At 41.9% G+C, this 63,073-nt stretch overlaps 2 protein-coding genes across 2 annotated transcripts; one reads left to right on the top strand and one right to left on the bottom strand.

Annotated features, from left to right (window-relative positions):
• Positions 1 to 2,893: 2,893 nt before the first annotated feature.
• Positions 2,894 to 9,079, bottom strand: LOC308158973 (uncharacterized protein). Its single transcript, XM_080532693.1, has 9 exons — positions 9,008 to 9,079; positions 6,757 to 6,801; positions 6,502 to 6,651; positions 6,278 to 6,398; positions 5,813 to 6,025; positions 5,653 to 5,736; positions 5,182 to 5,323; positions 4,743 to 4,905; positions 2,894 to 3,985 (listed from the first exon to the last, which is right to left on the bottom strand). Coding segments are annotated over exons 2-9 (1,110 nt in total). The 5' UTR covers positions 6,759 to 6,801; positions 9,008 to 9,079; the 3' UTR covers positions 2,894 to 3,750.
• Positions 9,080 to 11,029: 1,950 nt separating this feature from the next.
• On the top strand, positions 11,030 to 45,506 carry cspg4ba (chondroitin sulfate proteoglycan 4ba; the record flags this gene model as incomplete). The annotated part of the gene is made up of 10 exons (XM_080530554.1): positions 11,030 to 11,111; positions 15,965 to 16,128; positions 22,061 to 25,633; positions 25,876 to 26,349; positions 29,036 to 29,212; positions 31,856 to 32,054; positions 37,257 to 37,388; positions 40,546 to 40,718; positions 42,867 to 43,050; positions 43,244 to 45,506. 10 exons carry the CDS (start codon positions 11,030 to 11,032, stop codon positions 45,295 to 45,297), a joined length of 7,212 nt encoding a protein of 2,403 aa, XP_080386680.1. The 3' UTR covers positions 45,298 to 45,506.
• Positions 45,507 to 63,073: the final 17,567 nt, after the last annotated feature.

Genomic DNA, 63,073 nt, shown 5'->3' with positions numbered 1-63,073 from the left:
ATTGATTTTTTATTACTTTTAATTGTTTCTAAATCACTAAACGGGCAGGCACCTCCGTAGGCTACTTGGCTGATCTCCTGCGCCACCATACTACATCCAGAGCCCTAAGGTCAGCTGACCAGCTGCTGCTGGAGGTCCCTAGGACCAGACTAAAAACCTGAGGGGATAGAGCCTTCGCAAAGGCTCTGGAATAGCCTCCCCCTGCACGTCAGATCTGCCTAGAGCGTTGAGGCTTTTAAAACATTAGCTAAGACATATCTCTTCTCCCTGGCCTTTGACCTAAAGTGAGCCTGCCTCCCGACACTGCACTTTTATTTCTGCACCTGTTCTATTTTGTATTGCACCCTGTTTTGTTTTAGTATATTTAATTTGTTGTTTTCTTTTACTAGTGTTTTATCTGTTACGCACTTTGGGCGGCTGTTTTGTCGTTGTAAATGTGCTATATAAATAAACATTACTTGACTTGACATGAAGGAAATTGGTATTTGTGGTCGCAGCCCAATCTTCACAGGAATGAAGAACAGGCCTGAGTGGAAATCACACATTTGAAATAGCCTAGTTCTAGTGTACCACAACCTGTACCATTGCACGCACAACTTGTTTTTAGATTCTAGAGGCTTATATGTCAACCACCTACATGTTAATATTTGTCTCATCTGTCCACAAGACCTTTTTCCAGAACTCTACAGAACTCTACAGACTCTTTTGTCTACTTTTTATCAAACTATGGGCATCCCGTTTCTGTTGCTAACTATTGGTTACCACCTTGTAGTGTAGCCTCTGTAGTTATGCTGGTGATGTATCCTGTGGATGGTAGTCTCGTGGTACATTCATGCCTACCTCCTGGAGAGTGTTTCCTGATCTGTAGGACAGTTGTTTTGGTGTTTTTCTTAATTATGGTGAGCATTCTTTCACTGTAGATGTCTTCCTTGGCCTACTAGCCTGTTTGAGATTTCTAAGGTTTTGGAAATGTCAGCCTCATAATGGCTTCCTTGACTGTCATTGACATCTCTTTGGTCCTCATGTTGACAGACACCAATAGCAGACTCCAAATGCAAAGCCTAGAATCAATACTAAACATTGACAGCTCTCTTATGACTGCACAAATTATGTGACGGAACACACCTAATTTACCAGAAACACCTGTCAAGCCAATGTTAGGGGAACTATGTATTAAACTATGTTGTAATTTCTAAATTGTGAAACCTATCATAAAAAATAAATGTTGAATTAAAGCTGAGAATATAGAGCTAAAAGAAGACAAAATGCTTCCTCTTTCCAAAACGTATACGGGGTACTGTATGTTAATGATGATCTTTTCTTTAAATTACATATAGAAAACCTAATCAAAAAAGTTAGAATCAGACTCTTCTAAATCGGCTTTCTTTATAGGCCTTTATGCCCATTTCGACCAAAAGTCAAAAACGGATAGTCCAACTGACAATTTTACCTGTGATTGACTATGCCGATATTTCATGCACATTAAAATCCTTAGATCCTATATATCACAGCATGCGCTGGTTTACAACCAGTGACAGATATACTATTCAGCATTGTACTGTAAAGAATATGGGTTGGGTTTCCCTGGCTAATCAAAGAGGAAGTCATTGTCTTACCTTTTAACACTTCTCCAGTAAATACCATCATACCTTACACTACATTTGAATTGGAGGGTCTCAAATGATCTCAAAAGATCTCAAGACTGGCTGGTTTTGGAGGTTCCCTATGCTTCCAGGGTTCTTTTCAATAAACATTATGAATAAACATGAGTAATTAAATTGAGAAATGCTCAAATCCTTTGAAGATTTAGAAAAATAACTAAAAACAGCTTGCCATAACTTTGACTGTATTTTTGCTTTTAGTGAATAAATACATAACAGTTCAGAGATAAATAAGAAGAAAACATTTCATTAGATGTAAATAACCTAACAAGTCAAAAAACAAATAATGTAATTTGGCCTCCATTGATGCATGCAACATATATTAATATAAAAGAATACAGAAGGTTTGCTACCAGTGCTTGGCCACGTATGTAAAGATTGTTAATGTTTTGGCCACATACAGTATATCTCAAAAGTGAGTACACCCTTTAGATTTTTGCAAATATTCTGTCATATCCTTTCAGGGGATAACACTATCTTAATGAAACTTTGATATAACTTAAAGTAGTCAGTGTGCTGCTTGAATAACAGTATAGATTTATTGTCCATTGAAAATTACTCAGTACACAGCTGTTAATGTCTAAACAGCTGACAACAAAAGTGAGTACACCCCATAGTGAACATGTCTAAATTGTGCCCAAAGTGTCAATATTTTGTGTGACCACCATTGTTATCTAGCACTGCTTTAACCCTCCTGGGCATGGAATTCACCAGAGCTGCACAGGTTGCTTCTGGAATCTTCTTCCACTCCTCCATGACGACATCACGGAGCGCACGGATGTTGGACACCTTGCACTCCTCCACCTTCCTCTTGAGGATGCCCCACATGTGCTCAATTGGGTTTAGGTCTGGAGACATACTTGGCCAGTCCATCACCTTAACCTTCAGCTTCTTCAGCAAGGCCATCATGTTGGAAAACTGCCCTACAGCCCAGTTTCCGAAGAGAGGGGATCATGCTCTGCTGCGGGATGTCACAGTATATATTGGAATTCATGTGTCCCTCAATGAAATGCAGCTCCCCAGTGCCGGCAGCACTCATGCAGCCCCAGACCATGATGCTTGACTGTAGGCAAAACACATTTGTCTTGGTACTCCTCACCAGGGTGCCGCCACACACGCCGGACACCATCTGACCCAAACAGGTTTATTTTGGTCTCATCAGACCACAGGACATGGTTCCAGTAACTCATGTTCTTGGATTCATTGTCTTCAGCAAACTGTTTGCGGGCTTTCTTATGCATCGGTTTCAGAAGAGGCTTCTGTCTGGGGCGACGGCCATACAAACCGATTTGATGCAGTGTGCGGCGTATGGTCTGGGCACTGACAGGCTGACATCCCACTTCTGCAACCTCTGCAGCAATGCTGGAAGCACTCGCACGTCTATTTTTGGAAACCAACCTCTGGATATGAGGCTGAGTACGTGGACTCAACTTATTTGGTCGACCCTGGCGAGGCCTGTTCCGAGTGGAACCTGTCCTGGAAAACCGCTGTATGATCTTAGCCACTGTGCTGCAACTCATTTTCAGGGTGTTGGCAATCTTCTTATAGCCAAGGCCATCTTTGTGAAGCGCAATAATCTTTTTTTTCAGCCGCTCAGAGAGTTCCTTGCCATGAGGTGCCATGTTGTCCAGCATTCAGAGAGAATTGTGCCCAAAACACCAAATTTAACAGCCCTGCTTATCATTTACACCTGAATCCTTGTAACACTAACGAGTCACATGACACCAGGGCGGGAAAACAACATCATTGGGCACAATTAGGACATGTTCACTATGGGGTGTACTCACTTTTGTTGCCAGCTGTTTAGACATTGTACTGAGTAATTTTCAAAGGACAATGAATCTATACTGTTATTCAAGCAGCACACTGACTACTTTAAGTTATATCAAAGTTTCAGTAGGATAATGTTATCCCCTGAAAGGATATAACAGAATATTTGCAAAAATCTAAAGGGTGTACTCACTTTTGAGATATACTGCATGTAAAGATGTTTTGCAATACTGTCTAGAGCATGTGTTACCAGTATTTTAATAAAGGCTTCTGCTGGATATCTTGCCCTAGAAGATTGCTCATGGGCTTAGAGAAACTTTCAACAGCTTCCAATTAATTTGCTGTACTCCTGTTTGATACAGCTGTAGACGGTATGGTAGAAGTGCCTGTCGGGTGCCATAAGATCTGTGACAATCTCTGTGTGGTCCATTTTAGGCAGGAGGTAGAAGGACACCTTCACAGAAAGGGAAGTGAGGAGCTCGGAGAACCTGATAGAAGACTCCACAGGGACAATGATGTCATTGGTTCCATGGAGCAAGCAGAACGGGGGAACTCTAAAAACAAATGTAGCACAGGGGAAGAAGGTTCATGTTATTTAACACAAATAAATGCATGGTAAGGATTTCTCATCAGGAATGATCTCTTCATTGATTTCATAGATGTTCTCCCATAGAACAGGTCCTGAAAGAGGGAGATCTTTCCATACCTTGCTGCGGAAAGGTAAACATGATCAGCTCTTTTGCAGAGTGACGCTACAGTGCTGTGACATCAAGCACCAGGTTCATTAAGCAGCGTGGTTCACTACAGTGTGATGGGTCTTTTTTTAGACTTCCTGCAGTAGGGGAACTCCTTTTACCATAACCATATAAGCCATACAATATAAGGCTCGATAACCCTTCACGTTAAGACTATAATTCATCGAAAAAGTTCGCATTTTGATCTTCACCACATGTGAATGCGATATTTTATACATTAATGAATCTGTTTTTACCAATGAACTCTGTCTGCAGGGTATGCTCTGGGACATAACCTGAGGCCCGAAAGCTGCATCTTAATCAGTTGTGTAGAAATTGTTGTATGGTTAGGGTTATTGCTGAACTAAATGTTTCAGGGTGATGTGTAGACATTGGCACGGTCAGCAGACATACAAAATGGCATAAAAATCGGTGGTCAGAATGGCTGAGAAATGAGCCAAGGCGATTTGGCATTTTCAGTGGTAGCCATAACAAAGTCATAACACAATACACAGTAGATCAGGGGAAAGTAATGTACTACAACACTAGCAACTTCAACACTGCAGCATTGTTATACCTTCTTAGTTGGTCCTGGTTGAATTTCTTCAATAAGTGTGTTGGAGAGTAATAAGGAAAGTTCTCCACTCCGTTCATGGCTTTGTGCATAGTGGACACATACTCAACAGCTCTCATCTGCTCGTGCTGGTAGTGGTCCATGATGTTGTACACTCCGCTCAAACCTGAATTGCAAACATAATGTAAAAGTGACAAATTGTCTACAGCCTCTGGAGAACCTTGAAGCGCATGCACGTGCACACACACACACACACACACACACACACACACACACACACACACACACACACACACACACACACACACACACCTCAATCCAAAGTGAGTGAGGCATTTCTTCCTCACCTTCCTATACAAGCTCAACACATCCTTATTCATGTGTATACCCCCCTCTCCAGTGTGTCTTGCCACACTGATTGTGGTTAACATAAAAAGATCACCTGTTACTCCTCTGATGGCCATTATAATCTCCGTCTGCTTGGTGGCGTCCATGAACAGTTCCTCCCTCCCATCGATCAGAAAGAGTATGGTCAGTGCAGACAGATGTGCACCAGCGGAGTGGCCAATTAACACTATATTATCCTACACAGAGAAAATATAGAGTTACACAACTACAAAATCATATTTGTAGACAAATCATATACCTGAGCTGAGCCGGGTATAGTATGTACAGTATGCAGCGGTGGTGAGTGTAAAGGTGCTCTTAATACAGGGTACGAGAAGTGAGTAGTGAATCTACTTCCATTGTCTTTTAAATTATTTTTGCTTATATGTTGTTGTTTTTTATGTCGTATGCAGCAACCTCACCAAGTCAATTTCCTGTATGAGCAAATATACTTAGAATTCAGATTTACCAACATAGAAAATATCACACTTTCATTTTGAACTTTTTCCTTCCTTTCATCACTTACTTTGTCAAAGTTGAACTTCCGCCCGCTCTCTCTCGTCCAGAGGAGGCAGTCAGCAATGTCTTGAATCATACATAAAACATTCCCCTGAAAATGAAAAGAACACTGTCTAAGACACCATTTCAACACTGTCACTATGTATTGTGTTTTGATGGAGTCATACCTTTGGATAGGTGCAATAGTCTGGGCAAATGACAGTTGCACTCAGCTCTTTAGCCATCTGCATAGCCAGTAGACAGTATATAGCCCGGTCTCCTGAGCCCCAGGCACCTCCGTAAATAAAGACCACCACAGGGACGGGCACATCTCCAGACTTGCCCACTGTGGGAGAGTAGTACAAGTCCAGCTTGTTGCCTCTACGACCAAAGGTGATGCCCTTTGAAGAGACAGAAACATCAACGCAGAGAAAAAGCACATCGCTTTGCATAATACTAGAAGTAAAAATATCTGCATGGTCAGTTACTCCATATAAATGTATCTACATTTAAGTTCTTTCATTATTATTTTTTCCTACAGTGTAAATATAATTTAGAAAATAGATTTACTTTTCTCTAATTCTGCTTATCTTTATATTTTTAAAAACACAACTCAAATTCTAATTTCTAAGACATTTGTCGAATCAACTTACTTTTTCATAATGCTTGTGGTTTTCAACATTCTTGTACCATGATTTCCACTGAAAGTACAGTTTGCCATACTGTAGATACTTAAGTGTTTCCAGCACAGCTCTGGTCAAACAGTATATCCGTCTGGGGGGAACAACAGAGAGACATGTCACATGTCCCAACATGAGATTGTTGAAAACCCTACAACACACTGCATGGAAGTCAATACTGGATGTAGGAATGCTACCTTGGCTTCAGTGCTTCTATGTACTTTTTGTAACCGGGCTTATTGGGCCAGCCGTACATCCACTGGGCCACAAGTGAGATGGAATATGGAATGCCGACCAATAGCGCACCTGCTGCCATGGGCAGAGAAACATTATACCTCAGTCCAATCCTAGGTAGAAAACATACAGAGGAGAGGAGTTAGTCAATCAATGCTGAACATGTTTAGTTAGTTAATAATATTAATATTTAATTAATATTTGAGCTTGCTTCTTACATTGTTTTGGTCCAAGTTGAGATGTATTATCTGTGGATATAGGTTCTAGATGAGAGGAGGGGAGAAAATTACTAGTTAGATTAATTAATGTACTAATTACATCCATAATATGCAGATGAGAGATTGAGAGGATATGATTGAGTGTGTGTATCTCTTAAAACAGTGTGTGTATGTTTTGTATTTGTATTGTATTTGTATGTTTTACAATATCTATTGTCAACGAAGATGGTGCGTAACACATAAACACTCCAGAGTATGGAATTGTAGCAGACAGTGCTGATGTCAGACGACAAGCCTGGGAGCAGTCCTATGACAGATAGAGTCAGAGACCCCACCAAGACACAGCTTGTGTATGGTCAACATGTTTCCCCATACATTATGTAGCACGTAAGGCATCAAGTAAACATTTACAAACAGTTTAAAACAGACTGAAAAGTTACTGGAGATTGTAGTGATTTGATTCATTTCCAAACGACTCCACAGTATTATTATATATTATATAACAGCCAGGTCAGTGACCTCACCCTCATTTGAACCTCATGTCAAACACATAGCTAAAACTGCCATCTCCCTCCTAAGGAAGGTTGCCCCTCTCTGACCCTCCCTGTCCTTCAGTGATGCAGAGATCCTTATCCATGTGTTTGTTACCTCCAGGGTGGACTACCACAACAGTGTTGTATTTGGTGCCACCAACAGAGTCCTCAACAGAGTCCTCAACAGACTCCTCAACAGACTCCTCAACAGACTCCAACAGACTCCTCAACAGAGTCCTCAACAGACTCCTCAACAGACTCCTCAACAGACTCCTCAACAGACTCCAAACGTTCAGAACTCAACTGCCCGCCTGCTCAATAGAAGCTCAAACTAAACTTTGATTGCTGCTTTAGTGCTTTTTTATGTCTATATATGTTTTATGTTTGTTTTGCTTTTGTTTTTTTGTTGCTTTTGCAATTGTTTGTTGCATTTGTTAGATTTGATATTTTATTGTAGTCACTTTGAGATTATTATTGTATAATGAAAACTATACAGATTTTTTTATGTAGTAAATCATCATTGAGTTTCATCATTCATGACCAGTGGGGTCCGGCCCCACCAGCAGATGGCCCCTGTTACGTAAATTAAGCATCACTTCAACCGTGTCATAATGGTATGGTCATATCCTACCATTAGCAAATGTAATACAAAAGAAAGGTGTTTCTCTTTGGTTAATGCACGGCTATGCTTTAGTTCATTTTCCTTGAGTATGGAAGCTCTAAAATGTGTGAAAATAGCTTTTTTCCTCAGCTGGCTGGTTCAGTGCTACTGTTTTCTATGGACCCTCTGTCAATGAAACGCTGAGTGGGGAAAACGGTTGTGCGCATGCTCAAAGCCTTTCCGTTGGGTGAAAGGCAACCTCAAGGGACTGAGCGAGCTCCACCGGTGATGTTGCCAGAGAAAGACAACATGCCTGGAGGTTACGTTTAGGTTGTGTCATGTTGTGATCGTACGAGCCACTTTGTTGAGAGGCTACACTCCATATAGCTCCAAACCGTATATCCAGTTTGTTGATTGTTTAGAATTAGATCAAGTTACTATTTCTTTCCTGCTGCGTGCAAACTGGACTGGCAAAAGTAGTCATAGAGAATGGTCATGGCTAAACAGAAAACTAAATAGAAGCTGCATGATTGCGCCCTAGTTCAAAAATATTTCTTAAAATAGATTCTGCTAATAGGCTATGCCTTGATATAGCTGTAGGCTATATGCAACTGCGTTCATGACGGGTGATGTGTTTTGTTTGACTGTGGTTCTACTGACATACATGGCCCCACCAAAATGTTGGGGTTAAAAACCCCACTAAAGGGGACAACCACCAGACGAACCATTGGAGTCAGTGAAGGACGTTTAATATTATACATCTTATATTACAAACTGTCTTGGCGGGGACATTTTTATTTCGATACATGACAGTCTAAAAATGCATAGGGCAGGATCCTCGTCTAATTCCTTCGCAACAGCGACCTCTACTGAACCACTACGTAACTACTGTATTCATCAGTGATGGATACATTGTACTGTACATTCTCAAATGTTGGTAGCTATACATCACATCAGATTATTGTGTTGGTGTTACAGTAGCAGCAGGTACGGACTGGGACATCAAAACAATATTGACTTGGTTGTGATTTGACATAAATAAACCTAGGCTTGTTACTATAAAAACATATTATACCAATGCACCTGTTAAATCCGCATTTTTGGATCTCATACTTACGGTTTTGGTAAAGCCTGCTAGTATTCCTGTTAGGGTCAGTTGTGTATATATATACAACTAATATCCTGATGAAAGACTGCTGCACTGCATGGGGGAAATACAATGGAATGTACACATATATAAAAGGTAAGACAATGTTTGTCTGAATTTCCAATGATCGCCTTTATCATATGTCAAGGTTAGAAAGCATCCACTCAGGCGCGACAATACAACGACTATTGCCTACTCTTATAAGTAAAGGCAATGTGGGTATATGAGGGTCATGCTGTTCGTGTTATTAAATAAACTGTATAGAGAGAACAACAGAATGCCGGGCGTCAGTAATCAGGATGTATCCGAGATCAGGCCAAATTCAGACCAGGGAACCGCGTACTGTACCTTTCCTCGCTTTCCATTGGTGCTCATTCTTAGGAGGCGGAAATGACAATGTGTAAATTGTCTGAGGGTCCACTGTATTTATTTATTTAAAAGGCATTTATCGGGATCGACATATCCGTATGCCGGGTTTATAGGCAATTACATTTTCATTTGTGAAATTAATGTTATATTATCTAATAAATTACTGTAAGGTTTATACTTAGACGAGTCAACCAATGAAAACGTCGGAATGTGGTGGTTTGTGGGATGTATTGGGCCTAGACAATCCACTGTAAATTAGTCTTCGGGGTAGTAGTATGCCCGCGCGCATGACATCTGCAAGCGGATTGTACCTTGTTGTTCTTGTCCCCCAACGATGAAAAGGGGAAGGGGGCTGTACTTCAGTCTCTGTCCGTTCGTATGTCCCACGCTTTATCTCCGACACAACTGGGACAATTGTGACGAAGAATTATAACGAAACTATGGTGAAAGATACGTCTTTTGAGAAATGAATCAAAACAGTTGGCCTACAGACATATTTTGTATCAGTTTAGGAACACTTGCCAAATACCTTTCTTTTTATTTGCCGATCTAGAAAAAGTCATCCATGCGTTAATCTTTATATTATTGCAACTCACTCCATTTCGTGTATGTAAAGTAGGATTTCTTCAAATAAAAGCGTCCACGTCAAACTTGTTTAAGCATTTAGAAATACTAAATATGGATAAGGAAACCACAAACTAATATCCTGATGAAAGACTGCTGCACTGCATGGGGGAAATACAATGGAATGTACACACATCAGTCTAAATTTCGTTGTACCTGTTACAATGACAATAAAGATCATTCATTCATTTTCCAAGACTTTAATGAATTTACTCCCACTCTAGTCCTGTAATGGTATGTGAATGTTTAATGTATTGGAAACATAAAACATTTTTAGTTTGCGATTGGACGTTTTCTCCTCAATTCTGCCATCAAGATAGTTTAGCCTAGTTTGTATCCAACCATTACTTTTCATCTATCAGACCATCCCACCGTTTTTCATCAATCGTATAATTATGAATCTGGATTGTTTTGATGAACTTATTGAGCCAACCTACAGTAGTTATGGGCAGGAGTATTACGCTTGTTGTTGATTAACCATTATGCTACTTTACACAATCAAAGCCAAATACGACTAGATAGCAAAACATAACAAGGGGTAACAGTAAGAGCCATCCATACGGAGCCATCCGTACCAGGTATGCCTGCCGATGCTACCTAGTAGAGTTTCAATCACACCGGCATATCTGGTACAGAAGCTCGAAACGAGGATATTGGCCTGCCAATCTGGGGAATTGTTTGGCGATCCAGCCAAAGGTCAAGGCCTACTGTCCCTTCACCCCCCCCCCCCCCCCCCTTTTTTTTTTTTTTTTTTTGAGGGTACTACTGAACACAAGTATAGGCATCTTGGGTAGGCTTTAGGGTAGGCCTACTACTCAACACAAAACAGGCGGAGTTGAGAAGTGACTTGGGTCGGGGGCAGCGTTGCACCGCTCAGAGGAACTAAATGACGAATGCGTGAGCAACGTCGCTGCAGTGACCGAAATCTCTGTAGTTACAATCAATATGTAAATATGTAGTTGTCAGACTACAATCTTGGCATATTTCAAAATGGTAAATATGGCATTTAATGTAAGAATCACCAAGAAGCTGTGTTTTTTCGGTTTGCTGTGGTCGCTGATAGTCGAACTCGCAGCAGGAGGTAAGTTAGTTTCAACTTCTTACTGACGGCGACGCTTGTAGTTTGTGTTGTGTTGTGTGTTTTATATACTGTGTGCTCGGCTTTTTGATACCACCTAAGCTACTGTGTGATTTATTAATGTTGCCATTATTTAGAATTTCACTCGTTTCTCAGATGCGTTGGGTCTACCCCGAGCGCCTTTGACGAATATTCTTTATGTTTAGCATTTTTCCACTGGATTAGTTTTTTGTTTTTGTTTTTTGCTACAGTAATAACCTGTCTAGCTACAGTTAATGTTGGTACCAGATCTGCGTATCTATGTCTGTCTGTCTGTCTGTCTGTCTGTCTGTCTATCTATCTACTGTATATCAATGAAGAAGTTAATCGGCCTAGTGTCATACATGTCATGGCTTTCCAGGTGAGGTGTTTCAGCATTTAGTAGTATGTACAATCAACCAGGACCTAAAGCATGATGTGGGTGGGGTTGACCTGAACAATGTAAAATATGCTTTCCTATGGTGGTATATTTAATTACACAATGGAAAAATGATATTTGTTCCATGTGTGTTTATCCCAACCATTTCATGATCAAGAAAGAGAAACACTACTGTCCTGGGTTGCCTGTACCACAGAAACACATGTTAGTGTAAAGTAAGCATGTTGTCCTCCATGAATGATGTAGCGCCTCTCTATAAAAGGAGAGTGATGGAATGACGCCTGTGAATAAAGCAAGACGTTTATTCATAAATTCGTTCCCATTGTGCACAGGGTGGACTTTTTCTTTTTTGTGATCACCTTCTGTGACCAAAGAGGACCAAATACGTGGGCGCCATTGGACTAAGTATCATAGGGGAGACCAGGGATGATTGTAACACTCTCAATATCTCCAATCAATAACAAGTTAGAATTCAATCAATCACATTTATTTGTATAGCACTTTTTACATAGACACATATCACTAAGTGCTTCACAACAAAAACAATACTAAACAATATAAGCGATAAATACAATACAAACAATATGATCTAGCACCAAACCATAGACCCCCAAAAGTAAGCCATGGAAGAAAAAAAAAAAACTCCCCAGAGGGCAGAAAATTATAGAGCTCAGTGGCAAGGAAAAACTCCCTGGGAGGAAGGCTCTGTGGTCCTCTGTGGCTCAGTTGGTAGAGCATGGTGCTAACAACGCTTGTGTTGTGGGTTTGATTTCCACTGGGACCATATATACTGAAAAATGTATGCACTCACTGCATTGTAAGTTGCCTTGGTTAAAAGCGTTAGCTAAATAGTAATAATAATAATAATAATACATATTATTATTACGATTATGATTATGATTATGATTATGTTATTAAGTAACCTTGAGAGGAACCAGACTCCAGGGGGACCCATCCTCCTCTGGCTGACCAGGTACTGGACAGTAGGCTAAACTAAATGTGTAATGTGATGTGGATTAGTCAGGATGAATTCAGGAACTGGAGTCTAGTTTTGAGGGGCTCAGAGCCCCTTGGACAGAAGCACAAAGGGACAACACAAGATTAGAGGCTGTTGCAAACTGAGATGCATTGAAAAGTAGGAGAGAATCAGCATGAAGCAGGTGGCGATTGAGCATTTGTACAAGTTGCAGGTTCTGATTTATGCATTTTCTGAAAAAGTAACATTTCACCAGAGGCAGTCTTACAACTAACCTGGAAGGTGGGGTAAATTGCAACAGTTTGCGACGGCGCAGCTGGTTAACATTGGGTTTTTGAGGAGATGGTGACGCGTGTTGTCAATTCATATGTTTCAGAGTCCATGTTCATGAATGGCCTGGAAAATATCACTCATTTTGTTGACATAAATGCACAGACCTCCACCACTCGTTTTACCTGTGACCTCCTCAGTTCTATCCGCTCTGAAGACTCTGCGTCCTTCTAGCTCGGTCACGCTGTTGGGATACTGTTATTGAGACATGATCTGTGATCTCATGTCATGATCTCATGTTTCTGTGAAAATCATGATATTGTCATGAGCCTCGTCTGTGAGGTAATCCAGAGACACTTCACATCTCTGGTGGGCCTCTCAATGGCCATGATGTTAATTGGAATAACAATGGCTAAGAAATGCAAAGGTCACTGAACTCAGAACACACAAGATAAGGATAATAAATGAGTAAATTCACAGAGTCGGGCTAAAAATGTCAGTCAGGCTGAAGATGGGATGGTTGCTGAAATAGCTGGGTGCTAGTTAGTTTCCTATTTTTCCTATTGTGACTTGTTACATAACATGATGGATTTTCTGCTGCAGTGGCTCCCAAGTAGTGTGTGCCCTGACTCACCTAAAGCCATTGGGATTTCTTGATACCCTCTAGAATAAAATCATGTTTTTAACCACAACTAAGACTGAAGCCATGACAGTTTGCCTTAGCTGTGACCCACCAATGGGTCTCAACCCAAATAATAATAATTAAAAAACACCTGTCTACTACCATTGTGTATCATTTGAAAGTACCCCTTTGGCTAGTATATATAGTATATATATATAAATATATATATATACAGTATATATAGTATTATAGTATTATAGTATACATACTTAGACTTATCCGTTTCACCTACTGATGGAGAAAGCCTTTCTAGATCACAGCAAAACCAATTCACAATCCGTCACAGGCCTAGCTGTTGGTATAAACAGAATGGGATTCTCCTTGACACAACCAATTCACAATCCATTAAGTTACTGTTTATACCCTGCGACATACCAGCGTCATGTCCAGGGGGTGTACTTGTACATCAAGCCGCCTCACGCTACTGAAACAGGAGATAGACTCCTGCTCCTATGGGCCATTAGGCTTGTGAACCATCGGTAACAAACCATACAGCTCTATGCACAAGGACTACTCCCCCACAGAAATGCATTATGGATTTGAATGTCGTCCTGTACATGATGATGTAGCTACAATAGGGAGACAATCAATCAATCAAGTGTATTTGTAGAGCACTTTTTACATAGACAAATGTCACAAAGTGCTTCACAATAAAATAATACTAAACAATATCAACAATAAATACAATACAACCAATATTATCTAACACCAAATCATAGACCCCCAGGAGTAAGGCAAGGAAAGAACTCCCCAGAGTGGAGAAAATATAGGGCACAGTGACAAGGAAAACCTTGCTCAGGAAGAAACCTTGAGAGGAACCAGACTCCAGGGGGACCCATCCTCCTCTGGCTGGTCAGGTGCTGAAGAGAATCTCCTACCTGGCTATGCAAGTTGTGATTTGTTTGGTGTAATTCACCGGTTGTTAGATCCTCAGTTGTAAAAAGTTGAATTGAAAAACAATAAGAGGCAATAGTAGTCCAATGTCGCTGTTAGATCTGGAAAATGAGGGGGTAGAGAAGAGAACGTAGATATAACATTCAATTAGGGAGTAGAGAACGTAGAGATAGATAGAACAATTCAAAAAGGTTGTTGAGAGCTGTAAAGTAGCGTGCAGGAGACGGTGCTGTCTTATTTTTGCACGTCTGCACTAATTTCTTTATCATTTAATTGTCCTACTACACACATGATTCCCTCTAAACCAACATATGGAATATTGGTCATCTGTTATATCAGATAAAAAAAACACTTGTTCTGATTAAATAAAGATTTCATGGTAAAAACCAAAACAATCATTAACACTACATTTACATTTACATTTTTGGCATTTATCAGACGCCTTATTCCAAAGCGACTTACAATCAATACATTTGAATATTGAACATAAAAGGGAAATATTAAAATAACATTAAAAAGGGACAAAACATCCTCAAAACAACTGAAGATGGATGCAGCATCTCTACTTTAACCTCATAGTTATTGTTTGATATCAAATCAACATTTTTGGAGTGTAGAGCCAAAAAAACTGCCCCATTACCTCAGGTCACTGTAACTGTATTAGTTCTCCGGTTTCTATACGTTTTTTCTAAACTGTTTTAATACCTTTTCTGTTAGATAGTTTTCTTAGACGCTTTTTCATATGTTTGACCAGAAGTCAAATCCTTTGTTTATCCCTATTTCTTTGATGGAAGATGGTTGGGAATTGTATTGTATTGACTGTATATGACTTAATTTCCCCCAAAATATAGACTCTTTGTTTTTATTTGACACCCATTTCACATTTTGGACCTCGTGGGTCCTTCTACCCGGGACCATAGTTATCTCCTCTGAACCTGCCTTTGGTTGATTCAGATGTTTGTACACACTAAGTATAGGATTTCAACAGCACAGAGGTACAGTAAGACAGGAATTGGGGAGCTACATGAGAATGCAGCAGAGCACATTAGTCCAGATTACAGGGAGAGATGTAAAGTGGCAGGGGCGGAAAGAACAGCTGCACCGTCCGCACAACGCTCTCTCTTTTGGAACACTGGGCTGGAGACAATGTGGGGACTTCAGGGCCTTTGATCTTCAGGTTAAGGGGGCCTGTCAGGGCAGGCATGCCCATACACGCAAAACATCCACCCAGCACACCACTGTGTTCCTGGGTGGCCAGGCTTGGGTTGTGATGTAAAGTGTGAAGAAGAAGAGATTCCCATCTTGTTCGAGTCAATTTTTAGAGGAGGCAAAGTAGACTGTAGTGTAGAGAAAGGGTAGAGAGTTTGTAGATGGAAGCACTCTGGAGATACTGTATAGTATTTGTTCAGGTTCTGTGTGAGTGTGAGTGTGAGTGTGAGTGTGAGAGTGTGAGTGTGAGTGTGTATTCTATTCGCTACATCCCATCCCCTTGCAACTCTTTAGCAAATATGGATTTGAGTTCAATTTGATTTGTTTATGCACTTCACAGCCCACAAGTCACTTCTAAATCCAGGAGTCCATGTTCAGTCGTGTACATTTCTGTCCCCCGTCTCCAGCCTCCTTCTACGGTGATGGTTTTGTGCAGCTCAAGGCCGTGGAGTCGTCCGACCGTAACTCCCTCCGCGTTCGTTTCCGCACCTCCAGCTCCCACGGCCTGCTGTTCCTCGCTGCTGGCCAGTCTGATTACTTCCTAGTGGAGCTGAATGCTGGTCGCCTGCAGGTGGGTACATCTATCACACACGCACGCACGCGCACACATACAGTACGCCGTGTGCACACCAGGGGGGGTATTCCATCAACGTTGCTAAAGGAAAATCCAGGCCTTATTTTGAGTCTCTTGCGAGAGACTAAAACACTTTGAATGGAATAGATAGGACTTTCCGTTCAATGGAGGAAGCATGATACTCGCGAGTTCATCTCGCTTTTCCCCCCGTTGATGTATTAAACAATCTAAGCAATCTAATCAGAGCAGTTGTTATTATGTAATATTATTGATGGATGTGCCATTTTTGATGGAGAGCAGTGAGCGGATGACTGGATGTGAGCATGTATTTGACTAATGCCGATAGATTCGCGTCTTGCTCCGAAACCGGAGCTGTAGTTGCAGACAGGATTTTACCGTAATTCATGAACTATATGCCCAATCGAAAAAATTCAAACAGTTTCTGAAAGCAGAGAAGTTGAACAGTTGAACTGTTTTAGGCTTATTACGGTAGTTCACCAACAAAAAAAGCACAGTGCTCAACGTGTCAGGAGAAATAAAAATAGAATCGTGTTGGCATTTCATGTCGGCATTTCCCTGGTTGCGAGATCTAAACTAGTCTACTAGAACTGAAAGCGGCAAGTAACAGGCACTTAACGTTACATGTTGTAAGGCTGATCTGTGCACGATAGTGCTGCATTTTGACATAATTCTAATCGCATCCCCCCGCTGATCTGTATAGAGGGGGGAATCTTATGACACGTAACTCCTCCTACAGTCCCGGGTCGTTCCTGTATAGTGGAGAAGCGTTTCTGAAAGTACGGCACGGCACGGCACGGCTCGGATACAAATGCGGCCCGGTTCGGGTCGGTAGTGGAAAAGCGCCAATAGACAGCCAGTCACATAGGCAGCCAGTCACATAGGCAGCCAGTCACATTTCATAGGCAGCCAGGCACATTAAACTAGCATAGGCAGCCAGTCACATTTCACGTGAAGTGAAACAGACACTCACCAAGTCATTACAAAACAGTGCATATAAATGTTCGTAATACTAAAAGTGGCATTTTGAAGTTCTCGTTTTTTGCTATTATCCATAAAGCCATTGCTGAAAGCAACATATTTCTTGTGTGAAGGATTTGACAACGTCCTGTTCTTGCTGCATGGTAACTGAAATCTAAAGCATGACGGACACACAACGCAACACAGAGACAGTCTGGTAGCAGTGATGCAGCGGTGCAGATCACCCCGTTGGAGTGAACGACACCACAATGCAGTCCGTTTTGCCGCTATGGTGTGCACCAGGCAATACATGCACGCTCACGCATGCTCACACGCACGCTCACACGCACGCATTGCACACACACACACACACACACACACACACACACACACACACACACACGCATGCATACACACACGCGCGCGCGCACGCACACAAGCAGGCACACACACACACACACACACACACATGCATGCATACACACGCACACACACACACACACACATACGCATACACACACAGGTGTATACACACATACGCATAAACACACACAGGTGTACATATACACACACACACACACACATGCATGTACACATGCATGTACACACAGACACACACACACACATACGTAAACACAGAGACACCACCTCCGGCTATGTCTCTATCCCAGCTGACACTGTCACTCACTCAACACAACAACACAAGTGAGGCAAGTTCAAGAAGAGTTAGCTTCATACCAGCTGGTGCCTGTCATAACGCTTGGAGATTTTAAGGCACCCTCAAAGAAAATGGAAATATGTCAAATTGTGTAATCTGGTGTTTCTTTGTTGATGCATTATTACTTTGTTACTTTGGGAGCTCAATTAGATTCATTAAAATGTAAACCTTCACATACTATAGTCTTATTTCTGCACAGAAAACATTCCTCCGATATTGCATTAGGAGTTATACACAATTATGTGGTTTGTTTTACTGCAATCTCTGTTATGAGTGAGATCAATTATAATTATGGTTATAAGTTAAAATGTTTCATCAGAATGTTGTATGAAGGTTTTACGTTCCAAGCATGCTGGACACACTATTTCTCGGACAGGAGAGTTTGAGCAATGCTGACAGAGTGAATGGAAAAAATACATTTGGCCCTTGAAGACTCGGGCAAAGATCTTCCCCAAGCATTTATGTCAGAGGAAATCAACCAACTGACCCGATAGACATAGAAACCTTCGTAACACAAACGTCCTCAAAAGAAACATCTCAGAAAGTCAGAAGATGCATTTTAGAGTTATTTGCACTCTGTATCACCCGTGACAACTCCCTGCGACTGTCCTTCTCCTGAGGCTACACTTGTCATGTTGGCAACGAATTGTGCTGATTACTGTGTGGAGTGTATTTCTGTGTGATGAGTGAACTGCTTATCCCTGTTCCTTAAAATGTATTATTATTATTATTATTATTATTATTATTATTATTATTATTATTATTATTATTATTAAACCGACTCAAGTCACCAAACAAAAATGTTTCTCCCAAGTTGTCCATGGCTTGGGGATTGTACAAGTTAATCATAGATTAGATTAGTAGAATTGCTCTCTTTAAACCCTGCATGAATAGCTGGGACTCAGCAAGCCTTGACAAGCATGTCCTACAAGGGCGTCAATGCTCAGATGGTGACAGTCATAGTATAGCTAAAGGCAACAAGATAATAATGCTCCTACTGCTGGAAGCCAGAAACAAAGCTCACTGTTGTAACTACATGTTACATCATAGAAAATGTATTGATGAAAACATGTAAGTGTGGTTATTCCTATCTAGGTGACACTGTGTTTGAATATATATCCTATTATAAGATGCTGTAAATAAACCTGAGATATTAGTTTTTACTTAAATGTTATGTTTTTATGTAATATTCATGTCAGAGCTGATGGAATTCCTACAAATTCCTAAGCCTTAATGTTCAGCTAAAATATTTGAACAATATTGAGAGATGGAGGTAATATAACTAAACAAATACAACTGAAATGAAGAAAATCTATTTTAAAAAATGTAATGTAATTAATAGAAATTCAAATTTTCTGTGAGGACAAAAGTTAAGACACCCCTGCATTTATTATTACTTAAAATGCCTAAAATTAGAATCAAGTGCACCACATCAGCGGCAAATGATTAGATCATCGTTAGAGAGGATTTTGGAGGAGCCTGTTTTATTTAAACCTCAGACATTTACTTTGGTTTGTGGTATCACCATGGTGAGATCAAAAGAGCTCCCTCAGGAAGAAGGATATAGATGTGTATGAGTCTGGGAAGGGATTTAAAAATATCTCCAAACAATTAGAAATCATCCATTCCACTGTAGAGAAAATTATTTACAAGTGGAGAACATTTAAAACAACTGCCAACATGGCCAGGCCAGGCCGTCCTAGCAAGTTCAGCCTAAGAGCAGACCGCACGATGCTTAAAGAAGTCTCCAACAATCCTAAAATGTCATCACAGGACCTACAGGTAGCTCTTGCCACAGTTGATGTCAAAGTACATGCATCTACCATCAGAAAGGGACTGCACAAGTTTGATTATCATGGGAGGTGTGCAAGGAAGAAACCCTTGCTGTAATAAAAAAACATCAGGGCAAGACTAATTTTGCCAGACAACACCTAACACCTAACACCATGACTTTGCTGCAGCAGGGCCTGGCCAGCTCACCAGCTCCACTGAATTATTTATTTTATCAGAGGGTGCTTGAGGAAAAATGTGAGACCATCTGTCCAAAAATTTAAGATGAAGCAGATATGTGGACCATGCAACAATGACATGACAATGACGCAAATCATCCTGCGTCATGACAATGACACAAAACATCCAGTAAATCCACCAAGGAATGGCTGAAAAGAAAGAAATTGAGAGTTCTAGAATGGCAAAACCCGGATCTAAATCCTATTGAGATGCTGTGGGGTGATTTGAAATGGGCTGTGCATGCAAGACATCCCTCAAACATCACACAGCTGAAATAATTAAGGAGGAGAGGGAAAAACCTTCTCCCAGTCGATGTCAGAGACTGGTTGACAGTTATAGGTAATGTCTAATTGAGGTTATTTCAGCCAAAGGTGGCAATACCAGCTATTAGGGCATAGGGTGTCCTAACTTTTTCCTCAGTAGGAATTGGCATCTTTTTGTTAAATAAATGATAACCAAACTAAATGTTCATTGTTTTTGGTTCAATTCTATCACCTTTATCTATAGATACTGTTTGAAAGAAGATCAAATATTGATATGTCCATAACTAAATATTTAATTGGGTGTCCTATTTTTTTCACATGACTGTAGCCATTGAACCCCACCCCGTCCCAGAGCAGAAATGATACTGGAATTGCGTACTTAAAGGGATGTTCCACCTTTTTAAATATGTTTCCTAGCTTTGACTATGACTGTAGTTTATTAGCCTGACAGTTTTTGGTTATATATATTTGTTTTCTTAGTGAATGGGTCCCATTCATTCTGGAAATATGCCAAAAACACCTTGAAGACACTCCAAACATACTAATAGGAGTTTCTGCAAGGTGTTTCTGATTATTTCCAGAATGAATGGGGCTCTATGGTGCCCCAAATAGAGTATTCAGACATAAGACTACCGTACTCTGTAGCTAAGGAACCAACACAACTGTTTAGGCTAATCAATTACAGCAAAGGCCAGGGCCAGACTATACACAGAATATTTGTATTTATTGTTTAAATGGAACATCCCTTTAAGGGTCAAACAAGGCAAGGCAAGGCAAGTTTATTTGTATAGCACATTTCATACAACAAGGGGGCAATTCAAAGTGCTTTACATGCATTATTTAACAATACAGCAAGAGGAGCATAAGAAAATAAACAAATTACAATGAATAAAAGCAAATATAAGAAGTAAATAGATAAAACATTTAAAAAGACAATAGTTAATGGAAAAAAGACATTGATAGAAGTGTTTGTGTTTAATCATAACTGGTGCAAAACATGAAGGTTTTTAGCTTAGATTTAATTCTCTGAGAGACTTGTAGCCAGTGCAGGGATCTCAGGATTGGTGTAATGTGTTCAAATTTCTTTGTTTTTGTTAGGACCCTAGCAGCGGCGTTTTGGATGAGCTGCAATTTACGAACAGCTCCTTTAGATAGGCCTGTTAGTAGACCATTACAATAATCAAGTCTACTCGAAACAAATGCATGGATGAGTTTTTCAAGGTCTTGCTTGGACATGAAACCTCTCATTCTTGTTATGTTTTTCAGGTGATAGTAGGCTGATTTAGTTATCGAGTTTATGTGGCTGTTGAAGTTTAGATCGGAGTCTAGAATTACACCAAGATTTCTGACCTGTTTTTTTGTGTGAAGAGAGAGAGAATCAAGTTTTGCACTGACTTTCGATCTTTTGTCAGGTGCACCGAATACAATTATCTCTGTTTTGTGTCATCCAGGCGTTTATTTGCTCAATGCAATTACAGAGATTGTCAATGGGACTATAGTCGTTCGGTGAGAGGGCTATGTAGATTTGAGTGTCATCCGCATAGTTGTGGTAGGCAACTTTTGGGGGATGTGTCCCAATGGAAGCATGTAGAGATTGAATAGAAGGGGGCCAAGGATTGACCCTTGGGGAACCCCACATGTCATTTTAATTTGGTCAGATACAAACTTGCCAATGGAGACATAGTAGCTTCTGTCCTATAACCATTCCTTTACAGTTTCACTCTCAGAATAGACACTTGTAATTCAAATGATTTACCATAACATAGATCAGCTTTGACGGGTCATACTTGCTAGATTGTAAAGCTGCTAATTCAATTACATATATACAATGCATTCACAGGATAGCAATAGCATTATAATGTTAAAACATATTATACAAAGATGTACTGCATTGGGGTACTCAATTCTCTTTTATTTTTATTTTTGTAATTTGGTCGTTTTATATATTTTCCTCTCATAGGTCAAGCTGGACCTGGGCTCTGGGGAGAGTCTTCTGCGCTCGGAGAGAGGCACTAAGCTTAACGACCTGGCCTGGCATTCCATAGAGGTCCTCCATGAGCGCTACAACATCACTTTGACTGTGGACAAGAACTCCCACACTAGCCTGAGGATTCCAGGGCCCCAGCAGGAGTTTAACGTCCAGGACGGAGTCTACGTTGGAGGCTCAGGGGGCTTGGATAAGCTGTACCTGCCCAGCGACCTGGCTGGCTTCCGCGGTTGCATCGATGAGGCGGTCTTCAATGAGCATGACATTCTGTCATCCTTAAGACCTTACACTGGATTTAAGAATGTCTATGAAGTTTCCTTGGGTTGTAGTCCCCAGTTCTTTGCACATGAGGAGGAACCCCTTAGCTTCTTCAGCTCCAGGGCCTACATTTCCCTGCCACCCTGGACTCCCGGACAGGAAGGGATATTTGAGTGTGTGGTGTACACCTCTGCTAAAGAGGGGATCGTCCTGTACAATTCAGCCAGACAGGGTGATTTTGTTGCTGTGGAGATCCAGGAAGGATTGCTAGTGGCCATAGTGGGAAAAGGTGGGACCAAGACAGAACTTCGCTCCCTTACATTCATCAATGACAGGAAATGGCATTCAATCAAGCTCTACTTCACCTCAAAAAGCCTGCAGCTTACTGTGGATGACGAGACTGTGAAGACCAGCATCAGTTCTCGTTCCAAGGGGCTTCATTTGAAGGGCTCTCTCTTTGTAGGGGGCATTGATGACAGTACTCGTTCAGAGGTCAGAAAAATAGGCCTGGTCTCTGTGTCTGGAAAGCGTGTCAGAGGAGGCTCTTTCAAGGGCTGTTTGAATGACATCAAAGTCAACAGTGTCAAGATGGGTCTCCCCAATGCTGTGGTCACAAAGGACATCTCAGTGGGTTGCGAACCAGAGAAAGAACCAGAACCTTTGACGACTATGAACCCAACAACTGTCCCAGAGTTCCGGTTCGACTCTATAACTCCTACACCAGCTCTCCACTTGTCCACTCTAGCCAGGGGTCTGGACAAGAGGTATGGGTCAAACTTTGTGCTCCTCAGGAACCTTGTGGTCCCAGAAGGTGGTCGTGCATCTCTAGAGTCTAAACACATCAAGGTTCTCTTGGACTTCAAGAAGCTCGGTGTCCGACAGTCCCAGATCATGTTTAGAATTGAAGAGCAACCAGTGCATGGTCAAATAAGGTTGGATGTGGACCAGGACCAGGGTGAGAAGACCTTTAGCATGCTCGACCTGTGGCACAGGAGGGTTATTTACATCCATGGTGGCGCAGAGGACCCAGAGGACTTCTTCATATTCTCCATCTTCTCCAGCAGTAGGAAGGAGGTTCCCACATACCTGAAGGATACCAAAATGTACCGCTACAACATTACCGTAATTCCCACCAATGATGCACCCGAACTGAGTTTGCCTGAGGGGAATCTCTTTGTCCTGCTGGAGAATTCCTGGAAGCACTTGACCACAGAAGTGTTAAAGGCCACTGACATTGACAGCAATCAGACTGAGCTTGTCTATTCTGTACTGGGGAACCTGAATGTTGATGCAGGGTTTTTGGAGATCGCAGACAACCCTCGCACTGCAGTGACCACATTCTCCCATTCAGACCTGGAAGGAGGGAAGGTGAACTATGTCCACACTGGGGTGAGGAACTCTAGGATAGTGCTGAGGGTTAGTGATGGGGTAAAAGTTAGCAACACAGTGGTTCTAAGGATCATGGCTGTAGGGTTGGAGTACAAGGTCGCCAACAACACAGGGCTTGAAATCACTCAAGGCGAGGCAGGTATGATTGGAACAAGGCAACTGGCTGTGCAGACCAATGCCATAAAGCAGGTAGTTGACATCCGTTATGACATTATTGAACCACCACTGTATGGGGAACTGCAGAGGCTTCACTCAAGTGGCGAATGGAAGGCCACTAGTTGGTTCTCTCAAAGGCTATTAGAGAAAGGCCGCTTGAGGTACCTCAGTACGTTCCAAGAAATCCAGACCATTAATGCTACTGATTACTTCAAATGTAAGGTCACTGTGGCCGCAAGAGCAACGACTGAACTGGTCTTCCAAATTACTGTGAAGTGGGTGCACTATACCTTAGTGAGGAATGGAATGATGGAGATTGATAAAGTTAGGAAAGTGACATTAGACTCACAGTATCTTTATGCCACAGCAGAAGTTGTGACACTGTCTGAGGATGAACTGCATTTTAGGGTTCTCTCTTCAACAAAGAAAGGAAAGCTTCTGCTTGATAATGAGGTGTTGAAGATGAACTCAACATTTAGCCAAAAGAATGTTACTGATCTAAAGGTACAATATGAACTGGTAGACAGACCATATGAAGACACAAGTGATATGTTTAGATTCCTGTTGTTCTCCAAGCATGCTCAATCGCAAAGTTATGAGTTTCACTTTTTGATCAAAGCTGACATCAATAGTGTTTTCATTAGAAATGACGGACTTTCAATTTTGGAGGGAGAGAGTAAACTTATTACAAAGGACGAATTGTATGCGGAGACTCTCGGCACAAAGGAAATGTACTATACCATCACAAGTAGCCCTAAACATGGAAAGCTGGCTCGTATAAACCTGTCAAACTCCAATGTCAGTTACAACAACATCTTTACATTCAACAACCAGGACATCCTGGAGGAGCGCATTATGTACATCCATGACGACAGTGAGACAACTCATGACCAGTTCACTTTCATAGCCTCCACTATTCAAGGGTTCAAATCCTTCATTGCAGAGGATGACGTTGGATCTAAAGAGGGGATGTTCAACATATCCATCCAGCTAGTCAATGACGAGAAACCTGTACGGGTTGTTGATAAAGTGTTCCACGTAGTGAGGGACGGACAAAGGCTGCTGACCCTAGAGGACCTATGTTACCACGACTCAGACTCAGATTTTAGTGATGGCCAACTGATCTACACCCGTCGTGGAATCCCAATGGGGGACCTTGTTCTGGTGAACGACACATCTCATAGGCTTTTCCAGTTCCGCCAGAAGGACCTGGAAGAAAAGCGAATGTTGTTTGTTCACAAAGGCGCGAGCTCCGGCAGATTCGTCCTGTTTGTCTCAGACGGGAAGCACTTTGCCTCTACTCTACTGGACATCAGTGCCCAAGACCCTTTCCTGAAGGTCAGCAACAACACAGGCCTTTTGGTTCAGAAAGGCCAATCAGTGAACATGACCACCGGTAACTTCAGTGTTTTCACAAACCTGGACATCAGAGATGACAGTGAGGTCACCTACAAGGTGTCCGAGCCTCCAAAGCAGGGTGGGCTGTACTACCATAGAGCCACGGTGGACTCCTTCACGCAGCACGATCTAAAGAAGGGCTTAATTTCCTATCACCACCACGACAGCAAGAATCTGGCAGATTCATTCAACATCACAGTAAATGCCAAAGGCATGCTCTTAGGTGCAAGGGTCAACATCAAGGTTTACCTGGAAAGCCACCAGAGGCCTCCGATTGTCCAGCATAATAATACTCTACTAGTGGAGGAGGGGAAGCCTGTGAAGATTGATGAAAGTATACTTGAGGTAAGATTATGTTGTTTTGAATGTGAAAGTGATTATAGTAGAATGTTTTCAGTCCTCCTGCTGATTCATCATATTCTTCATATTTCACAATAGGGTTGACTATGAATTCAAATGTTATTCTTTATGTATTTGTATGTATTTTATTAAACTAATTAAATTAACTTTGCTAAATCAGCAAATGTAAATCATGGTGACATTGCAAACATCTAAAAAATGGTAATATGCTCTGTTAAATGTTCCAGGTCACACATGAGGACAACCTGCCATCAGAGATTGTATTCACAGTGAAGGTGGCCCCCTCCTATGGCTACCTTCAACGCTTTGACGAAGTTGAAGAGCATTATATTGGATCGGAACAGACCCCTGTTCAGACATTTTCTCAGCTTGACGTCATTTCTGGCAACATACAGTACATGCAGGTGAAACCCAATCAAGTCAATGATGTCTTCTTCCTAGATGCCACCAACGGGGTCACGGTGGTCAGTGGCATTAGGATGTCTGTTGACATCATCCCCGGCCTCATCCCACTCCAGGTGTCAAACTTCACTCTGAAAGAGGGTGCCTCCAAGGCTTTGACTCAGGAAGTGCTAAGGGTCACCAACCGTCACTTCTCTGGCCTCAACTTCCTGTATAGTGTGTCTGAACCTCCACAGAATGGCTACATTGAGCACTCTCGCTACCCTGGTGTACCCATCTCATCTTTCACCAGGAGACAGGTGAGCAATTCACACATTCTTTTTCTACAAAAAAAACGTTCTTCTTTTGGCTCTACACTCGAAAAGTTCAATTACTATGAGGTTAAAGTAGAGATTCTCAGTTTTATTTGGTGGTATTTGTGTGCATATTGTTTTCACCATTCAGAAATTACAAAAGGTACCCAAAAGTGATGGGACAGATTTATCAAATTTCCAAATTAAACACTTGTTTAGTATTTGGTCAACAATCACACAATAACTGCCTGAAGATGTTGTTTCTTTTGAGGTATGTTTGCCTAAATGCATATTAAATTGGATTTAAATGTGAAGATTGACGTGGCCAGTCAAAAACCGCCCTGTTGGTCCTCAAAAACTTCATTGTCATTGTCTTACTGTATGATGAATTTGGAGACATTTGCTTGTACTTGAACAGACAAGATGTTTCTGTACACTTCAGAATATATTCTGCTGCTGCTCTAAGCAGTTACATCATCAAAAAAGACAAATTAGTCAGTTCTTGTGACAGCTATAGAGCACCCTCTACACCAGGGGTCGGCAATTAAGTTTGGCTTCGGGCCCCCAAAACATTAGCCACTAGATGGCGGGCCCGAACCTAATCAAAGGCTAATTTAAGTAATTGATTGTTTAAAAATGTGACACGTTCTAATGCTTTGACTTTTCTTTCGAGAGATGTACACATCGCTAGTCAACTAATACAGCTTGTTTTGTGAGCCTGCTAACAATGTAAAGTAGTGTTATAGTTAACTAGGTAGCAGTCCAATCCATTACGTTGCAGTATTTTGGCTTGACTAGTGAGTTTGTGTTGTGATTCTCAACAACGTTGAAACGTAGTTTCACCCTTTTCCATATTTTTTTATAATAAATGTGTGGACTGACGATGTAGCGCAGCCTAACTTATTCTAATAATTATTTAACATACTTTTATTCGGATAATTATTCCCCCCTCCTGCCAGACAAGGTCACATTATTATTGGATTGGTTGTTTGCGTGTCGGGTGAAGTTAGCTAAACATTTAACCTGCTAACTAGCAAGAGAAACATAATGTCACTCTCCAAAGGTCTAAAGAGGAAAGTTGACGGTGAAAACAGGGCATTTAAAGAGGAATGGACAGCGAACTATACGTTCATCCTACCTGGTTTCATCAATGCAAAGTCGTTGTGAGAGACTCACATTTTCCGTGCTCACAATGTTCCCTTTCTATACATGCGAGTCGTCCTTTTCGTAAATGAATGTGATAAAGACGCACGAGAGGAATCGATTGATGCATAAAAACCTTGAGAACTGCCGGATTAAAGTGACGTCCATATCACCAGATATCAAGCAAATACTGACCGATGGGAGATGCCACTTTTCACATTAAGTGAGTACCAAGCCTGTCGTTATTGTATTTAATAACCTAATTGTATTTTGTATATTTTTAATGAATGGCTCATTGTAATTATTATCCCTAATAGCGTGTTTGCTCTGTCGTTTCAGGAGCATAGGCCTATGCACCACCACCCCTTGCATGATCAAGCGGATTCTGTTTTTTTGGGGGGGTTTGCGCTGATTTTGTTGTCAATGTTTTTCAGAAAATTAAACTGAATTTGCTTTGTTACTGTTCATATGTGTGTTGCAGTCACATATACGTAAACATTACGTTTGAATGATTTACTGAGCTGGTGTTATTTTTTTCAAACCACACACCGCATGTCGGCTATTTCAGCACTACGCGTTGTCCACCTGCTTATGATTCACTATGAGGGGTTCAGCGTCAGTGCGCTTCGGTGCACCCCGCTGCCTGATTGTCTGTCCCTGTGTCATTCACTCTCAACATGGATAAAAGTACAATAAGCATTATTCAGGTGGAGGTCGATTCTCTATTCGGACATTATAGGCGCTATATGTGGGACTGTCGGTCCGATATTGTAAAAAAAATAATATGTGGATTCTCAAAATAATCTGCTGGGCCAAATATTATTGGTGATGGGCCAGCAATGGTCTTCACCATGTTTCACAGATGAGGTTCTGTGCTGTAAATCTTGAGCAGATTGTTTTTTTTCTCCAAACCTTACACTTCTCTCCAATCACTTTGGTACATGATAATATTAATCTTATCCGTCCACAAGAAAAGTAGTTTTCGTTATTTCTTCTGATTATATTCTGTTTTTTCACCTTGACTTTTATTGACACTGCTTTGGTCCTCATGTTGAAAGACACCAATAGCATACTTCGAAGGCAAACGAAAAGCCTATGCCAAAAGACATTGGCAGGTCTCAGAAACACCTGTCAAGTCAATTGTCTAGTTACTTTTGAGTAGCATGAAATATGGTACTATGCATAAAAAGAAAATTAAGATTATTATTTTTTGGTAATTTCTGAATGGTGAAAGTTCTTTTGAGTGTAGTAGAGCCCCCCCCCCCCAAAAAAAAATGCTTCACTTTCCCATCACTTACGCAGGGCACTGTACATTCATGCATTATATGAATATATGCCCCATGAAAATCATGTTAATGTTATTTGAAAATATGTAGTCTTTGGTGATGTCCATGTTTAGATTTCTGTGGACAATATTAGAGAAGAATCTATACCTGTATCTTAAAAAAAACTGTCTTTCTTTGTCGTGATTGAGGCCATGAATTTCAGTCTCAGTTGAAGCTATCACTATCCTTTTTCTTTGTGTTTCTTACTCTCCTCATGACTCTAGGTGGAGCAGGAATTCATTTACTACGTCCATGACAGCAGCGAGACCTTAGACGACAACATCACTGTCGTTGCCAATGATACAGGCCTGCGGAAGCAGAGCTCACCAGGGACAGTATACATCCACGTTACAGCTGTCAACGATGAACCTCCCGTTATTACAGCCAACAGGGTCCTTCGGGTGAGTGAACTATATTTAAACTCTATTTCTTTTTTTATAAGCTGCTCATCATGACGTGTTGAATATCTTTCATGTGGGCAGTGCTGGGACTGGCCATGACTGGCTGATGGGGAGGGGAGAGGGAAATATGCAAAGTATGTGGAGGAGGGTTACGTCTGGTTAGGAGCTAAACAAGACTGATAGGGTGGACAAACTAATCGGGGTAGTGGAGTTAACTGTATTTATGTATTGGGCATCAATGTCATTTTTATATCAGTCATCCAGCTATCTCTATTCAAATATATTCCAGAAAAATAATGGAGAGACAATTGACTATGTAAGAATTGTATATTGGAACATTCAGTTTAATTGGGTTCAGTTTTTAATGGGTTTTATAGAGTATTGTAGTGATCATATTGCCTTCATTCTGCAGTAGTCTGCATTACACTACTTAACTTGTCACATAGGACTGTTAGCATTTAATTGTCACCTGTCCATCTGTTGGATATGACCTGACTTGCACACCAAAGGGTTGAGTGGCAGTAGTTGAGAGAAGTCCAGCTGTTCAAAGTGGCTGAAGTACAGCTTTCTTTTCTTCTGAAGTGCTTTGCCCCAAATTACTTGAATTCCTTTCAGCTGTCCAGACCCTCCCATTGAAAGGGGTGCCTGCCATAAATAGTTAATTTAACTTAAACTATAACTTAACTTGGGGATAAGTGATTACACCTTGGCTCGTGGGTTAGAGTGGAGCTTATGATTAGAAAAGTACTTTTTAAAACCAAATGTTTTTTGGCAATGAGTTACATATAATCATTCAAACACTAACACTGATGAAGAGAAAATAGCCTCATAATTGATCTGTGTCTTTCTTTGCTTTGGGAAAGGTACTTGGTGTCCACAAGGTGGCTCACTGCAACCACAATACAAATGATATTAGTTCTCAAGAGAGCTGTGGTTACTGTTAAAAACAAGATCGCTATCTCAACTTGTAATACATTAACAACTAAATATGTACATTTTTAGGTAGAATTTGCAATTGCCCACCACTACAAGATGAGGAAGGATTAGTTGAGAAAGGAAAGTTGACTATGTTATATAAGGGACTTCTCCTATGTGTTTTTATGCTCCTATTGTGATATGGATAGTGCAGTATTTTGACACTGTTGTCACTCATTGGACTATAGAGACATTTTATAGGGACATTATTACAGTATTAGACAAGTATTATGAAATATAATTGTTGTTGTTAATCAATACATTTTCTAAATGTTTTCAATTATTATAAAAGTGTAGCCAGTGAGGCTTGGAGAACTGATCTGCTATTGCTGTTGTCCAATTTGTTGTCATACCAGAAATGAATCAATAAGTGAAAAAAAAAATGTTGATCCTGCAAGGAAATCAGTCCGACTACATCTATTTACGCAGAAATGAATCAAGCTGGAACCCAAAAAATGCCAATTCGCTTCCTTTTTTGTCTGTATGGCAGTGAAATCCCTAATTTCATCACCTCGAGGATACAAAAATATATAATAGATACCTTGATAAACAGCAAAACAGCCCCAACTCATGATGCTCCCTCCACCGTACTTCACTGTTAGGATGATGTATTCATGTTGGTATGCGGTGCCCTTTTTACACCATACGTACTTATGTAGTGCTGCGTGTTCTTCCTGAACAATTCAACCTTAGTTTCATCAGTTCATCGCTACCCAGTAGAATTGGGGAGTGTCTAACTGTGGGCTGATGAATATCTAAACTCTTACTTTAAGATTACTTTGTAACCCTTTTCAGCTTCATGCAAATCAACAATGCTTGATCGTAGGTCTTCTGAGATCTCTTTTTTGTGAGGCATGGCTCACATCAGCAAATACTTCTTGTGAATAGCAAACTCAACATGTTTGAGTGTTTTTTTGTCAAAAGTGTCACTAACCCACACCTCAAATCTCATTTCATTGATTGGACTCCAGGTCTAACTCCTGCCTCTAATTAGCTTTTGTCATTAGCCTGGGGGTTCACATACTTTTTCCAACCTAGACTGTGAATGTTTGAATGATGTATTCAATATGGACAAGAACAATACAATAATTTGTGTGTTATTAGTTAAAACAGATTGTGTTTCTTCATCATTGTAACTTAGATGAAGATCAGACCATATTTTAAGACAAATTGTGGAATTGTCTTTGGAATTTACATTGTGAACCCTGGAGAACAGCATTTCAGTCTTATCTGCAGTCAGAACTAATTATAGGTCTGAATGAGATCGAAGGCAGTCTCCAGATTGTCCGCAGCTTGTGGCATCAAGGAAGCACACAATTATACTATCAGCATACAGGTGTACTTTACTGTTACTTACAAGGGAACCAATATTGTTAATATAAATAGTGAAGAGCACCGGTCCTAAAATGGAACTTTGAGGTACTCTTTTAGAACTGGAATTGCAAATGGTCAGCCACAATACACTGAGTTATATGAAGTTCTAATCAGTTCTAAGCAGTTCTCTGATCTAAGCCAGTAGAAGACAATCTTTCCAATAATAGAGAGTGATCCACAGTGTCAAATGCTATAGAAAGATCGATAAAGAGGGCTGTACATACTACTATTGATGTTGTTGTGTGCTCTGATATAGATGTGTGTTACAGTATCTCTACATGTTATTGTCTCCAGGTGTGGGTGGGTTCAGTCACAGAGATAAGGCCTGAGGATCTGAACGTCCAGGACAAGGACACTCTCGCTGAGCAGCTCACGTTCATCATCACTCCACCCAGCAACGGCCACCTGGCTCTCAAGAGCGCCCCCATGAGGCCTGTCTTAAACTTCACACAGGCCCACATAGAACAGGGTCAGCTGCTGTTTGCGCATAAAGGTAAGTCATGTCTTATAGCCTTTTTTGTTGCCTAAGACACTGATCTACTGTGAGGTTATTTGATGGTATTTGTGTACATATTAGTTTAATCATTTAGAAATGACAACACTATACTATACTATAGTCCCCCTATTTCCGTGCACCAAAAGTAATGGGACAATTGGCTTGTTCCGTCTCATCATTTGTGCAGGCATAAGAAAGCTGTCACTGTCTAGTATAGATTATTGGCAACATGAAGACCAATTATTGGGCTGAGAAATTATTGGGCTGAGAAATCAGAAAGAAACTATCATGAACATATCCAAAACCTTAGGCTTGCCAACAACAAAAGTTTGGAACATCATCCCAAAGAAGAAAAACACTGGTGATCTCAGCAATAATAAATGGCCTGGTAGGCCAAGAAAGACTTCTACAGTGGATGACTGAAGAATGCTCACCATAATTAAGAAAAACCCCACAACTGTCCAACACATCAGGAACACTCTCCAGGAGGTAGGTGTGAATGTGTAACATCCACAGAAGACTTCACCACCAACGACAGAGGCTACATTGCAAGGTGTAACCCACTAGCAACAGAAACCGAAAGGTCAGATTACAGTTTGCTAAAAAGTACCTAAAAAGCCTGCAGAGTTCTGGAAAAGAACAGGCTAAAATCCCCAGCATACCACCTCGTCTGTTTAATATGGTGGAGGAGGTGTTCTGGTTTGGGCGTGTATGGCTGCCACTGGAACTGGCTCAGGGGGTGTTCACACTTGACTTCTTTTTTTAGAAAAAAGCGCAGCCTTCAGCGCCTTTTCACCGCCTTTTTACATACAACCCATGGGAAAAAAGCGCAGCCTTCACCTCCTTTTTCCCAGAATGCATTTCGCACCGGCTAGCAGCGGGCAATTTAAAACGTCCATTTTAAACCTCCATTGGCTAAAAGCTGTAATTTTGGCAATACAAGTGTTAACATGTCATTTTATGAAGTTTTAATATGTTTTCAGGTGAGAAAGTAACCATATATATTCCCAAAATGTGTCCAGTTTATCAAAATAACCTGTTTATATATCTGATCTGACGTTTTTTTCGTCTTCTGTTCGCTAGCTGCGTTCGTAAATTCGCCCTGGAAATCTGATCAGCACTCATGGAATGCCTCTTGTCCAATCAAATTACCTGGTCCCTTTATGACGTTGAACCCAGTGTGCGCTCCGGCGCTCTCAGAGCGAATTTACGAGCGCACCCTGCGTTGCTTATATACCTTCAATGCGGAGAAACATTGTAACATAATTATAACAAGTTGTAAAATGATTTGCGGGGCCAATATCTTTAGCTAGCTAAAGTAACTAGTTTACTTTATTGTTGTCTTAACAGTTGGTAAAAGAACAGGATTAAAACAAAAATATCAGCAATAACATCGTGCTCTGCAGCTGTTGTGTCTTGTTGTTCTCTCTAACTTACAAGATACACTTTATAATAATAATACTCTGGTCTCTGGAGCAACGTTCAACGAGCATCTTTTATTCAGCATCCCAACGACAACTAGACCACACTAGTCTATCGATGATAACATTGTCAAGATTGTCACGGAGGCAATAGCAATCAATCCCAGATCTATGCTAAACATAGCAATATACTACAGCAGCAAGCACAATTACAACCCAACTGAAGCCACAATACTGGGACCATTCGTGACTGACAGTCAGTCAAATACTAGGTGAATATGTAATAAACTTGGATTTCATGCATTTCAAGTGGCATCTTTGTAATCATTACGATGTAGTCATGTCTAAGAGGCAGACAAGGCTTCCCTTTAACTCCCAGAGGCTACTACTATGCTATGTCCTGTGCCTATGCTGTTCCTCAGTCCAGCGCGCTTCGTCATCCCCCTTCTAAAACCCCTTTCCATCCCTTATGTCATTTTATCTATGAACATTGTATTACTGTTATTTCAACATTTATGCCTCTTTCACACATACGCGGAGATTGTATGAGCCCCGCGTCAGTCAGCCTTTCCGTAGAAATACATCGCTCCGTTATATATATATATATATAACGTTACATGTTTTAAGGCTGATCTGTGCATGATAGTGCTGCATTATGTTGATCTATTTATATCGATCTATTCTTGCCAATTCCTTATTACCAGTGGAAAGGGGGAAGGCTAAAACACTTTGAATGGAATAGATAGGACTTTCCGTTCAATGGAGGAAGCATGATACTCGCGAGTTCATCTCGTTTTTCCCCCCGTTGATGTATTGAACAATTTAAGCAATCTAATCAGAGCAGTTGTTATTATGTAATATTATTGATGGATGTGCCATTTTTTATGGAGAGCAGTGAGCGGATGACTGGATGTGAGCATGTATTTGACTAATGCCGATAGATTCGCGTCTAGACAGGATTTTACAGCGTTCCTTCAAACTATCGTAATTCATGAACTATATGCCCAATCTAAAAAATTCAAACAGTTTCTGAAAGCAGAGAAGTTGCACTTTTTTTACGAATATGTAATAAACTTGGATTTCATGCATTTCAAGTGGCATCTTTGTAATCATTACGATGTAGTCATGTCTAAGAGGCAGACCAGGCTTCCCTTTTACTCCCCGAGGCTACGACTATTACCAAGTCTATCGCTGGGTATATTTGCAAGGTGTGTTGTGTTGAACTGGGTATATTTGCAACAGTGTTGCGGAAAATGAAGATTTCTGCCGAATGCTGCTAACACTGGAACCACGTTATGAAACACCAGTAGCAATCACGAGTTAATTCTACAACATTCTACGATTCTAAGGTACACGCGTACCTACTCTCCTCGTCCCGATTGGTCAGCTGTCAGAAAGGCGCTTGATGACACACAGCGCCTTTCTGAAAAGTTAAATAAATTCAACTGAAAAAGGCGGCGGCCGCTGCGCTTTTCTCACGCTTTTTAAAAGGCGGCAGTTTTTTCCCTTTTCCCATAGGGTTGTATGTAAAAAGGCGCTGAAGGCCGCGCTTTTTTCTAAAAAAAGAAGTCAAGTGTGAACACCCCCTCACTTGTCTTCATTGATGATGTAACTGCTGAGCGCAGCAGCAGAGTGAATTCTGCATTGGTACAGAAACATCTTGTCTGCTGAAGCAAATGTAATGTGCTTTATTTGGACATTATCAGATTTTTCCAATAGTTTTGGAGCCCTGTAATTGGGGGGGAGTATTTATGTTACGTTTCTAAATGGTGAAACCAACGAAAGAAAGAAACATTGAAATAAAGCTGAGAGTATAGAGCTAAAAGAAGAGAAAATGCTTCCTCGTATTTATGTTGGGCGCTGTATACTGTAATGTTTTTTGATAGGTAATGCAGTCAATAAGCTGCGGTTTCATTGGTCAGTCAGCATTACACGTGAAATGTGTCATTCCATTAATATAATGAGTGAAGTTGACAAATGGAGCAAGGTGACTGGGTGAGCCTGGGTTTGATGTGTCTTGGTCCAGGCCTACCCGTAGCTATGCTACTGACTTAGGGGTCATAACAGTTAAACAGACTGGCAATGCTGACATAAGTTGCCAGGCTGGGTATGTTAACAATGTTGTGTAGTACCTCTAATAAGTCCCTGCTTACTGTTCTGATGTTTATTGTCTCTTCTTTTACTAGTAAAGGCAGTGTTTCCTCCAGGATTTTTCACATTAGTGGCGGAGCGGTCTGATTTTTTTTTGCGTGCACGCGCATAAAACGCGCACTGGCGCTCAAAACAAAGACGTAATTTCACCAAAAACTAGAGGGTGGCAACACATTTTTTTTTTTTAATAGCAGTTAAGTCATTAAAGCCGAGCAGGTGATTTTATATAGATGTATATGTATATGTATATGTATATATAGATCAAATACCAATATATCCTACAGCTGCAGCAGAACATGCGAAACGCTCATGACACACACAGAAAGATCATCAGCTCATCGAATATGAAGTACACGAATGATAATCAGCTCATCGAATATGAAGTACACAAGAGTAGAGTACACATGGAACCGGGAACGCGCATACAGCACTGAACAACATCCGTAGAATATAAACTTGTGACTGACAGTCACATACATACATACACACACACACACACACATGAGAGTACACACACAAAACCGGCTAACGCTACTCACTAACTGTTTACACAAGTAAAATCACAGTGTGACAGTCAGATGGAGCATTCGGTAAACAACAACAGCAAGGTAATGCTATCAGTTGAGTTAAAGAAAACCAACTCTTACCTTTGAGGACACCAACATGAGCCCTGCTTACCGTACATCCGCCGTTCTGTTCGTGGGGATTTTAGAGGCAATAGATTATTTTTGCCCCGCACATATTGCTATGAATAGTTCGAAGCTAGGTGTTAGGTGCGAGAATGCTCGGTTAACCCATTAGCGGGAACATTATTTGTTTCACAAAATAGGCTGATTTAGTTGACCATGAACATCAGAGACATACATTACGAATGTTCATTTAAAATACTCTATACTGAGCACTGGTATAAGTACATGAACCAGCGAACAGCAGTAAATGCAATAACCCACAGTCGTCGCTGATGATATTTTCGATTAGGATACGTTTACGGGATTAAAGGGACCGGCGACGGGCGAAGAGAGAGAGAGAGAGGAGTGATTTCCTGAAATCCAAATGTCCCGCTAAATTCGGACCAATTACAAAACTGTTTTGAAAGCTCGTCGCCTCGCGCCGCGCGCCTGTTGAGAGCGATTCAGTCTCGATTGCAGTGCGAACACAAACGACGAGGTTAATTGCAACATTGTAACATATTGTAACTAACTACGCCCTAAATCGTAACGAAATGTAGGTCTGGAAGCGGCCTAAATCTAGCTTCAATCTGCTTTTTTTCTGTTCTCCGGTCATAATAACTCGCTGCCTTTCTGCGCAGCCTAAATCAAAGTGGACTGTCTGAATCAATTAGTGGTGGAGGAAATTCATTCGTGGCGGCCCGCCACGAATAAATGCATATAGAGGAAACACTGAAAGGTTATGATACTTGTTTGCTAGATTCACCCTGGAATCTTTATTGTAATGATGTCTTTGTGTGGTGTTCTCTATCTACGCTGAGCCTTATACACATGACTCAGAACCAGTTTTATTGTTAACCTCTCAATAGTTCATGTTGGACAGGGGTCGGAAAACTGATCTGAAATCGAATGTTTTGTGGACCCAATGTAACCTGTGGGTCTTTATGTTGCCCATGAAGGTTCCATGTCCGGAGGGTTCAACTTCCAGGTCAACGACGGCATGAACTTTGCCCCCAGGCAAATCTTCAGCATCACAGCTAGCATGTTGGTCCTAAGCCTCGAGAGGAACCGACCCCTCAAGGTGTTTCCAGGTAACCCGCAGTATTCCTACCGCCTCACCATGTCCTGAAGTACAGTAGCCTATTCTAACACTATTTTGATTGTGTTTGTTCTAAACGTGTGTTTGATAGTTGTTTGACAGAAGTCTTGGCCACCACAAACATACATTTGCATTGATACTAAGTGGCTGGTCCTACTCTCATAACTATTTCTTATACATACATGATTGGTAAAACATGGAATTTACCCCTTGATCTTTATCTAGTATGATGAGCCGATATAAATAAATACCAAAGGCCTGAATTGGATCTTTATGAAACTGTGTGTGAGTTGAACTACCTGTGTATGAACTGTTATCTCTGTTGAGAACAAGCTTCATCATCTCCTAATATAGACATGCATTTCACGTGTCAGATTGTATTGCTAAATAAACAAGAAGTCTGCCAAGTGTAAAAACACAGTTTCGCTTCAGTAGGCAGGTGTTATTCATAGAGTTTGCTATTCATAGAGTGTGTCATTCATAGTGTGTCATTGAATTCGCTGTCATTCTTTTAAATGTTGGTGCTTGCACTCTGAAACAGACATACAAGAGGAACTAGGATTCATGTTAGGCATTCTAGTTCCTCTTCACTTGTTGCTTCTCTTTCTACATCAACTTTTCATTGAATGTTGTGTGGGTCTTTTAGATAGAGGTGTTTGAGTAAGATAAACACATAATTATGCAACAAATGCAGATTGAGAGAGAGAAGTTATGATTGAACCACAAAAGTATTATCGGAAATACTGAGATGTTGTATTCAATGTCACAGACCTGGTTGGTTTGTGTGCTTGTCTTATACTGTAGGTGTAATGGAAGACACTGGTCATCCCTGTAGCACAGAAATGAATAACAGCTTATTAATAGAGGACAATGACACACACAATACCTGGTTTGTACTGTTTGTCAGAGAGATACTTCCCCTTTCTTAGTCTTAGGGTCATGTGGTCTAACCCATCCTTGGCATGGATGTTGCTCTTACTGGCCACTCAAAGGATATTTAGCCTTCTTATCTATTCAGGCCTCCTAATCTTAGTCAAAAATCCATTTGATGTAATTATTGAGGCACGACCCCTGGCTAGACCACTTTGTTTTGAGTCGTTAATTCACAAAAAGTCCCAGACACCAAAAGAACCCAGACAGATACGTCATGAATTTCACCAGGATACAGTCATTCCTATATTTAGGAAGAGTTTAGTCATAACATGATACCCAGGGCTAAGTATAGACAGGCCCAGCCCCTGCCTTGGTTTGCAAGCAGGCTTAGCCAATCTATGCAAAGGCTACAGTGTTTGGTTTGTGAGTTAGATGGGGTAGCTAACAGCCAGCTGGTAAGGTTGACTGGGCTTTCCTGGCAGCGGGTGAGTGGATACCCAAGGGGCCCTGCCACTGTCTGTGCCTCTGTTATTACTCCACCATGCCAGAGTGAACGTCAGGGCACTGGGATGAAGTGGGTGGGCCCTGGTGAGCTCTGATGACTTTGAGGTTTGACATGAAGAAGACGTGTGTGTGTGTGTGTGTGTGTGTGTGTGTGTGTGTGTGTGTGTGTGTGTGTGTGTGTGAGAGAGTGTAAGAGTGAGTGAGCATTTCTTAACTTCCTCAATGCTACTTCTGGTTTCTATAGCTGCATGTCATTTTCCACCAACACATACATTGACTCTACTATTAAGTAATCCTGACTCATAGTGAGTTTGAATCGCTCCAAAAAGGTTTTATTGGTGCAAAAATACTTCTTTTAGTTGTGGCTTCTCAGTTCATATTCTTTGGAACTATTTTCCTTGTAGGGGATTTTCTTTTAGACATGTCATGGCGGCCTTCACAAGTAGTCTGTTCGTGTCTCTATTTCTGAGGTAAACAGAATAACAGGCTCTATCTGATCCCGATTTAGTTGTGTCCCTTCTGCTATTGATGAAAGGTCTACAAAATGGCTGGCAATCAAAGAGGTGAGCCCACGACTGTACATATCTCTCAAAGAGGTGAGCACCCACGACTGTACATATCTCTAATCAAAGAGGTGAGCACCCACGACTGTACATATCTCTCGCTTTGTTGATGGAGGAGGCCTTTGGCTGGGAAAGCCCACCAGCACATATCCCCTGTCTGCTCATGAGAGATGGAGAAGAATGAGCTCTCCGCCTCTGCCAAGAAGGAAGTGTCCCTTGAGAGAGGGATGGGAGTGTGTGAATAAATCTCACTGTGCTCACCCATCTGGCCCCCCTCTGTTCTCCCCCCTTCCCCCCCACTGTGCTCACCCATCTGGCCCCCCACTGTGCTCACCCATCTGGCCCCCCTCTGTTCTCCCCCCTTCCCCCCCACGCCATCATTTCTCACCAGAATGGCGGTGGTGTAATATGGCACACAATTCATCTGAAGGATGAAAAAGCTATAAAAATAGCAGTCATGTTCTCTTATATGTATCATCCCTCAGTAAAAACCATAGAGACTTGTGCATTTGAATGTGTTGTATGTCCTTGACATAACATGCTGCATTGTGTGCAGCTGCCATAAAGTATTTTGTGAAGTCTGCTTTATCACTTATTTCTTTAAATCGGTTATTAGGTTATTCCTGTCTGTTTCAGACCTTGTTGTTCTGCCTCATTTGGAGTCAGTTCAGGTGACCCTTGGAAGCAAACCAAACATGTGACTTTAAACTGGCCACATTTAAGATGCCGGACGCTCATCCTTGTTATTGTCAGTGTGAGATGTCCGAGAACGGTTCACCCATCATAATACTGTACTGTCACTTTTTTGTAATGTCATACAGATTGAATCAGAACAACATGTTACATGGGAGGCGGCGGTAGCCTAGAGGTTAGAGAGTCCAGCTAGCAATCGGATGGTCGCTGGTTCGATCCCCGCCTCAGGAGGGACCTACATGTGCCCTTGAGCAAGGCACATTTGCCTCTAATTGCTCCAGCGGCGCTGACTATGGCTGACCCTATGCCTAGACCAAAAATTCCAAATTCAAACATTTGTAGTTCATATTTGAACAACCATTGGCTGTTGTAGGTTATGCAGTGACATAGCAACCTGCAGTCATTGACATACGTGTAAGCGTAATGTCTATGTAATTCTATGAATACATCAATAATTAATTGCTATATGCTCTCTCATTATTGTTTACACACACTTTTTTTTTTTCCCCCACCAAGGGTCTTCAGCACCAATCACCAAGGAGGATTTGCAAGCAGAGACCAACGACAACAGCGACACGTCCAACCGCACCGTTACGTTCAGCGTGATCCGTCGTCCCAAGCTGGGAAGGCTGGTGACGGTGCTGGCGGACAACTCCACTGTGGACGTCTCCTCCTTCACACAAGCTATGGTAAGAGCACAGCCTGCTCAATCTCATCTGATATTCAGTCCAAATCGTTGCAAAATCAAATCTATGTCATTTTAAAATGTTCCACTCTTGATCATTGTCAATTGTACGGAGCCCCCCTGGGGTCACATGGTAGGAAAAAATATTTGATGTGTGAATCCGTTCCCTCGATTTATCTGTTCCCTCGGTTTAGTAATCCGTTCCCTCGGTTTAGTAATTCGTTCCCTCGGTTTAGTAATTCGTTACCTCGGTTTAGTAATTCGTTAGGGTTAGGGTTAGGGTTAGGCCCTACGAGCCAGAATGATCGCAAGGATTCTAACCCTAACCCTAACCCTAATCCTTGCGATCGTTCTGGCTCGTAGGGCCTAACCCTAACCCTAACGAATTACTAAACCGACCCTAGTAGTAGAGGCAGTAGTAGAGACAGTAGTAGACACAGTAGTAGAGACAGTAGTAGACACAGTAGTAGAGGCAGTAGTAGAGACAGTAGTAGACACAGTAGTAGAGACAGTAGTAGACACAATAGTAGACACAATAGTAGACACAGTAGTAGAGACAGTAGTAGAGACAGTAGTAGAGACAGTAGTAGACACAGTAGTAGACACAGTAGTAGACACAGTAGTAGACACAATAGTAGAGACAGTAGAGAGACAGTAGAGAGACAGTACTCCGTACAATTGCCCTCATATAATGAATCAACACAATGTTGATAGTGAGAAACAAAAATAAACTTGAAACTCGATAGTGAGAAACCAAAAAAGGAACTCGATTTCAATCGAATTCAAACTTGATTAAATACTTAATACGCACTTATACCTATAATTCAACCAGAGACTAAACAACATCAGCACTTGAAATGACTACAGACCTGTGGCACTCACCTCTATCATCGCCAAGTGTTTTGAAAGACTGGTTATGGCGTACATTAAATCCGTCCTCCCCCTAATCTGGACCTACATCAGTATGCCTATAGAGCAAACAGGTCCACAGAGGATGCGATAGCCACACCCGTTCATACAGCACTGACGCACCTCGACAAGATTGGGACATATGAGGGTTAGGGTTACATAGATTACAGCAGTGCGTTCAACACAACTGTCCCCAGTAGGCTGGTCACCAAACTTCTCGACCTGCGTCTCAGCAACTCTCTGTGTAGGTGGATCAAAGCCTTTCTATCTAACCTCCCACACAGTCAGACTCGGCTCTCATCTCTCCTCCAGTCTGTCCCTCAGCACCGGCGCACCACAAGGCTGCATGCTGAGTCCGCTGCTTTACTCCCTCTAGTACACATATGACTATACCTCCACGCACCCCTCAAACACAATAATCAAATTTGCTGATGACACAACGGTGGTGGGACTGATTTCCAACAATGATAAGACAGCCTACAGGGAGGAAGTCCATAAACTGATGAGATGTTGCACAGACAATAACCTTACACTAAACATTAAAAAGACAAAAGAAACCATCATTGACTTCAGGAGACACAGGGTGGATCTCTCTCCCCTAACTATTAAAGGAGAGGAAGTGGAGAGGGTCCCCTGCTTTAAGTTCTTGGGGACCCACATCACTGAGGACCTCAAATGGACAGCCAACTCCACTGCACTGTTAAAAAAGGCTCAACAGCGGCTCTATTTTTTAAGGACAGAAAACCAACTTGTTTGCTGAGCTGCTCTATCAAGAATATTTTAACCTACTCAATCACAGCATGGTATGCAAACTGCACAGCAGCTGAAAGGAAATCCCTCCAGAGAGTCATAAACACCAGAAAATGATTGGACTTCCCCTGCCCACACTGGATGACATCTTCAGGACGCACTGCCTCCGCAGAGCGAGCAGCATACTGAAGGATGAACCCCACCCCTCTCATCACCTCTCAACCGATGTGCAATATTTTCCACTCATGTACAATATTCTGCTGTGATGCTCTGATGCTCTGATGTTCTTCAATGCTATATATACTTCCTTATTATATATTAATTCCTTATTATTATTGTGAAATATATGGGTGTATGTGGTACATGAATGTTGTGGTGTGGTAGTGTGTGTATGCAGGTATCGTTTTTTAGGTGACGCATAACACATTTTGTTGTACTGTTGTACTGTGAAATGACAATAAAGCTTTCTGATTCTGGTCTTTGTTTACCTCAGGTGGACGAGGGGGAGGTTGTGTATGTCCAAGCTCCTGTGGACGCAGTGGGATGGGCAGCCTTGGACTCCATGACCTTCTCTGTGGCATCACCTCCAGCCTCTCTTGAGATCCAAACCTTCAAGATGGACATCTCTTATGAGAACGCTGGTCCTGACCGCAAGACAATCCTATTGGCAAACACAGGTATGGTTCTTCAGTTGTTCAGTCTAATGCAATATAACTGAATATTCTTCTGAAATTAAATTGTGCATGTTGAATGGTTTGAAAGAGTACTTGGTTGTCAGTGGAAGTGAATACATGTCTAATAAAAAGTATGAAGAATGGCAATATAATGATTTTGAGAAACAGAAAATTGTCTGCTCTCTCTGCCCCCTAGGTGCTGTGGTTACAGAGGGGCAGAGTGTCCTCATCGACAAGTCCAAGCTGGATGCCTCTAACCTCTTGGCAAAGCTGCCCTCACAACAGCAGAGCTCCCATGAGGTCTGGTTCCAGGTAAAATCCCTGCCCCAGCATGGTGTCATCGTGGTGGGCGAGAGGAACCTCACAAAGGAGAAACCAAACTTCTCACAGTTCATACTCAACAAGTATGGCATCACCTACCGGCACGACAACTCCGAGACCACTCTTGACAGCTTCATCTTCGACACCTGGCTGAATTCTAAGGGCAAGCCGGCACAGCGCCCTCTAGAGGACAACCAGGTGGTGGAGGAGAGGTTCAACATCACAGTCACCCCTTTGAACGACCAGCCACCAGTGCTGAAGACCAAAGCCCCTAATCTGAGAGTGGTACAAGGGGACACGGTTGTTCTGAGGCCTGAAAACCTCAAAGTTGAAGACTTGGATAACCCACCTGAAGAAATCCAGTACAGCGTGATCAGTAAGCCCAGCAATGGCTACCTGGCGCTTAAAGGAAGTCTGAATGAGTCGGTACTGGCCTTCAACCAGGCTCAAATCAATAATGGAAAGGTGTACTTTGTCCATGATGGAAGTCCTGCTTCTGGGGTGTTCTATTTCAGCGTCACCGACGGCCACCACAAGCCAGTCTACAAACTCTTCAACCTTGAAGTCACAGAGATCACCATCTCTCTGGTCAGCAACACAGAGCTGATGCTGGAGCAGGGGAAGACTATGGCGTTGTTAACCCAAGAGAATCTGTCAGCAGAGACCAATGGGAGGAACACCACCATTCACTACCAGGTCACTAGGCCTCCACAGTATGGCAAGCTCCTTATGGACAACCAAGAGGTCACTCAGTTTGGGCAGGATGACCTCCAGACAGGAAGCTTGTTCTATCACATGGTGACGCTCACATCAGCCCAAGACAGCATTGAGTTCACTGTCTTCACTTCAGAGGCTAATCTGACAGGGCAGGTGCTCAACATCACAGTCAAACCCCTGATCAGATTTGACGAAGGGGTAAGGATCCCCAATGGCATTGCAGTCAAGCTAAACATAGGGTTTCTCAATGCCTCGGAGCTGGCTATTTTAAGTGGCAGCAACCCTCTCTTTGAAGTTGTTTCCCAGCCAAAGTATGGTCATGTGTTCCGTGTAAAACCGAAAGAGAACAAGAAAACTGTGCCAGTAGAGTCTTTCTCCTTTAAAGATGTGAGGCAGGAGAGGATAGCCATTGAGCTAAATGCTAACATGACTGGGGTGCAAGAGTTAAACGACTCTCTGACATTTGTCCTTAAAGCGGAAAACATCCCACCTGCCAAAGGAGAGTTCCGGTTCATTATCGTTCCATATGATCCAGCACTTGTCAGAACGACAATGAGTCCCATCCTGACCACCATACCTGTTTCTGAACCTCTGAGCCAGACTACCAGTGTTGGTACAGCTTTACCATATTTGCCCACCTCCCCCCTCTTCACACAGCGACCAAGCAAGACTCAACAGAAGTTCAAAGCTCGCAACCGCTGGGGAAACCCAAACCGGAATGACTCAGCGAGTACGCCCAAACCCACCCTTGGGAAAGAGACCATTCCCTTTAGGAATACGCCAGTACGAGTGGAGTCCTACCCCCAGAAAAGCTCCAAGCCCCTGATGGTCATCTTGCCACTGTTGGCCCTCTTGCTTCTCGTCATCATCTCTGTGGTGCTGTTCATCATTCTGCGACACAATAGGAAGCGGAAGCACAAGCCTGTTACCCCAAAGCCCTCACCTTCACCAGGCGTGCCCAGCAGTCTATCCTATCAGGGCCAGCCGCAGAGGAGTACAACAGTTCCCACGGTGACCGTCACCCCACTGAGTCCCAGCTGCCCTGGTAGCCCCATCCTTGACAGGCTTCTTGCACCCAATCAGGGGTCAGCTAGCAACTCCCACGATGCATCACTGCCTCTCTGTTCCTGGAACAATGAAGACCCAGGGGGTTCTGCTCAGTCTATCAGGACCACCAACCCCACTCTACAGCAGAACCAGTACTGGGTATGACCGTCACCAACCACACTCTACAGCACAACCAGTACTGGGCATAACCCCAAACTATAAAACAAGAGATAGAGAAGCCTGTGTTTAAAATATGTATGTGTGTCATGTTTTGTATACAGTGCTGCTTGAAAGTTTGTGAACCCTACAGGGATTATTATTGTATAAAATATTAAAATGTACCTATAAAATCTTTATCTAAACTCCAATTCGTAATAAAGATATTTCACATAAAGGACACAAACTAAAAAAATATGATACATTTTCATTGTTTATTTAATGAAAGTGGTTTATTTAACAAAAAACCCACTCTCATGCAAAGAGAGTGAGTGTGCAAAAATATGTGAACATCTTCAGTCAATAGCTTGTGGCACCTCCATTAGCAGTGATAACTTGGAGTATACATCTCGTATAGCCCCTAATCAGTCTCTGACATCTGTTTTGAGGGACTTTTGCCCACTCCTCTTTACAGGATCCTGCCAATTCAATGAGTGCGGTCTGGCATGAACTACCCACTTCAGGTCCTGTTACAGCTTCTCAATAGAATTTAGGTCAGAACTTGACTTGGCCAATCCCAAACACAAATCTTCTTTCTCACAAGCCATTCTTTGGTAGGTTTGCTTGAATGCTTTGGGTTGTCTTGTTGGAAGACTCATTTTCAGCCCAGCTTTAGCTCCTTGATTGATGGCTTGCCGTTCTGTTCAAGAATCTCCTGGTATACCTCAGAGTTCATGGATCCCTTAATGATGTAGTCATCTAGGTCCAGCGGAGAAAAAGAAAAGCAACCCCAGATCTTGACATTCCCACCACCATGCTTGACTGTTGGGAAAAGGTTCTTTTGGTGGTAGGTAGGCAGTGTTGGTTTTTCGCCAAACTTTGTGGTTTTGATTGTGACCAAAAAGCGTCAATTGTCTCATCTGTCCAGAGAATGGACTTCCAGAAATCTTTAGGCTTGTCCAGGTGGTCTCTGGCAAAGTTAAGATGAGCAGTTTGGTTCTTTTTTGACAGCAGAGGCTTCTTCATAGCAACCCTCCCATGAATGCTATTTCGATGTAGTGTTCTTCTTATTGTTGAAGCATGCGCAGTTACCTGAGATGCAGCAAGGGAGGTCTGCAATTCTCTAGATATTGGGTTAACTTTTACCGTAAAAAAAAATGTTCTGCTCTTGGGGATATTTTGGAAGTGCCTCCATTTGTCGGCCGAGTTGCTGTTGTGTTAAATGCTCTCCATTTGTAAATGGTTTGCCTCACGGTGGACTGATGGAGCTAAAATTTTGTTGAGATGATTTTATAGCCTTTCTCAGACTGATGTGCTCTCACTACCCTCTTCCTGATGTTCTCTGAGATCTCCTTTCCTCTCGGCATAGTGTGATTTGCATTCACCTATATGGGTAACACAAAACTGACCAGGTTTCTTTCTCTATTTATCCTATAAATCCTATCCTATGAGTCCCGCCCAAACTCTTTCCTAAAGATCTCTCCTGTGATTGGTTCATTTGGTACCCAGTCATTTACCCACCTAATTCTACTTGCCTACTTGATTTAACCAAGACAACTTGGGGTTCACTTATTTTTGCACCTGCACTAATTTCTTTTGAATTTAGTATTGTCTACTACACACATGATTTCCTCTAAACCAACATATGGAATTGGTCAATATAAATCTGGTATTTTACATCTTTAAAAAATACTAGTTCTGTTTAAATAAAGATGGTATCATGGTAAAAACTAAAGACATCACAAGGAGTTCACATACATTCAAGCAGTAATTGTATGCACTGTACTGCCCCAGCAGGAATCACAGCTACACTCTTAGCATAGCTGGTGCCATGCTCTACCAACTGAGCTACACATCACAACTGTGTTTGGCTGGAACAATTATTTATTTATTTTTACATTTTGTAACAAAGAATTTCACGCAATGCAGCCCATCCCTCCTATAGGACAATCAGTGCTGGGTATGGAACATATTGGCCAACCTCAGGCACTTACATTCTTATAATTATGGCTCCAGCTCAGCGTCTCCGCTCAACGATCTCCACCTCCAACTGCTCCATGAGTCCTCCAGCCCGACTCACTGCTGCCTACTGCTGGGCTCTGATCAGATTCTTTAACTCAGAGCGCCTTTTCTCAATGGAGCGGATCAGGTGACTAAAGATCCTCTCACTGTCCTCCACTGCTGCTTGTGCAGAGCGCATGAGATGTTGGTTCACCAGACATTCCAAGCATTGGGGAAGATGTGTCTGGGAATGACATTAGGGGTCTTATTTTAGCAGTGTAAATCCAGGCACTGCCTGCGCTAGGGGGGGTGTCTTAAATGGCTCATTGTCGTAAATTGTCATAAACAAGACTTTATTACTGCTACTCTACGTACCTGAATACAGAAGAGACAGCACTCCAGCGCACTGGTAATTTCACCTGTTACTATCGACACAAATTGCCAATATGCTTGTGTTTGGACTTAAAAGAGAGCTGAAAATAGAGCTCTAACAGTATGATAACCATATTTATGTATATATGTTTAGGCTGTAGAATGGAGTTATACTGTGAAATACTAAGTTTACTGACACTGATACAATACAACTAATTTCAAATGTCATTGATATGATTGCACAATTTATATTTTACATACATGATGTATTAATGATGTATGATGTATTATCCTTAGCAGATAATTTTTTGGGAAACTCAGGTAGGCTATTCTTTGTCTAGTCTGACACTGGTGTGTCATGTTTATACATTGAGGGCTCTATAGCCAGAAAGTCGGTCAGTCACCATCCCTAGAATTCTTACTCCGGATTTCTAACATGGTAGTTCATTTCAAGGGACTTTTATTTGAATTTGAATTGCGGTACATTCACTCTTGTCAAGTTAGATGTGAGTTATTGCATATGTTTTGTTTTCTGGTCATCAGTTTTTTACGGTTTCATGAGAAATGTTACTCTTTTATTAGTGCTTGTCTATTTTATTTTATTTTTTAATTGTGTACAGTATTTGAATATATTTAACTCATCATTAACTGTAATATGTGATGCCAGAGTTGGGAAAATGTTGATGATTCCACACTATGGTACTGGTATTCCTATGACTGCTCTGGCATAAATGTTGATACATTTACACTTATACACTGAAAGAATAATGGGTCTTCAAATCACTGTAAACCTAAATATGTGGTCCATGTGCCCCTTGAAACATTGGTGCTATTCATCATTCATTTAACATGTATAGTTTGGGTTGTTCTATGTTCATGTTTGAGGTCACTAACTGTAGCTATATACATGGCCAACATATTTGAGAATATATACAATATGTTTATATATACAATATATATCCACAATACTGCCCCCTTTGAGCTTTTGGCTTTGATTGCCATATGCTCTGGAAAACTACTGTGCCATAGGACTGCTATACACTACGCTTTCTACTGAAGCTTGTGGTGAACTTGTGTATGATCCATGATTTATTCTTTGCTGTAACCAATGTAACAGAATTGTCCTTTATTTATTTAAACATATTTTTTAATAAATGCATTTAAAGTGTGTGTAAAACTGCCGCAATGTTTGAGTTTTATTCCAGAAACCAGTAATATGTACAGTGCCCTGCGTAAGTACCGGTAACAGTGAATCAGTTTTCAGTTTTTTTGGCCCAACACATTATTTGATGGTATTTCTGTACATATTGGTTTCACCACCAACACATGCATGGTTCCCCTGTTTCAGGGTATTCAAAAGTGATGGGACATTTATCAAATGTCCAAATTAAGCACTTGTGCTTAGTATTTGGTCGACAACCATGCAATAACATGCAATAAAAGTATTCTCTGTTGTTGCTCTGCCAGGCCTGCACTGCAGCCATCTTCAGTTGTTGTTTCTGGGGGTTTTTGGCCTAAAATCTCATCATTAGGAAATGAAATGCATATTAAATTGGATTTAAATCTAAAGATTTATTTTGCCAGTCAAGAACTTTACACTTTTTTGGCACAGTATGTTTTGGGTCATTGACTCACTGTATGACAAAGTTAGCCAGTTCTAGTGGTAGCTACTGTATACATGTCCTAACATTTACATTTACATTTTTACATTTTTGGCATTTAGCAGACGCCTTATTCCAAAGCGACTTACAATCAATACATTTGACTAGGCAAGTGAATCATCAATCCACTAGTCGTACATTACCTTGTTACCTAACATTAATATAACACCCTCTCCACCATGTTTCACAGATTAGGTGGTACGCTGTAAATCTTGGGCTGATCCTTCCTCCAAACTTTCCACTTGCAATCACTCTGATACATTATCATATTCATCGTATCTGTCCACAAGACCCTTTTCAGACGTGCAGGCTTTTTACTTTTTAGCAAACTGTAAGTGGCCATCCTGTTTGAGGATAACTAGTGGTGTGCACCTTGCAGTGAAGCGTCTTTAGTTCGTCTGGTGACATATTTTGGTGGTCTCTGACACATTCACACCTACCTCCTGGAGGGTTCTGATCAGTGGGACAGTTGTTTTGTGTTTTTTGTTAGTTATGGTGAGCCTTCTTCGGTCATCCAATGTAGAAGTCTGCTGTGGCCTACCACCGTGTGCCTGTTTGTGATTGCTGAGGTTTTTGCTTATTTATTTCGCTTTTTAATGTTGTTCCAAACTGATTGCAGCTCTCTTATGCTCTCAATGTGACGGAACACATCTGACTAACTCGAAACATCTGTCAAGCCAATTGTCCCAATACTTTTGGGTACCCCGAAACTATGCATAGAATTTGTCTTCTTTTTTGTTCTTTCTTTTTTGGGGGGGGATAGAGACAGTAGAATGAAAGGATGTGTGAGAGAGAGGGGGGATGACATGCAGGATATGTCGATGGCCAGAATCAAACCAGGGACCTTGCAATGAGAATCTCTTCTTTAGTAATTGTTTGATTTCAAATCCAAACTTTTGGAGTGCAGCACCAAAGGAAGCGAAAATGCTTCACTGTCCCATTACTGTATTTACTGTATTTACGCCAGTGGCACTCAGTCTGAAGAGGGACAAGACGTCTCCTTCGCAATGCTAACACGTTTTCAATCTGTTCTCAGTCAGGACTTTTAGGTAGCATCAATACTGTATATATTATATATATATATATATAGTCCACATACACTAATTTCTTTATAATTTAGTTTTCCTACTTCCTGGAATTGGTCAATATAAACCTGTTATGTCAGATAAAAAAAGACTGGTTCTGATTAAATAAAGATTTCATGGTAAAAACAAAGAAATGCTATAATTGCACAAGGGGTTCACATACTTTCAAGCAGCACTTTACACTGCTCCAAAACGTAATCAAAACGTAAGAACCTGGGATATCGATCTGTCCAGTTAGGAAGCGTAAACACTGTTAATCGATTTCACCTGCTTTGGTACAAATGAAAGCAACAACAGGTGGACAGGAGAGGCAACAGCAAGACAACCCCCAAAAAAGAAATGGTTTTGCAGGTGGTGGCCACAGACCATTTCTCTCTCCTTATCCTTCCTGGCTGATTTTTTTCTAGTTTTGCATTTTGCTAGTGCCCTTGTCACTACTGGTAGCATGAGGCGGTACCTGCAGCACATTCAGGTTGCACAGGTAGTCCAGCTCCTCCAGGATGGCACATCCATAGGTGCCGTCGCAAGAAGGTTTGCTGTATCTCTTTGCACAGTCTCAAGATCGTAGAGGAGATACCGGGAGATGGGCCATTACACGAGGAGAAGGGCAACAACCCAGCAGCAGGTCCAGTATCTGCTCCTTTGGAGGAGCACTGCTAGAGCCCTACAAAATGACCTCCAGCAGGCTACTCGTGTGCATGTTTCTGACCAAACTGTCAGAAACAGACTCCATGAAGGTGTGCACATACAGGATGACCTGTCCTGGAAGAACAACACAGCAGCCATCATCAAGAAGGCACAACAGCGGCTCTACTTCCTGAGAGTCCTCAGGAAGGACCACAACAAGCAGGAGATACTGGTGGCCTTCTACCGCTGCGCAGTGGAGAGCATCCTCACCTACTGCATCTGCAACTGGTTCTCCAGCTGCACAGCCGCAGAGAGAAATGCGCTACAGAGAGTCGTGAGAACAGCCCAGAAGATCACCGGCGCCCCCCTCCCCTCTCTGGAAGAGCTGTACAACACACGCTGCCTCAGGAAGGCCTCCAAGATCTCCAGAGACCCATCCCACCCTGGGTACGAACACTTTGCCCGGCTGCCCTCGAAAAGGCGGTACAGGACCATGGCTGCAAGGACAAACAGACTGAAGCTCAGCTTCTACCCCAGGGCCATCCAGGCCCTGAACACAGCAAAGACCTAGGTTCTGGGCCCTGGACAGTCTGGACGGATTGATGGCAGCTGCTGGATTGAAAAATCAGGTGTAGTGCTGAGGCACAAATGTGTACATTTCAAGCCTGCAAACTGCGACACTTTAAATGAATGTGCAATAACACTATGTGCAATATGACAACCCTAGTCGTTTTATCTGTACAGTATAGTATAGTGGATAGTGTACATAGCCTTTATTTATGTAAACCAGCTCCTTTCCCTTCTTGTTTTTTTTGTTTTTTTTTTCTTTCCTAGCACCAGGGGAGCCACCCCTCCCAAATTTCGTTGTTTGGTACCTGTACTATAGCAATGACAATAAAGACCATTCATTCATTCATTCATTCATTCATTCATTCATTCATTCATTCAAGGTGGCATGAGTACCTGACGTCCTCTAGTGGGACTTGTGCTCACAGCCCAGCACTGTGCAGCTCCATTGGCATTTGTCAGAGAACACCAGAATTGGCAGGTTTGCCATTGGTGGCCCGTTCTCTTCACAGATGAGAGCAGGTTCACACTAAGCACGTGACAGATGTGAAAGAGTCTGGAGACGCCATGGCGAACGTTATGCTGCCTCCAACATCATCCAGCATGACCAGTTTGGCGTGTCAGTGATGGTCTGGGGAGGCATATCCTTGAAGTGTTCCCTTAATTTCTTTGAGCAGTGTATATAATATCTGTATTTTGCAGCTGAAACTTGTTTCATTAAAACAAAAGACAATGTAGAGAAAGGATCCAACAGGCAACAGATTAATTACTACTATCACTCCGCTTTGGTTTCCCTTAATTACTATGATTGGGGAAATTAACAGGCCTGAAATTGCACATCCCCATAGAAACCATCTGCAGGGGTGTGTTGATTGAAAACATTTGCTTTTTTTTTGCTGTCAAAGTAAATACTTTATCTACGGAATGCAGTCAGGAGATAAACATGAAATCGAATTAGTTGTCACATGTTCATAATATGATGTAGAAGAACCTTTTCTACTGCTATCCTACATGTCAAAGTAAGAGAGAAAGAAAAGGCAGCAGGCCTCAATTCTAAGATGTTGTCTTAATAAACATCAATAACATTCTTCTTCAAAAGACAAATCTATGGGTTAGTACCTAAATTGTACATTGGACTATAGTTCAGAAATATCAAAGATACTAATGTGTGCCTGATTTATGAAGGTCCCTCTCTCAACCTTTGTGCACACCACATAACATTCATTTCAACAGTGTTGGGGTAATGTAGTGGATTTGGAACTTGCAATGATGTTAAACTTAGCACATTGGTGTTAAACTAGAGCCACCAACAGCAGTCTGCATCGTGAGTCATGAGCTCAACTCATGACAACACTTTTATTTTTATATCATGTGGGGAAAACTGATGATGTGTCTTGTGACAATTATCACCAATTTCCCAATTCTCATGCAGCCTCATCTTACATTGCTTTCTTGATTCATCAAGCAATTGATATTACATGGACTTGGTACCTCTGACCTTGGTCTGTTGTCAGATTAACTTAACTAAAGATAGACCTTTGTCATACACCTTGTCATAAGAAAGCTAGTAAACATGATTTGAGCTGATTTGAGACCAATGATCTTCATCTACTCTTCATTTATCAATGCCAGAAACTAACTCACCAACGAACAGAGCCCCACATGATATACTGTATAATCATATAATAATTACCCCACTTGTCTTCTACAATGTGTGTCTTGGGATATAAGTACTACTAGACAAGATGAGTACTCTCCCAGTGTCTATTATGTTCAGCAGATCTTTTCAATGCCTCTATGAGAAGGAACTTCTTATTATCTGTATAATAATTGTAGTTATTCAGATTCAGATTTTTGGTCCAGTATACACCAAGTCGATACTAGCCTCTCTTTGCCTCTTTTACAGAGGAAAATGCTGTGGAAGTGTATTGCAGACTATCATATTGTATCAACACAGTACAGTATAGCTGTGTTATCAATCACTATGATTCATAAGATAAGCATGATCAGCTTTCAGTAGATACTGAAACAAGTTCTCTCGACCAGTGAGATAGAGATGATGAGGTGAAGTGATTCAGCAATACAAATCATGTTGAGTAGATATTTAAATTCTAACCCCACACACACACACACACATCATTGCATTGTTTGTTTTTTCTCCCAAAATTGATCCACATAAAATGCTGTGTATTAATAATGGACTAATAATGTTCATGGTGTTTTGAATGATAGCTTAGGGAAGGCCAAGTGTAATGGTCTCATGTAAAGATGACCATGTGCTGTACAGACAGGATCTCCAGCTTCTAGTTTATTTGACAGTGTTGTTGCTGCAGTGCTGAGTTTGTTTTGCACGTTTCAAGTATCAAGTTTATTGTTACGTCACATTACGTAAGTATAAGAGAGAGAGAGAGAAATCGTAGGCTTTGGTTCCTGACATTGCAGCACAAGACAATAAGGCAACAGGCTTAATTCAAGATTTTTTTTTTAAAGTGACAATAGTACAGGATTCATGTCATGTCAGATTGATAGGTTTTGTCTGGTCAACCAGCTGAGAAAAAGGGTGAATCGTTTTGTCAAAGCCAACCAAAATAACTCTCATGTACATTTAAGAATGTTTATTAAATGTACATTTTTTAAAAACACATCTATTGGCAATTAACAGCTTCATAACTACATTTCAAACAAAATTACATCTTGAAACAGTGACCACTTTCCATGTTAGGACAGTGCTCAATGCTTGTATTACAACTGTGAGTTTGGCTCATGAATATGACTCATGAATATGACTCATGGAGCAGTATGATCTGTCAGAACTTGTGACTTGATAAGAACATGGAGCAACAGAGAGGTCACTGTCCTAAACCACAAGGTCCTAATCAAATGTCTTGGTAAAAAACAAATTCAGATTTACATGGTGCTCGATGGTGCCAACCAATGGCGTATACGGGACATTTTGACTGGGGTGGCCAAGATGGGACACAGAGCTTGTGTGGGGTGGCCAAGGCATAGTGAGCCTTAATGAATGGCAAGGATCAAAATGTGTAAATACAGATGCTTAATGCAACACATTGCTTCAATCTGATGGGGACAGGGAGGTTGGCATCAGCTGACCGGAGACTGCGGGTCTTTCTCACACTCTTTCTCACACTATTTTAGTGAGTGTGAGAAAATTGGAATGGTGAAGAAATCTGCCCTGTAGTATTAGATTATAACCTGTAAGACATGGCACAAGACACAAAGAGGTCTTGCCAGAAGTGGTTTAGCAAGGTTAACTCAGTACCATACACAGACATACCCAGATGGCTAATTACATGTTTACATTTAGCAGACTCTTTTATCCAAGCACATTTGTCTAAAGTAAGTGAATCATCTATACATCAGTCATCATGAGCAAAAAAAATCTTTGAATGATGCGTATGAGTCTGGGAAGAGATTTCAAAATATCTCCAAACAATTAGAAATCAACCATTCCAATGCCCAGAAAATAATTTACAAGTGGAGAACATTTAAAACAACTGCCAACATGGCCAAGTCAGGCTGTCCTAGCAAGCTCAACCTAAGAGCAGTCCGCACATTTTTTTTAATAAGAATTCTCCAACAATCCTGAAATGTTATCATGGGACCTACAGGTAGCTCTTGCCACAACTGATGTCAAAGTACATGCATCAGAAAAAGACTGCACAAGTTTGATTTTGTTGAGGAAACCTTTGCTGTCAAAAAACCCCATCAGGGCAAGACTAAAGTTTGCCAGAGAACACCTAGACAAACACCAGGGGCCTCACTTATAAAAAAAGTACTTGAACGTCATCTTTGACTTTCACGTAAGCACATTTTTCTAAATGGACGTAAGCATTATTTATAAAACGGGCTGAACTTGTTTAAAATTGCGTATGTGCTTCCTTCTATAAATACCAACGCAGGTAAAATGAACGCAGGTGAATGAGGTTTGTGTTAACGTCCTGTGATAGCGGCTCAATTATAGCGGCTCAATTAAGCCAAGTGCTATAATATAGCGTAGGCGTTCATCTGGAAGCGGGAGAGGGCAGAGAAGGGTGGCTTCTCGGTAAGTTGCATTTGTAACGTTTGATCATGACAACTAACCAGGCAAATGCTTATACTCAGTACTCAAGTTGTAAAAGAAAATCAGGGGAGGTGGTGGATTTTATCATATGAGGACAATTTTAGCATCCCCACAGCGTCAGTGACTTCAGTGTCAGTAACTTGGTAAAAATGTCATTGCATGTGTGCGTGCCCCCTCGCACCTTGAAATAGCAGTAATACCATGTTCATTGATCAAAACATATGGTAGGCCTATGGAAAGGGGGATGGCAGTTTTAGAAGGGGGATGATTTTTACTGTTTTTATTTCATAAAAACATCCCCCCTCAACTCGAGTACTGTAATAATATAATGGTCTTATTCTTATCAGGTGACATTGAAAACATGGCTGCGAACTCCCTTTGCGAACTCCCAGACACCGGAGAAAATCCAGTATAATTTAGCGCATGGCCGGGCAAGGTCCGTTGTGGAACGCACTATAGGCATGTTGAAGGGGAGATTCAATTCAATTCAATTCAACTTTATTCGCCATGTGAATGAATGAATGAATGAATGAATGAATGGTCTTTATTGTCATTAATACAGTACAGGTACCATACAACGAAATTTAGGAGGGGGGGCTCCCCTGGTGCTTGGAAAAAACACTAAAAATAAGAGAGCCAAGGGTAAAATAAAAGAGGGAAAAGAGCTGGTTTACATAAATAAAGGCTATGTACACTATCTACTATACTATACTACTATACTATACAATAAAACACTGTGCTGTACTCTATGCTATGCTATGCTATAAATATCCTAACTTTTTCCTATATATGAACGTTATGTACACAAGGGTTGTCATATTGCACATAGTATTTGTTGCACATTCATTTAAAGTGTTGCAGTTAGCAGGTTTAGAATGTTCACAGTTGTATTTCAATATTGCACTTATGTTTACAATCTAGTAGCTGCCATCAAATTGTCTAGAATTGTCCAGGGCCTAGAACCTAGGTCTTTGCTGTGTTCAGGGCCTGAATGGCCCTAGGGTAGAAGCTGAGCTTCAGTCTGTTTGTCCGTGCGAACATGGTCCTGAACCGCCTGCCTGAGCGCAGCCGAACAAAGTGTTCGTTCCCAGGGTGGGATGGGTCCCTGGAGATCTTGGAGGCCTTCCTGAGGCAGCGTGTGTTGTACAGCTCTTCCAGAGAGGGGAGGGGGGCGCCGATGATCTTCTGGGCCGATCTCACGACTCTCTGTAGCGCTTTCCTCTCTGCGGCTGTGCAGCTGGAGAACCACACGCAAATGCAGTAGGTGAGGATGCTCTCCACTGTGCAGCGGTAGAAGGTCACAAGCAGCTCCTGTCTGAGGTGGTATTTCCTGAGGACTCTCAGGAAGTAGAGCCGCTGTTGTGCCTTCTTGATGATGGCTGCTGTGTTGGTCCTCCAGGACAGGTCCTCCTGTATGTGCACCCCCAGGAATCGGAGACTCTCTCCACGCTCCCTCCATCGACGAGCAGGGGCTGGACCTCAGATGTTTTCCTCCTGAAGTCCACGATGATTTCGGTTGTTAACCTTGTACAGCTTGCCCAGCTGCTCCACCTCATCCCTGTACGCCGCCTCGTCCCCCCCCCGAGATGCAGCCCACCACGGTGGTGTTGTCTGCAAACTTTATGATGGAGTTTCTGGGGTGGACGGGGGTGAAGTCGTGGGTGTAGAGGTTGTAGAGGATGGGGCTCAGCACGCAGCCCTGGGGGGACCCAGTGCTGAGTCTGAGGGCTGTGGAGGTGTGGGAGCCCACCCGCACCCTCTGGGGGCGGTCAGACAGGAAGTCCTTGATCCATGCGCAGATGGAGTGTGATAGTCCCAGGTCTAGTAGTTTGGTCACTAGCCTGTCTGGAAGGATAGTGTTGAAAGCAGAGCTGAAGTCCACAAAGAGCAGTCTCGCGTAGCTGTTCCCCCCCTCCAGGTGGGATAGAGTGGAGTGGAGAGTCGTCGCGATGGTGTCCTCTGTGGACCTGTGGGCTCTGTAGGCGAACTGGTATGGATCCAGGCTGGGCGGGAGGAATGTGACTATGTGGGCCCGGACCAGTTTCTCGAAGCACTTCATGATGATTGGTGTGAGTGCCACCGGGCGGTAGTCGTTTAGGCAGCTCACCGTGCTTTTCTTCGGGACTGGGATGATTGTTGAGGTTTTCAGGCAGGGTGGGATGGTGGCCTGGGACAGGGACTGGTTGAAGATGTTGGTGAAAACCCCAGCCAGCTGGTCGGCGCAGTCCCTCAGCACCCGTCCCAGGACGCCGTCCGGCCCCGAGGCTTTTCTGGGGTCCACCGCCTTCAGCACGCGTCTCACTTCATGCTCTGTGAGGGTGAGGCAGCTGAGAGCTGGAGAGAGTGGTGTTTGTGTTGTGGTTACCTCCGTTCGCCCCTCGTCATTCCTCAATCTTCTCTCTGTGGTCTGCCTTGGCCTGCCGGATGCCACGGTTTAGGTTAGCCCTGGTGGTGTTATACAGCAGTTTGTCCTTCGCTGAGAAGGCGTTGTTCCTCTCCTTGAGCAGTTGTCGGACCTTCTCAGTCATCCATGGCTTCGTGTTGGGGTAGACCCGGACACGTTTGTCCACGGTGGCTGAGTTGGTGCAGTTCACTATGTGGTTCAGAACCGACGACGTGAACTGTTCCAGGTCCTCATGCTCATATTCCTGCCATGAGGTGTCATTCAGGCAGATCTGCAGTGGAGCGGACCCTGCTAGCCAGGTTCTGACAGTCTTAGTGGTGATGGGAGCACTTTTCCTCATGGGAGTGTAGGCTGGGATCAGGAGGATGGACACGTGGTCAGACATGCCTAGATGAGCTAGCGGTCTAGCTTTGTAGGCAAGCTTGATGTTGGTGTATACCTTGTCCAGTGTGTTATGTGCAGTGCACTAGGAACATGATTTGGTATTCAACCATACTAAACAAGCTACAGTACATACAACAACAAGACGACAACACGACAATACTCAAGACAAAATATACAGTACCAATATGAGTGGATATTATGAATAAATACTGTACAACTAAGTGCAAGAACATGTAAAGTGCAAGGTACAATGATCAGCAATTATTGAGAAGGGCTATGGCTTTGGGGAAAAAACTGTTCAAGTGTCTTGATGTTTTTGTCCTGGTGGCCCTGTAGCGCTGTCCAGAAAGAAACTCATTTTCTCGTCTGATAACAACATCGTGAATTTTATTACGAGCCTTCGCATGAATTACAGTAGGCAGTGCGGCTCACATGCCTGTAATAACTCCGCATAACCAGTAGGTAATGTGCATATGCAAGGTCAATACCCGACGTAGAGCTACGATCGTTTCCACGGTCAAATTGACTCACGTTGACATTTTATAAATCACTACGTTGACGTGGTTTTCTACGTACGACACGGGTAAGATCAAATTTGATCCAAAGTACTTTCTATAAATGAGGCACCAGGACTTCTGGAACAATGATGAATTGAACACTTCTGGAACACTTCTGAATCCAAAGTTGAATTATTTGGGCACAGTAACAGAAGACATGTTTGGCACAAACCAAAGACAGCATTTGAGGACAAGAACCTCATACCAACTGTGAAGCATGTGGGTGTAAATGTCATGGTTTGGTGCTGCTTTGCTGCAGCAGGGCCTGGGCAGCTCACCGTCGTAGAATCCACTATGAATTCATTATTGCATCAGAGGGTGCTTGAGGAAAATATGAGACCATCTGTCCAAAAATTGGTGATAATGACCCAAAACATTCCAGTAAATTCACCAAGGAATGTTTCAAAAGAAAGAGGAAACAGGCTGTGCATATAAGACACCCCTCAAACATCACACAGCTGAAAGAATAACAAAGCTTTCTCCCAGTCAATCTATATACATGTAAATACTGACAAAATACTCTGACGAAATTACGTTTTACGTAGCCTAGCTTATTCGCTCCAACCAAGTCAATGGAAATGCTCCACGCTTCATTTCATGCTTTGCATTTCGAAATTCGCTTAACTTTTATGGAAACACAACTAATGTCAGACTGGTAGACAGTTATAGGAAACGTCTAATTGAGGTTATTTCAGCCAAAGGAGGCAATACCAGCTATTAGGGCATAGGGTGTCCTAACTTTTTAATCAGTAGGAATAAATAAGTGATAACAAAGTCATTTTATGTTCAATTACATCACCTTTATGTATAAATATTGTTTGAAAGAAGATCAAATATTGATATGCCCATATTTCTTTAAAAAATAACTAAATAAACCCCTCAAAAAAAGTTTGGAAACGTTATTTCAGTCGATTCTTCCTCCCCTTTAATAATACCAATTGGTATTATATTTTATATCGTTGGAAAGCCTGATTAGTCACCTTTACAGCGAGGTACAACTTGTAAGGATCATGCATTCGTGGAATGAGTTACACAGCTAAACATGTGGGTAGCAGCCCAAAGAAATTTGCCAAAATCCCCTGCAATATTCTTCTGTTGGTATTCACTCTCGTTTTGAGCTTCAAGTGCTGGAGAGTCCACAGAGCAAGGACGTGTCGTCCATATAAGCATAGTAAGCAGTGCTTACCCAACGAAAAAATAAAAAAGGACAGTGAAAATATTAAAATAAAAGTGCATGTAACCGTTTGTTTGTTTTCATTAAAAGAGTCGTATTTTAGGTCCCAGGGCAGCAGGAGTCATTCATTTTGGCGCCACCTGCAGGAGTAAGCACTCGCTATTCTGCTTGCTTGCATTGCGTTGCATTATAAGCACTTCTCTCTCTGCTTTCCCTCGCGTACATTCGAATGCGTGAAAATGTTTTTTTTTTTTTTTTCGATGCCTCAGCCCGCTGTTTAATGTGGCCAGGGTAAGCATGCTTACCAGCCAATCAGTAGTTCGTTCATTCCGATAAGAGCTACTGATTGGCTCTTATCACTTTCAAGTTCACTTAACATTTCACCTTACTTTCTCTCACCCTGCAGAATAGCTTATGCCAGCTAGCTCAAACGATCTAAATAATAATAATCAATAAGGATGGTTGCTTGATTTTGTGAATATGGACATTACTGTCAGCGACCTAAAGGGATTTCGTAGACTGGACTGGACTGGAAAAACACAACTACTGGCTAAAGGCCGCCCGAAGCCACCACTCACCGATCTTCACACCCAGAAAGGTGTGAGTCGCTACGGGCTACAGCAAGCCTGGTATGAGCGGTTTATATGATTTATATGATTCGCGAGGCTGGTGGTGATCTGTGCTTGTTTATATGGTTTGAGTACTGCTGTACTGCTGGTTATGGCTCCTTATTTAAGACTTCCTCTGCTTTTACCTTTGAATGTAGGCCTGTGCCGTTGTGTATGGAGAGAGAGCTGCTTAATCAATCGCTGAGATAGGCCTAATGTCGCTGTCCGTGCCAGTGGTTCTGGACCAAAAGTGTTTGAGAGAGATAGAGAGGGAGGGTTTGTGATGTGATGTCAAGTGCCTGTGTGACAAAAGTGTGAAAAGAAAGTGTGTTGTGAGTTTACTATGGAGGATGGAAACGGTGTGTGTCTGTGTTGTGCGTGTGTGCGTTTGCGATGTTGAAACTGGAGATTTCAGCAGGTTGGCTACTTGAAAAGATCTTGGTTCAAAAAAGATTGAACAATGAGCACCCCTGATATAGTCGAAACTGGCAACTGTTTTTTTTGTTTTTGGTAATCTGATCACAAAGTGACCCTACAGTATATTAGCGGGTTCTAGGGCATCAAAATTGCATTTCCTTGAAACTGCGTTCACTGATAGCGTGTATGTGTAATTATGTGTATTTCTATATCTTATGCTTACCCAAGAGGAGGTAGAATACAAAGTCAGAGTAGAGGGTTAAGTTTGGGCCAATTTGACTAGGTTTGTAGTCCCCAGATCACAGGAGTGTTAGAGTTTGGTCAAAGTATACACGTTTACACATGTTTTCCCCCTAGCCTTAACACAGCAGCATGTGTCAGACTATAGAGTAATGTTACTAGAACGTGTACCTCTTTCTGTTCATTATTTTTCACTCACCATCCATTGCCTCTCTTTCCTCAGGGCTTCCCTCTCCTCCTCCATCCGTTTATTGTTCTTATATAAACCAACACCATATCACGAAAACACTTGCACCATTGTTTTCCGTCAGGAATGTAGCGTCCGCTCTCTACTTTAACCTCATAGTAATTGTTTGATTTAAAATTCTCAAATTCTTTCGAATATAGAGCCAAAAGAAGAAAAAAATGTTTCACTGTACCAATACTTGGAGGGCACTGATGAAAGAAATAATGATTTGAATATCTCTGATCAGAAAGAAAGCCTGTCTAGGTCTCCTGTTCAGACTAATATGGCGCTTTTCCACTACCGTACCGTACCGTGCCGTACCGCGTGAGCCCAGTTTGTTTTGCTTTCTCCACTGCCAACCGAGCCGGCCGGGCCGAGACGATTTAGCCACGCTTCGGTAAGGAGTAGCGAAAGGTACTTTTTGGCAGGCTGTGTGTGACGCTGCAGACCGTTGATTGGTCACAACATCGTCATCCCATGTTCATAGAGTTCATCGCTAACCGCCATTTTAAAATACCACAACAGATTTCGCTCTCGGAAAATGTCATTTACTTTTTCTGATTTTTCTATTAATAAAGATTTGAAAAATTATGATAACCATCATATTATCTTAGTTTAATGTCATTTCAATGCATCATAGAACTTTTATTTACAACAAGCATAACAAAAAAATCGCTATTATGGTAGATTTCCGTGTTGCTCCCTTTCACACATGTCGGCGATTCCCTGGTTGCGCGATCTAACTAGAACTACTAGATCTACTAGAACTGAAAGCGGCAAGTAACAGGCACGTAACATCCATATGCTGTATAAATAAATATATTTGACTACCAGCAAGACACCGGAGCACTCGTATCTATAACAAACGCGGAGATTGTATGAGCCCCGGCGTCAGTCCAATGGAAGCGTCAAGCACAGCCTTTCCATAGAAATACATCGTTCCCTGTCTAACGTTATATATATAACGTTACATGTTTTAAGGCTGATCTGTGCATGATAGTGCTGCATTTTGACATAATTCTTATCGCATTTCCCCCTGTTGAGCCATATAGCAGCACTTATTAAAGTGAAGTGCTCTTATGACACTTAACTCCTCCTACTGTCCCCGCTCGCTCCAGGTCTGTTGTGAATAATGGAGAAGCGTATCCTACCCGTACCATACCATACTTTCAAATGCGTGCCGTGCCGAGCCGTACCGGTCTGGTCATTGGAAAAGCGCCATTAGACTAATAGTTGCTCCACTGGCTAATAACACACACTAATAACGACCCTAAATAAATTCTCCATCCGTTGTGTTTCTACCGGGGAAGTGTTTGATGAGATTTTAAGAGGTTTCATGTAAGATTGGTGTTTAACAGTCGACAGGGGTTGACGTGCTTGA

Source organism: Nansenia antarctica, assembly GCF_963989245.1.
Source record: "Nansenia antarctica genome assembly, chromosome: 5".
Taxonomy (NCBI): Eukaryota; Metazoa; Chordata; class Actinopteri; order Argentiniformes; family Microstomatidae; genus Nansenia; species Nansenia antarctica.
Note: the sequence above shows the minus strand (reverse complement) of the source record. Positions and strands in the feature narration are given on the sequence as shown.

Excerpts from the sequence above, each read along its gene's own strand:
- LOC308158973 (XM_080532693.1), bottom strand. Across the intron at positions 6,026-6,277 it reads ACCACAAGCATTATGAAAAA|GGCATCACCTTTGGTCGTAG; the intron begins GTAAGTTGATTC and ends GTCTCTTCAAAG. Across the intron at positions 5,324-5,652 it reads GGAAGTTCAACTTTGACAAA|GATAATATAGTGTTAATTGG; the intron begins GTAAGTGATGAA and ends TTCTCTGTGTAG.